Source organism: Gossypium hirsutum, chromosome A09, assembly GCF_007990345.1.
Source record: "Gossypium hirsutum isolate 1008001.06 chromosome A09, Gossypium_hirsutum_v2.1, whole genome shotgun sequence".
Classification (NCBI taxonomy): Eukaryota; Viridiplantae; Streptophyta; class Magnoliopsida; order Malvales; family Malvaceae; genus Gossypium; species Gossypium hirsutum.
In genome coordinates, this window is record NC_053432.1 from 71,617,287 (window position 1) to 71,689,375 (window position 72,089).

Sequence of the window (72,089 nt, forward strand, 5' to 3'; positions counted from 1 at the left end):
GTCCCCACATTTTATTAATATATCTCTTCTTCTTTTTTTCTTTTTTTAAAATTTTAAAATTAATTTTTTTTTTATTTTTGCTTAAGAATATATTGAACATTTTGAAACAAAAAGAGATGACAGCCAAGCACCTTACCCTGGTTAGTCACCCAATATACTCCTAATTTATTATATTTTTCTTAATAATATATCGAACCTTTTAACGCGAAGAGAGATGACAGCCAAGCATCTCACCCCGGTTACTCAGCCCAATAATTTTTAAGTATTTTAATTCTGGTTAGCGGAGTTTTACCTAACACGTCACACAACCTTTTTAAGCATTTAATTTTTTTCATAAAATCAAAAACTAATGAATTAAACACTTGGACCCAATTATAAAAGTTACAAAAACATAAAAATCTCAAAGAAAAGGGCAAGAATTGAACTCACAGATGTCAAAGTATGAAAAACCAGCAGCTTTCAGACTTCCCATGGCGTTTAAATGATGATATCTCTAGATTTTTCAAATTTGTCTTGTTTTATATGTTTAATTTGCAAAATTTCCCATTTTGCCCTTGTTTCTCCTTGTCTTTTTTGCTGATTTTCTTGCTCAACCGTCCAGCCCATACAATTTGGGTCCAATTGCCTTTTAAATCCCTCCTTTTTAATCACTTAAACTATTTAATCACAATTAAATAAATTTTGTACTATTTTCAATTTAGTCCTTTTTAATTAATTGACTAACCAAACGTTAAAATTTTCTAACGAAACTTTAATACTAACTTAGTAACACTCCATAAATATTTATAAAAATATTTATGGCTCAGTTTATGAATTTGAGGTCTCGATACCTCGTTTTCAACCCAATTTACCTGATTAATTCTTTTAAGTTCGCACTTGGCCTATAATTATTATTTGTTAAAATTTCTAAATTTAATCGTCGGATTTAGTGATCTCGAATCACTGTTTCTGACACCACTGAAAAATTTGGCTGTTACACCTTTTTTTCCACATCCATCATATTTGGATTCAACTATCTTTGCACCTCTCGCCTTGGTTTTGTGTTTTCCTTTAAGAAAATCTTATGTGTGCCTGTCGAGGGGTTAATCCCTTTTAAATTAGCAATGGTCTCATCATTCTCCAAAAATGTGTATTTGAGATGCTCGGGAAGTGATTTTAATTTTAGATCTGGTGCCTGCATAACAGAAGGTAAAAGTTTAGTATCCATAAGAGCCAACAATTTATTAATAGAAAAATTATCAAATATCATTTTAGATTTATCTTCATAAGATAACTCAAAAGTTTTTTCTGCTAATGAGTCAATTATGTGGACACGGTTTACTTTCAAGATTTTACTTGGGTGACTAATAGCATCGTAAACATTAAACTTTACGATCTCTACGTCAAACTCCATCGTGAGGGTTTGGCTATACACGTCAATCTTAGTATTTGCAATACTAAGGAAAGGTCGCCCCAACAAGATGTCTGAAGACCCAGGAGCTTTATCCTTTTCTATTTTTATCACATAAAAATCTGCAAGGAAAATAAGCTTGTTAACTTTCACTAATACGTCCTCGTGGACTCATTCGGGATGCACAACAGACCTGTCTGCCAACTGTATGATAACACCTATTTTCTTCAGATAACCTGCATTAAGTGATTCATAAATAGAAAAAATGCATGACATTTATGGAGGCCCCTAAATCACACATAGCCTTTTTTATTCTCAAATGGCGTATTTTGCATGGTATTGCGAACATGCCCCTATCTTTGCATTTCGCTGGCATCTTCCGCTGTAACACTGCAGATACATTCTCACCAATGTTTACCCTTTCATTAACTGTTAATTTTCGCTTGTTGTTGCAGAGCTCTTTAAGAAACTTGGCATATCGCGGATTTTGTTTGATGGCATCCAACAGTAGTATGTTGATTTCGACATTTCTGAATGTTTCGAGGATCTCCTTATCCTCTTTATCTTTGCGACACTAATATAACCTTCTTGAAAATGGAGGTTGAATTTTAGGCAATGGAGGTTTCCTTCGGACCTATTCATCGTTCTCGGGCTTTTCTTGGGTGGAATCTTGGCCAAGATTTTTGTCAAGAATTGGTTCTAAAACCTTTCCACTTCGCAACATCACTGCATTTGCGTGTTGTCTTGGATTAGGTTCTGTTTGTAACGGCAGCTTCCCTTGAGATTTCAATTTCTCAATTGATATGGTCAATTTTCTTATAGATGCCTTCGTTTCTTTTTGGAAATTAAGAGTTTGTTGTTGGAAATCAAGGACATTAGCTGCTAATTTATTGACCATAGTTTCTAAAGAAGTACTTGAATCTCGTGGCTATTGTGGAAACTGATTTTGGTATGGCTGATTATATCGTGGATTGGGCCCATAACTCAAGTTGGGATGGTTCTTCCATCCTGGGTAGTAAGTATTAGCGTAAGGGTCATATCGCCTCTGTGGTGGCCCAGGGAAATTTCCCACAGCATCTAAATGAGCCATAATATCATTATACAAACTGGGACATGCATCAGTTTTATGTTTAGGTGTAGCACATATTCCACATATTCGGGCTGGTTTTACTTTTTTTGCAGCAAGAGAATTCACAATATTAGTAAGTCTATCAACTTTTTCTTTTAAGGTTGAATTACTTAGCTAGTGAACCCTTCTAGGGGGTTCATTATGGGCTCGAAATTTGTTGAGTATTTGCAGCCATCGTGGATATCAAGTCCCTTACTTGTTGGAGAGTCATGTTGACCAATGTTCCTCCACTAGTGGCGTTTACCATATTCATCTCCATGGGTTTCAAGCCTTCATAAAAGTACTAGAGAATAGATTGTTCCGTTATACCATGTTCTGGGCAACTTGCACACAACTTTTTAAATCACTCCTAATAGTCGTAAAGAGACTCTGCTTCTTTTTGCCTTATTTCTACGATCTCCCTTCTCAACTCAACTGCACGCGGTGCTGGAAAAAAAACTGTTGAGAAAAAAACGAGAAAGATCAGCCCAAGTTGTAATAGATCCAAGAGGTAAATAAAATAGTCATTCCTTAGCTGAATCTGCCAGGGAAAAAGGGAAAGCACACAATTTTATTTAATCCTCAGTCACCCACTGAGTTTTCATACTAAGACAAACCATATGAAACTCTTTCAGATGTTTGTGGGGATTTTCATTTTGCAACCCATAAAAAGCTGGCAGTAGCTGGATTAAACCTTAATTTAGTTCAAAATCAGTATCTATAGTAGGATACGCGATGCATAATGGCGATTGTTCTGTCGGAGCTTCAGCCAGTTGCCGAATCATTTGAGCCATTGGTTGATGTACTAAATTCAGGTTTTCGTTAACCTTAGCGTTAAGCACTTCCTATGGTGAGTCGATGTAATGACCCAAAATTCACGGGTACCGAAAAACGAGTTATAGGGCCCCCGTCTAAGTGAACCGAGTTTGTAAATATTTATTAGGGATATTTGTGAGGCTACTTGTTTGTTTAATTAGGCTTTAATTAAGTGAATTTAGCTTAATTAAGAGAAATTAGGAAAAAGGGTTAGATTGAATGAAGTGTAAAAGTAGAATTATAGATTAATAAAAAGAAAGGGGGACCAAAATGGCAAATCTATCATTCACCATAAATGAGGTGGCAAATGTTGATAAAAATCTAAGATTTTTATTGTTTAATTATTATTAAATTATAATGTATATAATTATTTTATTATATGGTAATTTATATTAATTATAAATTAAAATTATTATATTATATGAATAAATCAAAAAATTGCCAAATAGATGGTGATGATATTATACAATTGTAAAAAATATATATGTACATTTGTAATACTTATATTTAATTAGTAAATATATATTTATTATTTATTATTACTAAGTAAAAGATATTTATTAGATAAATAATTAAATTGTGTGATTTTTGTATAATAAACAAATTGGATAGTGACAATTGTAATAATGTAAATATATACATTTGTATTATATTTATTTATTTACTTCAAAATTAAGTAAAAGATAGTTATTAATTAAATAATTATATTATGAGATTTTTGTGTATGATAAATAAATTAAGTGGTGACAAATGTAATGTAAATATGTGTTATTAAAATATATTTATTATAATTATTATTATAATTATTATCATTATCATTATTAACTAATATATATATATATATAAGATATAAAAAATGAAATAAAGAAAGAAAGCAAAAGAAAGAATAGCAGAAGCCATTCGAAAACAAGAAGAAAGAAAAGGGAAAGAAAAGAAAAAGGGGAAAACTAGGGTTTGAAGGTTTAAAGCTTTAATAGGTAAGTCAATTAAGTCATTTTTGCTTAATTTTGATGTTTTAGAAGCTTTAGAACAAGGTTTTGATGAAATTAAGTTGATACTTTAAAAGTTCATAGGTTTATAAGTATAGTTCATGTTGAACAAAAAGATGAATTAGGGATTTAATTGAGTGAATTTCAAGTTAGATTTGGTAAGGGATTGAATTGTAAAAGAAGCTATAAGTTTTGTATTTAAAGGACTAAATTGAAAGAAATTTTAAATTATAATTTTGTTATGAACATTAGACAGTTAAGTGAAATATGAAGGGAAATTGAATAGAAATGATGTATGAATTGAATTATAAAAGTAAATGAGTTAATTTGTAACACCCCTAACCCGTATCAATTGCCGAACTAGGGTTAAGAGACATTACCGGACATATCGGAACATTTCGCAATTATTTCACAATCAAAAGTCATGCATTGTCATATCATAGTCAAACTTTAACATTAAGTCCCTTTCTTCGGTCAATGAGACCATAAACATGCATTAGGAAGAAGTCGGGACTAAACCGAACACATACAAAATTTTTTGAAACTTAACAATTTTTCTAAGTTATAAAGGTCACACGCCCGTGTGAATAGGCCGTGTGCCTCACACGGCATTAGACACGCCCGTGTATTTAGGCCGTGGCGAAACAGAGCATACATACTGACTTATCCACACGACCACAAGACACGCCCGTGTGTTTAACCCATAGTTGAAACTGACTTGGCCACAAGGCCTGGCACACGCTCGTGTGTACGCGACCGTGTGGTCTACCCAGGCTCATTTCGCAATGGCCCTCGAGCAACACGGCAGAGACACACACCCGTGTTCCTGCTCGTATGGGCAAAAATAGGCCATTTACAATGCCAATATGCCCCCCATTTGGGTCTTCCCTACAATTCCAAAATCAAGCATCATATATGCAACATTTTTAGCCAAATTCAAATCCAAACATGTATCAATCAATTCATAATATCATCAACCAATTTCATGTTCATTCTCTATATCAAAACATACTAAAATCATATGTCAAACATTACCCAAATTCTTAACTATGAACATACCAAAATGACCATTTCACTTGGCCATATACACATATATATCTCTAAACATATCATATTATTTGCCTTTTTAAACCGTATTCAAATAACTAATGCATCATACATATAAACCCTGAACCATACTTCCCAAAAATAAGCTCAATACATAACCAAATATATGCCATATTAACATCATGAATAAGCCATTTTCGCATGGCTATATAAATACACAAGTCAAAATGAACCATTTCAAAACTAGCCTATACATGCCACATTACCAAAACTTAAAGCTTTTATTTACTGAAGTGATAGCCGGATAGCGTGATGACGTCTCCTCCAACTTCCAACCCGAGCAAGTCTCTGAAACTCTATAGACATAGGATAATACATTGAGTAAGCTTTGAAAGCTTAGTAAGTCATATACAACTAAATCATTTCAATGATATTTATAAACCAATATCACTAAACCGAAATTAACAAATCTCAATCACATATACCTTCTTTGGACTCGTAAATTCATGAAATCATATTAAATAGTTCACTTAACTTATTTAGTAATGAACGTATACCCATGCTTTCAAACTCGACTAACAACCATTAGTTCATTCATATAAATCAAGCTCACACATATTCAATTCATCACCGACCAAACCATGATCATTTATTACAAATCATACATAAAGTTATATCAACTTCTTTATAAACACTTTCAAACACGAACATCCATAATTTCCTTATTCACATAAACCAAATTCACATACATGATTTGTATAGCCAACTCAACCATTTTGATTTCATTATCTGTTCAAGTTTTCGAACCAAACAATCATATATCAAAACCATGTTTCATGTTTCGTAAATCTCATATCCAAAACATAAGACCATAATTTCATATAATGAGTATATATAACACATCATATTACTAACCTTTATTCAAAACCATAACTTACTTCCATTCAACATCTTTAATCTTTTAAATAGCATTAATAATGCTATCTAATCCAACTCATTTCATCTACTTCATACTTAACATCATCAACCACATGTGTTCCGTACATACCTGTACCATTACGTTCTTATCTATCACATTTGTCACTTCAATGCTTAAAACACTAATTCATTTGATCGTTCTTAAACATTCAACGAACTCGCACACTTAGTGGCAATTAATTAGCTGAAGCTATAATTGTATCGCACACTTAGTGCCATTACATTAAACCGAACTTATATTGGTATCGCACACATAGTACCCTTTTCTCAGCCAATGCTATTATAATCTCGCAAACTCAGTGCCATTTTAATAGCCGTAGCTATTTCATTTATCGCACACTCAGTGCCTCAAATTCAATTCACATTTTACATATTTCAACTTCACAATTATATTTCTTTACAACTCAATTCAGCACATATAATGCACATATATTTCAATTTAACAACATTTATTTACTTATGAACTTATCTCGTACTATCACGAATGGACCGAAACGACCATTCCGATACTTTATCTTTTCCACGATCTAAACCTGTATTTCGCTTTTCTCAATCTAGTTATAAGAAAAATCAAATAATTTAATCATTAATTCATTCAATTTAACACAATTTACACATTTTTGGCAAAATTACATTTTTACCCTATTATTTCACATATTTGCAATTTAGTCCCTATCATATAAAATCACAATTTCATGCAATTAAGGACAACCCATGCTAGCCTAATTTTACTCTATCATAAATCAGCCCATATTTTTAATTTATTCATACTTTTAACCACATAATTTCATTTCACAATTTAATACATAATTTATATTTTTACTCAAAATCACTTTATAAAATATGTAAAACTATCATTCAACTTCCATATCGTCATCAAGCATCAAAAATCATGAATATTCATCAATGGAATCTCACAAAATCTATAACAATTTCGAAAACGGAGATACGGGCTAGCTAGGTTAAGCTACAACAAACTAAAAAACGTAGAAATTATTAAAAAAGAAACAAAATTGAGCTTACATTCAATTCTCCATGGCCGAATGCTTCAAGCTATAATGGATTTATTCTTCATTACATTCGGCTAGCATGATAGAAAAGATGGACTAAATTCATTTTTATTTTGTTTTATTAACCTTTAATATCCATTTTACAAATATAACCTTGATGAACATTAATAACTACTCCATATGCCATGCCACTAACTTCCACTACCTTATAAATGGGTTAGTAACCACATAAGGACCTTAACTTCAAGGTTCTATAGCTATTTGATACTTTTAACTAATAGAGCATAAATTTTACGCTTTACGCGATTTAGTCATTTTTACCGAATTAACCATTCAAACGGTAAAATTTCTTCACGAAATTTTCACATAATTCTAATATCATGCTTTAAATATTAAAATAATAATGAAATAAATTTTTAAATGTCCTATCGTGGTCCCAAAACTACTATTCTGACTAGGGTCTAAATCTGGATGTTACATAATTAGGATTAAATTAGAATTAGGGTATAAATTGAATAGAAATTCAATCATTTATTATAAATTAGTGCTGTAATTAATAAGTGTAAATTATTATTATTATTTTTGTGGTTAGCAAAGAACCCGAGGCATCGGCACCAAAAGGAAATAAAAAGTTATCGAGGATTAATCGAACAAATCTGTGTTTGTATTACTATAATTCAAATCTATTTATTATTAATTGTTATATTTTAATTACAATGCATGGCAAGTAAAATTAGGTAAGCAATTGAAGTGATGATATTGACTTGAATGAAATTGATTCAAAAATGTTTATGGCTATTGAAATTGAATGTGAACAAATTGGAAATTAAAAGTGATTTGAATTAAGTAATTGAATTATGAATTAGGTGAATATTTGAAAGTATATTGATTGGAAACTAAAAGTGATTTGAATTGAACCAAATTGAATTGAATGAAGAAAATATGTGAGTATTTGAAATGTATATTGACTGAAAAGTAATTAGTGATTTGAATTTGATTGGAAAATGAATTAAAAATATGAATTAAATAAAAGTGAATTAATTTATGAATATGTGTGAATATGTGAATTGTGTATTGATTGAAAAGTGGTTTGAATTGAATCAAAATATGATTATATGTGATTATCTGAAATATGTACTGGTATTGAATTGTTTATTGATTAGAAAGTGGAAAAGTGAATTTGAATTGAATGAGAATTGAATTGAATGGTGAATGTGTATGTATAATTGAACTGTATATTGATTTGAATGTGAAATTGTAATTGAAAAGTGATCTTGAATTAGAAATGAAAGTGAATTGAGAATTAAAATACCCTATTAACTTGTAATGACCCAAAATTCACGGGCATCAAAAAGTACATTAACGGGCCTCCGTCTTAGTAAATCGAGTTCAAAAATAATTACTAGAAATATTTATGAATTTAGAGATGTGTTTAATTAGGTTTAAATTAAGTGAATTTAGCTTAATTTAAAGTAATTAGTAAAAAGGACTAAATTGAATAAGGAGTAAAAATCTAATTATAAATTAATAGGAAATAATAAGGACCAAATAGGCAATTAAGCCTATTTGGGAAGATGATGCGGCAAAAGAGAGTAAAAATCTAATATTTTTTTTAAAACAATGATTATATAAATATTTAATTTAGTTATAAATTTTATTAAATCAATTTAAAATTATTAGATTTTTATATGATAATAAAGTATAATTTTGACAAGTGGATGGTGAAAAAAAAAGAAATGTAATAATAATAAGCATACACTTGTAACATGATTACATGTTTTTTTATTAATTAAGTAGAAGATATTTATATATTATATATAAATAAATTATTATAATATATTATTAGTAACTAAAGCAAATAAAAGAAATAGAATAAAGAAAAGAAACAAAAGAATAGAGAAAAGAAAACAGAAAGCATTCGAAAAAAACAGGGGAAGAAAATGGGAAAATTTAGATTTTAAAGCTTCAAGATTGTTTGGTAAGCTAAATTTAGTTCTTTTCTCTTAAATTTGATGTTTTAGAAGTCTTAAAACAAGGTTTTGATGAAATTAATCTGATAGTTTGAAAGTTTATGAGCTTTTAAACAAAGTTCATGTTGAAGAAAAAGAAGAATTAGGGATTTAATTGAATAAATTTTAAGTTAGAAAAAAAATGATTAAATTGTAAAAGAAGCTATAAGTTTTGTGTTTTAGGAAATTAAATTGAAAGAAATTTTAAATTAGGGTTTTATAATGAATATTAGATTGTTGGGGTGAACATGGAAGGAAATTGAGTAGAAATGAAGTATAAATTAAGTTAAACAAATAAAAGAGTTAATTAGGATTAAATTGGAATTAGGAAAAAAATTGAATAAAAATTCAATTAATTATTAAATTAATGTTGTAATTAATAATGTAAATTGTTATTATTATTTTTTTCATAGCTAACAAGGAAAACGAGGTATCGGCATCCAAAGGAAAAGAAAAGATCGTTGAGGAGTAAACTCATATTCCGGGTTTGTATTACTATAACTCAAACTATTTACTAAATGTATACTGAATTTATAGTTATGGAATAATTAAGTTAAGGTAAGTAATATATTTGAAATTAAATATGAGTATGTGTGAAAATTAATTTATATATGAATTAAGATAATAGATGTTTGAATTGATTGTAAATTGAAAATTTGTGTGTAAATAAAATTGAAATTGGAAAAGTAAAATAATACCCTATTAACTTGTCGGACTAGATTTGATACAAATGGCATGCCATTGGATTTGTGATGTGATGAGGAGATTTGTAATTCGGCCAAGAAGATGTTTCTGTTATTATATACTTTAGTTTATCCGAAGAGGCATTTAATGCCTTACTAGTGTGTTATGGAGGATTTATAATATTCTGGGTGTGTTTGGGTTGGACATTCTGGTGTGTTTGGGTGGAATCCGCGTATCTGTCAGAGTCCGAGCCTTGTTAATAAGGTAAATAATTGAAATGAAATTTTGAAAATGAGATTAATTGTTTTGGCACTATTGAAAAGTATGAGAAAGGATGTATAAACTAAATTATGAATTGAGTTGGTATGTGAAAAATGAAATATGAATTTAAGATTTATGAAGTAATATAATTATATATAATTAGTTTAAATGATTATAAAATTTATAGTTGATGTTTGTAATTTATTAATGTTAAATAGTCTTGATTTATAGTAATACCACTGAGTATGAAATACTCAGCGTACGGTTGTTTCCATGTGCAGGTCATTAGAGTTTCGGATCAGGTCTAGCATCCAAAACAAACCCGACTCCAACAAGAAGATTTTGGTGATGTATTTCTTCCTTTGTTAAGTGGCATGTACTAGGTAGTTAAATATAAATTATGTATATACATTAAGTTAAATGATTTTGGTTGTATGTAAATGATTATAATGTTTTGGATTATGAATATGATATAAAGTTATGAAATGGTAGATTTGGTATTAAATAATTGAAATGAAATAAATATTATTAATTATACATATATACTAACATGTTATATTGTTTAAACTAAGGTATTAAATTATTATTTAATATAAGTTGGATGAAATTGAGTATACTTAATCATTGGTTGGAGTATTGATATTGGATTGTTTTGGGTTTAAAGTTTGCAGGGGTTTTATGTAAAAATAAGCAAAAATGCTGTCGAATTTTTTTAAAAAAAAATTAATTAAATTAAATTAAATTACGAAAAATTTTCGGAGAATTTGAACAAGTTTCGTTTCACTTTTAATTTACGTTTTGGCTTCGAGCGTCTATTATTAGGATTTAACTGTTATATTATACTATGAATATTATTATTTATTTGTGAATTATTTTGTAAGTTGTCTGATATGTCTGGTAATGTCTTGTAACCCTATTCTGGCAACAGTTTGGGGTTAAAGGGGGTGTTACATAACTAGTCGGGCTGAGTCAGATATAATTGGCATGCCATAGGATTTGGAAGAGTACGGGATATATCGGCTTTGCCGATCAGGCACTTTATGTGTCGTATATCAGGCACTTTATGTGTCGTATTTCAGGCACTCGTGTGTCGTATCAGGCACTTATGTGTCGTATACTGATCATGTACAATGTACCATTTTAGGCACAATGTGCCGTACTGGTGTATTTGGGTTGGAATCCGTGTGTTCATCAAAGTCCGAGTTTGTTAATAGGGTGAATAACTGAAATGAAAAAATTAAATAAATTTGATTGATCGTACTATTAAAATTTTGAGAAAGAAATTATGATTTGAATTGTGAGTGGAATTAAGATGTGAGATTTGAAGCATGAACTTAAGGTTCACGAATTTGCTAAAATATCGAATTATTGATATTGAAATCAGTTGAATAAATGAAACGAGAAAATCAAATGAATTGATCAATTGAACTATTGAAAGTATGAGAAAGGGAAATTATGAATTGAAATTGAGATATTGAAATAAGAAGTGAAAATAGAATGAATTGGAAATAATGAAATAGTGTATGAGTTAGTTGAATATAATTTTATGAATTAATTATAATTATTTTTATTGAAAAATGTTGGTTTAAATAATTATTGAAAGACTAATGTTGTAAGATTTTAGATATGGAATAGATTAAGTTATTGAATTAGGATATAGAAATGAAATATATGAAATAATGATTTAATGAAATGGATATTGATATAATAAGAAGATATATAAATTAAAATAAAGAAAAGCTATTTAAGATACATATTATTAGAATAAATTTAAAGTTTAAAATGCATGAATGATTTATTGAAGGTAAAATAGTGGTAAGATTTAATGTGTATATATATTGTTTTTACCTTAAGTATTTGAATTATAGTAATACCACTTGGTGTATACTCAGCATACGGTTTGTTTCCCTGCGTAGATTAGATATAGAAATTTTGAAGAGTTGTATTTGAGATTACGAGTCTTCATCTCATTATATCTTCAGGCAATAAGAGGGTACGTTTTAAAATTTTGAATAGAATGACATGTACTTATGAAAAATTTTGTATGTCCCAAGTAGTAGTAATGATTTAAATATAAATTATTTAAATTTATTATTTGCCTGTTTTTATGTTCAAATATAATAGTAATTAGCCAAGAATTACTTTGGCACCAAATGTAATATTCCTATATCAGGTTCCTTGAGTCGAACATGGTATCTACTTTTTCGCTTTCAAATGTTCGAGTAGGGTTTTTGTTAACCTTAGACTCAACTTCGTTGTCGACTTCGATTTCTGGCGGTGGATTACTTTGAGTTCCAACCACCGCTGACTGATTTTTCCTTAGTTTTGTTTCCTTGCGATTAGCTCTCGCAGTATTTTTAATCTCTGAATCAAATGCAAAAGTACCTGGAGTAGATTTGGTCATAAGAAACAAAAAACAAGATTAGTACGTTGTCAGTCCCCGGCAACGGCGCCAAAATTTGATACGATCGTTGAGAGCACCAAAAATATCCTATCCCTATAAAATAATGAAAAAGAATAGTCTAAGGGAAGTAGGGTCAAATCCTCAAGGACCAGATTTGCAGAAATGCTTGTTTCTCGAAATCCCGGACAGAGTCATGCCCAAGAAAACCTACGTTCCTGAAAAATAGAAAAAACAGAATTAAAAGTTTTGATCTGGAAAAAAATAAAAAAATAAAAAAAGAAATAAAAGTTGAATTGAAATTGTAAAAATTAAAATCAAAATAGTTGAGATAAATAAAGTTGAGGAAAAAGATTTCTTATGGAGAGTTTCCAACCTCCGGTTGTCTCGATCCGGCTTGGGTTCAATCCTCAGCTTTTAAGTGATCATTCTCAAGCAGAATAAGCCAATTATAGTGGAAGAGGACGCCTACGACCACCAGCTCCAAGATTTTAGACTTACGATTTGGCGGAACCTGGCTCTAGCCAACAATCACTTTTGTGGGACTATCTTTTGCTAGATCATCACTTCCCAATGGTGAATACCACGCCATTTTGTCTCTTGGGCTCGACAACCTCTGACGCAGTAAGCTAACGAACCGATTGTGCAACCTTCCCAAAACGTACAAAGCGGCCGTTCCTTCCAAAAGTTGAAAAGGTCACCTATTAAGGGACATGGACGGAAGCGTCAGCCTTGTATGCAGAGAAACGATGAATACTCTTTGAGAAGGCTAAGCGCGGATCCTAAGCCTCATGAATCCTTTTTGGGAATTTTGACAACCTTCGGCTAGATAAATTTAGTGGCTCATGCTTTTTTGGGAAAAAGAAATAAATACAATGGAAATGGAAATTTTATTAAAAAATATCAAAGGAACAAAGGCTAAGTTTTTGGGAGAGGGAGTGTTTACAGAAAATGATGATATGAAATTTGAGTCACTCCATCATCTATTTATAGTACTAGGAAACCTAGTTTTGTCCTACTTAAATTCTAAAAGATAAATATAGATAAATAAATATAATTAAAGATAAATAAAGATAAAAGCTAAAATAAAATCTAAATAATAATATCCAACAATTACCCTAATATAATTAAAAATTAAACAGAGCCTTGTGTTTATAAAATATCTCTTCTTTGCATTTTTGTCCTTATGTCTTCCATGCTTGCATTTTCGGCACTACCTTTTTTCCTATGTGGCATTTTGGCCCACTTTATCTCCAAATTCATGCTTTTCACCCTTAAATTTACTTTTGCCTTCAATTTAGTCCCTAAAAGATAAAACGGCCATAAATAGTCCAAATTAGTAGGATCATACTCAAAATAAATATAAAATTAACACATAAAAATATGTCGTTCTAGAGTATAATTAATGACTATTCTAGATAAGGGTATGTATACTTGATACACCGCAAAAGCAGAACCTTTGATAAATTCAAAGCGTTTCATGCGAAAGTGGAGAAACACTAGGTTCATCCATAAAGGCACGTCAGTTTGATCGAGGTGGTGAATATTTATTTGATGAGTTCTTAGGGTACCTTATAGAGAATGAGATTCTATCTCAGTTAATCGCTCAGGCACTCCACAATAAAATGGCGTGGAAAAGAAAAGAAATCAAATGTTGTTAAACTTGGTACACTCGATGTTACCATCTCTTTTTGAGGATACGCTATATAAATGACTTGCTATATTTTAAATAATGTGTCAACTAAGGCAGTATTAAAAACCCCACACAAATTATGGTATGGTAGGAAGTCGTATCTTAATCATTTTAGGATTTGGGGATACTTGGCCCATATATTGGATAAATATGAAAGGAAGTTGCCTCACAGATAGAATTGAGCATGTTTGTAGGATATTCAAAGGGAACAAAGGGTGGTTTGTTTTATAACCTGAAAGAGCAAACTATTATAGTATCAACTAATGCTACTTTCCTTGAAGAAAATTACATAAATAGCTTCAAACCTCGGAGTAAAGAGATACTTGAGGAGCTTTCGAAAAATATACAAAACCCTACAGAAGCAGGTTCCAGAACCAACTCCCAATAGTATACTTGCAAACGATCAACAATTAGGGAGCTTCGTTACAATGGGAGAGTGTCTCGTAGGCTTAAGTTCTTCCAATTTGGAGGAATGTTTTTAACATTGAGTCTGTCGTAGAGGAAGATGATGACCCACTCACATATGATGAAGATATGTAGAGTGCTAATTCCAAACTCTAGAAAATTGCTATGAAAGCTAAGATGGGCTCTATGTATTTCAACTTAATGTGGAAACTTGTAGACTAACCGGAAGGGATAAAACCCAAAGGGTGTAATCTACAAGAGGAAAAGAAATACAGATGGAAAAGTGGAAACTTATAAGGCCAGATTTGTAGCAAAAGGTTATACTGAGCAAAAAGGTATTGGTTATGAAAATATCTTCTCTTCGGTTGCCATGCTCAAGTCAATCCACATATTACTATCCATTACGGTAACTCTCGATTACGAGATCTGGCAGATGGATGTCAAGACTGTGTTTTTGAACAGTTATCTTGAAAAGAGCATTTACATGATGGAACCTATAGGATATATGGCTAAAGGAAATGAGCATAAAGTTTGCAAACTACTTAGGTCCATATAAGGACTTAAGCAAGCACCCCGCTCATGGAATCAAAGATTTGATCAAGCGATCAAGAATTTTGAATTTGAGCAAAATATAGATGAACCTTGTGTTTACAAACGTTTAGGGGATAAAAAGGTGGTTTTTCTCGTTCTATATGTCTATAACATTCTACTCATTGAAAATAATGTAAGAACATTGTCATTGGTTAAACTATGGTTAACCCAACAGTTTAGTGTGACCACAGTTTAGCATGAAGGACTAGGGAGGAGCTAATTTTGTTCTAGGTATTTGAATCCTAAGGGATCAAATGAACAAAGTGATAGCACTATCTCAATCTTCATACATAGACAAGATATTGGAGCATTATGCAATGACTGATTTAAAGAAGGGAAATTGACTTTCTATGTCGGGATATCATATCTCTTTAGAGGATTGTATTAAGATAGCGAAATAAAAAGAAAACATAAGAAAGGTTCCTTACGCTTCGGCAATAGAAAGTCTCATGTATTCTATACTATGCACAAACCCAAATATATGTTTTTTAGTGGGGTTGGTAAGTTGATATCAGACGAATCCATGACCAAGGCACTGACAAACAGGTAAGCATATACTCAAGTATTTAAGAGAACGAGGGATTATATGCTTGTGTATTCCGGAAGAGATCTTACTCCTATCTGATATACTGATTTCGACTTCCAAACTTGTCGGGATTAGAGGAAATTGACATTAGACTGTGCTTTTATCCTAAACAACTGGTTCATAGTGTGAATATATGTCAAGAAGGGTTACATTGCTAACTTCACTATGGAGGGCCGAATATGAGTATGAAAAAGCTATGACAGTATAACAGTGCGAATATAGCTATGCGAATATAGCTAAACCTAAAAGAAACCACATAAGCGCAAAACACATAAGGGAGACAGTAGTGTTTGATGGAATGGTGGACATGGTCAAAGATCGTATATAAGGACAAACCCTAGGGATTTTTTTTACTAGAACTCTACTAGCTAGAGAGTTTTATGGGAAACACGTAGAGGGACATAAGAATGTGAAACATGACTCATCTACTTTACTAAACATGACTCATCTACTTTACTAAGGCAAGTGAGAGATTGTTGGATCTAGGGCTTGAGTGTAGTATTTTTGTCTGAGGACACTTGTTATTTTTTTAAAACAAAATAAGACTTATAATAGGACCAAAAAAAAATATATATATATATAACATATATATTTATAAAAAAATATATAGTAATAAAAAAATAAGTTGAGTTGATTTAATAAAATTAAAGTTTTTTTTTAAATTAGATGATATGTGTCCAAATCACATAATATAATTATATTTATAGATTTTATATAAAATATAAAAATTAAAAATACATTTAAAATAATATTGATTACTTTATAAAAAATTAATTTTTTAATTATTTTTTATCTAAATTAATATCAAATTAATTTTTATACACAGGGATGGATAAATAAAGGCTACAATATAATTCAAGTCTTTCTACTCTTTTTACATTTGAAATTTAATCTTTATATTTTTATTTCAAGGAATTCAATGGTCTACTTTTAGGATTTCAAAATACAAGTTTAATCTTTAATACCAATAATTATTTTGTTATATTCAAGTTTATTAAATGTTATTTTTATTTTCGTTATATAACTATTAAATGAGCATAATTTTTTATTACAAAATATCAAATCAGTAAATTTAACAATATAATTTTATTGAAGTAAATAACTTTTGAAATTTTAAAAAATAAAAATATATTGATTAAATTATAAAAGATTTAAAGAATATAAGTAATTAAAGGCGTATTTTAACGATAAATAAAATTCAAACTTATCATTAAAGCCTGCATGGTTTCAATTATTGCAATGATCCCTAAAGCATGACATATCTGACCTTCACCTGCTCACGCACATCACTCTCTATATCTGTGTTTTCTTCCGTCCCCACCCCATGCGCGTGGGGCCACCACCTCCCTCTTATTTATCATACTTCCCCTCCTCCATTCTACCCCTAAATTGTCCTACCATTTTATGTATATTTATAATTTTGTTTAATACATTTATAAATCGTATAAATGTTAATGTATTACACATTCGTTTTGGTTCATTAAAGTGTTACACATATATTATGTATATTATTAATAAATCTTTAAGTGAATTAGTTCCACAAATTAATTGGATATTAATTTAATTAAAAAATTATATAAAAATGTCATTTACTGTTATATTATTTGAGGGTGTTTAATGTTTTTATTTTAGTAAAAATCAAGAAAAATATATCTTTTGGGATCTGAACATACACTAATTATATTAGAAAAACCTTAAATATATCACTCAATCAAAGGTTTATCTAAATGTTTTTAATATGTATAATTTACTATCTCCATCATTTGTATCAATACTATTAATAAAATTATTGGTTGAGTTGGTATTACGGGTTAATCGGGGTATCAACTCAAGCAGGAAATTATAGAAATGTTCTTTCGTAATTAAAACAAGTAACATTTTATTATTTTTATTTTTAAAAAAAATGAAGAAAAATATTAATAAGATGAATTTAAACCTGTGCCAATTAGAGTAATAAAATTTTAAATTTATCACTCAACCAAATATTTCATTGTTTGTTATATATTATTTTTAAACACATATTTATTTTAAATATTTAATTTTTTTCCATATATACATGTGATAGAATTTCTAATATCAATAAAATTGTTGGATTTACTTAAAAAAAATTCAATCATGTTTTTTATTCATTGGATACCCAATTGTGGGTCTTTTTAGGGAAAATCCAACTCCCCTTAAAAGATACAAAAGAACATTGCCCTTTGTTTATTTAATTAGTATTTATTACTTTTAAAAATTAGTTAAAACTTTATTTTATTATTAATTTTATTTTTAGCTATCCAAGTAATTTGTTTAACTAATATCTCTAGGCATGAAGTAAATATTATTTGACTATTTTATATTTAATATATTATTTTTATTAATTTATTTTTCATATTGCTTATAATACTTTGTTTTATATACACCAACTTAATCAATAGTATCCAATAAGAGCTAACTGACATTGGAATATTGAAAATTTTCAAAACAATTTAAATAAAATTAAGAATTTTTAAATATATAAAAGTTCTAATAGTTTAAATAAATTAAGAAAATATAAAAAAAGCTAACAAAAAAATTTTAGAAGATTAAAAAGTGATATTTTGTTTCTTCTTGAGAATCATATATATATTTTTTGAATTTACATAATTGTTCTTTATGTAATGCTCTTTAACTAGAAATTAAAACGTACAAGTGTGTTTATACTCATGTCTTTTTGGTTATTGCAATAGCAATTGTACAATTGAGTTAAGATTCAATCAGCACATAATTGTTAGGGGCAAATACGTAAGTTTCTTAACAGGGGCCAAAATTTAATTATAATTTTTTATAGATCAAAATACAATTCTGTTATGTATTAATTTATAATTTCTTTACTTTTGAAGGGCTTAAACAAAAAATTCATTTAAAAGGGACTAAAGTGTAATTTTACTATATATTAAATTATGATTTCTTTATTTATAAGAGAACTGAATTGAAAATTTTTTTTAGGAGGTCGAAGTGTAATTTTACTATAATATTAATTTATAATTTAACTATTTATAAAAAGATTGAATTGAAATTATTTTTGTGAGGGACAAAATACAAAATTACTATATATTAATTCATAAATTTTTTATTTATAAGAGGACTAAATTTAAAATTTCCATTTTGGGGACAAATCGTTTATGTGTCCCATCAGATTGGCCTTTTATAATTGTTATTTACTATAAAAGAATTTTAACTTTTTTTAATCATATGATTTTGAATTATAAAAATAATATCAAACATTACAAAAGTTTTTATAAAAGTAAAAAAATCCAAATTAATTTTACTATTTTTGAATTTATATTATTTTATATTACTAAATAATATAGAATTAAAGTTTTTGAGAAAATAAAAAATTAGTAACTTTATATCCCCATAATTTTTTTTTTAAATTTTAAATCATTGTAAAAGATTATAAAAAAGATTTCATATTTTTTTCTAAATTTCAAACAATTTTCATATTTTAAAAAAATAACCTTAAATTATAAAATTATCATAAAATTTAAAAATAATATATATGTTTATTTATACTATTTTATCACCTCATCGTCTACTTAAAGCCATTAATCCAAGATACCAAGCTAAATGGAAAAAGGTAATAAACTATAGGACCAATTCTATGGCAAAAGGAGGGAGGGTCTCATTGTCTGCTGGGATTGAAGATACATAATCAATAAAAGCAGTTTTCATGGTCTCATGCCAATCTAATCTGACTATGAAATGAAACTACTCATTTTGATTTCGTCTGAGTTCAAAAGAAAGGGCATTGGGGAGCCAATTGAGAAACTGGTAAAGCTGCACTGTTGTAGTTGGAGAGTCAGCGTTCGCAGGCTCATCCCCACAACTAGTCAGCCAGCCCCATTCCCAGTCCCAGGGGGGAGGGCTCACACTTCATTATAGTTACGTCATTGGAAGAATTGTTCTTTTGACTACTTGGAAACCTGCAAACTTGTGATTAAATTAAATTGGTCATCATTGTGAAAATTACAAAACCAGCAAACAGTGACAAGGCTAAATAATTGTGTTTGTTAAACCATACATTTTTAATCATTATTTGCTCTTATCATCACCACCATCATCATCACCACCATCATGACTCTACTATATTTATAAATTGTTGAAAATAAATGAAGTTAGGCAAAGGGGTTAGTAAAAACAAGTTTGGGACAGGGGGGGGGGCTAAAAGAAAAGATTTTGAGGATCTCTGCCATTGGGATGAAAAACCATTTTCTCATGTTGGGTTGATGATGATTTTCTGGCCCTTGTTTGGTGACAACACAATCATTCACTAACATTCTCTATTTTTTTTAACTATATTCATTATAATTTTTTATTAATTTGAAAAATATGAATAATATATATTTATGGGTACGTGTTATCTTTTAATTTTGTTTATAAAAACTAAAAAAATAATAAATGGATTGCGTCCTGTCGTTGAAAAACAAGGGAGAAAAAAAAACAAAGGAAGCTTGTGGTTGCCGATAAAAGAAAACAGCAGTTTAAAGCCCTCATGTTTTCTCTGTCAGTCATCAGTCATCTTCTCCCTTTTTCATTTCTTTAAAAAGTCAAATTTATTCAAATTCCATTTGTTAATATACTGTAATCAATCTAACCCCTTTTGCCTTTATTGCTTGCTTGGAAAATATCTATTTCTCATTCTCATTTGTCTCTCTCTCTCTCTCTCTCTCTCTCTCTCGTGTATGAACCAGTTTATATTTATATAGATTCACGTGTGTTTGTCATCTTGGATTTGTCGCTCAATCGTAACTGGCACAAGCCAAACAAAGAGTAAGAAAGGAGAACCATATAGCAAGGAAGGAGGTGGTGTGTGTCTACATTAAAGAAGATCGGGTAGGGTTTCTTTTCAAAACCAAAAGAACACTACGAAAAAAGAGATATTCAAAGCCGTCTTTGCTGTTGTTTTTTAGGGTTGTCTTTGCAAGAAAGAAGAGGAAAAAAAAAGGTTTTAATGGAATTGGCTTTGAGCTTGGGCGATCCTTCAAAGTCGTTTTCATTTCTTGACAAAACCCCAAAGTTATCAAGCAAGGATTTAGGGTTTTGTATGGGGCTCAGGTTACAAGAGAAGGTGGACGCTTTTGAAGGTGAAGCTGCTACCGGAGATGGAGATTACAAAAGGGTTTCTTCAGATCCACCTCATCAGCTAGATCTTCTTCCTTTCTCTCCAGTTCCTCGCGTCCAACCTTCTTCTCAGCTTCGTTTTCCTTGGCTCACTGATAACGGTCAGTATTTTTAACTTATTTTCCTCTCTTTACGTCACGTTCTTGTTTATTTTCTGGGTTCTGATAATAAAAGGAAGAAAACGTATCAAAGCTTCTTTGCGGCCAAAATAAAATTTTTAAATCTGGGTTGTGTTGGACTTTGGGGAAAATATATAAGTAGTTTTGCATTAATTGTGACATTAGTGATGGAAATGGGTTCATTGGATGGACGGGGAAGAGGTTTAGACGTGAACCGGTTGGCGGTGGTGGCGTTGGGGGAGGAAGCAGAGGAAGGGGCGGCGCTGTCATCTCCGAATAGCGCAGCGTCTTCATTCCAGGTAGATTTCGGGTTTACAAATGGGAGCAGCAGAGGGAAGAGGGAGGTGGAAATGGAAACTGAAAGGGGTAGCTCAAGAGCCAGCGACGACGATGACAATGGTTCTACTCGGAAGAAACTCAGGCTGTCTAAAGAACAATCTGCTTTTCTCGAAGAAAGTTTCAAAGAACACAACACTCTCAATCCCGTAAGCTAAAAAACCCCAAATATTTCTCTTTCATTTAGGGTTAAGCTTTTTGATTGATTTGCTTGTTTAAAAATGTTGGCTCAGAAGCAAAAACTTGCCTTGGCCAAGCAGTTGAACCTTCGACCTCGCCAAGTAGAAGTTTGGTTTCAGAACAGAAGAGCAAGGTATAAGAATGTTTTTTTTTTTTCTAATATTATGAAAACTTTTTTGGGTTCTTTTTAAATAATTTTGCTGTAATAAAATGGGAAAAAACAGGACAAAGTTGAAGCAAACGGAAGTGGATTGCGAGTATTTAAAGCGATGTTGCGAGACACTGACAGAGGAAAACAGGAGGTTACAAAAGGAACTGCAAGAATTAAGAGCTTTGAAAGCTTCCCAACCATTTTACATGCAGTTACCTGCCACCACCTTAACTATGTGTCCTTCGTGTGAGCGTGTCGCCACTACTTCCACCACCGCCGATGGCAAAAATGGACTCCTACCGCTGACTAAGACTAGTGGATAACCCCTTTTTTGTTCCCTCAAACCACGTGCCCCAGCCCCGAAGCCTACTTGTGAAACCATTGGATTTGACCGACCAGTCCAAAGATGTGACCACCCTCTTTCTTTTTTTTTTTTGTTAAATATTTTTGGCTTGGAGGGTTTTTTTTTCTTTTAATTTGTCTGTAGCAGTTTTCATATGATGGGTGGTGGGGGGAAAAACGAGATTTTGTGTTTTTGATAGATTTTGTTTTGAATTGGGGGCGAAGATGGGGAAGAAATTTTGTTAGAAAGTTGCCTGTTTGTTTGAACAGAGCCTAATGTCCTCTAATGCTTTCCTTATCCACTTATTTCTTTAAAACTAAATAAAAATTCCATTTAACACCTAAAAACAATGATTTTTCTTTTTACTCATTAATTTTATTATATTTTTTAAAATTTCAAGTTTCTTCTATTTTTATTTTTTATTTTACCATCTCAACAGCTATAGATATTGAATTTTTTGATTAATAGTGCTACAAAGTTTTCATCATCTCATTGTAATCTAAGTAATTATATAATGATCTCACTAACAGAGTTAAATGTAAACCGAGTAAATGTATATGTATTTAATGATCAACTTTGGGTTTTTAATTGTAATTAACATAGTGTGGGTTTGAGCTATGATAGTCTTTGTGTTGAAACAATCATACGTTTAGTTTAGGATGTGGGTAGCCGGGTAGTTAGGGGAGCTAGGATACCTATCGGTTTCTTTAAAATAAAAATTTTTTATTTCAAATTTTAAATTAATAAATGTAAGATTATATAGACTCTTTTAAAAAAATAAAAATTTAATTTAATCTTTTAAAATTTATAAAGACATAATCTATTAAAATAATAAAATTATATTTTTATTATTATAAAAATTACAATTTAATTTCGATCCCTTAAATTATTTTTTTGACTTTACCTATAAATGTGGATTGAATTTGATCTTATTGAGTAAGGTGTGAGTTGAAAGGAACTATCTTAAGATTTGTAAATTTGGAAAGTTGTGACCTAATGTTACAATTCTTTTAGTGACATTTTACTGTTGCTTATCAAACCACCTAAGTCAACATGGCGTCTTAGAATTACCATGGCATAGGGGATGTGGTGGCATAAGGGTGTAACAACAATAAACTCATAAATCGCACAAGTAAAAAACAATAATCTATCATCTATATATATATAAGCATGAGTTTGGAGAAATTTTTAATTTATTGAGAATGTTTTTATTTAAAAATAATTATAATTTAATAAAAAATTGTACTAATTTTAAAATAAAATTATTATTTAAATAAAATTTTAAGTATAATTAATTTAAAATTTTGATTTAAAAAAAGAAATTAAATTTATTTTATTTTTAAAAGGATTGTGCTAATTTTATTGATATAAAATAGAGTTATTAATTAATTAGAATTATAAGAATCTTAATAATTATTTAATTCATATTTAAGTTAATTATATTAATTAACTAATTTTTTGATGTTTTATCTTCAACAAAACTTGAATTTAAAAAAAATCTAAAAAATTGGGTTAACTTTATTTTAAAAAAAATTAAGTCTTAACTTGATTGACACGAATATTGGTAACAAAAGGACGTGAATTTAAGTACTGTAAAGCATATTATTCTCTTATTTATGACTCAATTAACATGGATATTGTTACTCGTGCAACAGACCACAACCACAACCACAACCACAATAAAATTATTAAAAAAATAAAACTGGGTTCAAATTTAAATGAAAATTAGAGCCACAACCACAATGTATTTAAAATCGTTGCATTTTATAATAATAATTCTATTTAAAATAGTTGATTAATAATTAATCAACTGAATTGCAATCATCCCCTTTCCCACGTAACCTCAAAATCCTTCCTCTAGAGATTGTATATATAAAACAAAAACAGGTAGCATCTAATCTGATCATCGTCGTCAACCTCAAAACCCACCCTTTCTCTTTTTTTTTTTTTTCAAAATTCAATACGATTAGGATCCCAGGAAGAATAAAGAACAACCCAGTCAATCCTATTTTCACTATCTTTGAATTATATATATATTTTAAAATCTGATTCAGTAATTGAATTAGCTGCTTTTTTGGGTCTATAAAAACAAAACGAAATTGAAGGACGGGAATGGAAAAGATTGGTGAATTATTGTAAATCAAAGAGAGTTTGAGAAATCAAAGGATGCCAGGATTAGCGCGAAGAAATGAGCGGTATAGTAATGCCTCATTTGCTTTTTGGTCTAAACATAGCGATGATGTTGGCTACATTCAACCCCAGCAGGTACTATATTTTCATTTTCTTCGATTTTTGAATTCTCTCTGGGTAACTGTTATCGAACTTTTTGGTGATATATATGTCACAGGACTGGGTCAGTGTTTTTAATTTTGATTATAGTATTTGATTGGTTGCTTAATAACATTTGTTTTTAGCTTAAGACGTTATACATTTAGTTGCCTAGTCTTTTTAGTGCCAAGGCACTGAAGTATTAGTGCTATTCCTGGTTTCGAACTGAGTAGTGTAAGTGATAGAAATTATAAGTTTGATGTTAACTTTATCACTGTTGGTTCTTAAAGAATTTTGTTACTCTTTGTGGAGCTCAATGTGGCTTTTCATTGTTGTTTATCATCTTTTATATATTTTGGCTATCCAAAGTAAGAGATTGAGGAATTGGCAATTCAAAGAGTGGTGCTTGTTTGTCATTAGCAAGTAGGGATAGTGCTGTGCCTAAGGGGGCATCCAGTTGGTTAGAATGTGAAAATTCCAAGTTTGAGATTTCGTAGTTGAATCCATTGCGGGGGGACGCAGGGTCTATGGGATAGGTGAGAGTGTCCTGTTGGCCCAAGACTTCTAGTAGGTCTGCACAATATTGCTATGCTTTCCACTCTCATGTGTACTAACAAATATGGATGGTGTTGATAATAAATTTAATAATGGATATGTTTTATAACAAACTTGTTTAATTATAATTATTTTTTTTATTAGTTACTAAGAAAGTGCAATGCTTTTTATTATAGTTCTGGAGTGAGCTGTCATTGCAAGCTAGGCAGGAGCTCCTTAGAATTGATACAAACCCTCTTTGAGCAAGCTCGTAAGAACATGTACTGCTCCAGATGTAATGGACTACTGCTTGAAGGTTTTTTGCAGATTGTCATGTATGGAAAATCATTGCAGCAGGAGAAAGTAGCTGGTAATCTTCATTCCAACAGGTCAGGAGTCTCAAAAAACCAAATTGATGGTGGATTGAGTATGACAGATGGGTCAAAAGATGAAATTCAAGATCCATCTGTCCATCCTTGGGGGGGTCTGACCACAACTCGTGATGGGTCATTGACACTTCTTGACTCCTATTTGTCCTCAGAATCGCTTGATGGGCTCCAAAATGTTTGTGCTGGTCAAATTCTATTCTCTGATTATGTTTTTGCTTCCCGTCTAGTTGTTGATGTTTACATTGAATCAGGTATTTGACAGTGCGCGTGAAAGGGAGCGGGAGTTGCTCTATCCTGATGCTTGTGGTGGGGGAGGTTGAGGTTGGATAAGCCAAGGAATTGCTAGTTATGGAAGAGGACATGGAGCAAGAGAAGCATGTGCGCTGCACACTTCCAGGCTTTCTTGTGACACCTTTATGGATTTTTGGTCAGCTCTAGGAGAGGAAACTCAGCAATCTCTCTTAAGAATGAAGAAAGAGGATTTTATTGAGAGGCTCATCTACAGGTGTGTTTATAGCTCCTTTATGGTTGAATGTGTTACCATTAGCTGTATTGTTCAGCCAGAGAATGGTGTGAAGTCTTATGTCATTGATCAAGCAGTTTGTACTGGAGCTAGAAATATAAGGCTAGTTTCATTTATCGTCCTTCGAGAGTGCTTTATATTATCTGCCCTCCTAGTTGATTAGGACATGCTGTGTAGTAAATTTAGTTATCGAGCATCTGATTTCCTAGCTATGAGTGTGCATGCCTTTTAAATGGTAAACTGTCGAAATTAAACTTGTGATGGGCCATAAAGTGAGGAAATGGAATTCCAGCAAATTTAAAAATATTTTTCCTGAGATTAGGGTTGTTTGACATTACTTAATCTACTTCAAAAATGTTAAAACACTAGGTACCGAAGGATTTTATTTTTTTTGGTCGGTTGACTTAGCCATAACATAAGTTTTATCACAGAAGTCTATGATTCTTCTTCGAATGGATTTGTTCTTTCATATGATAGTGTAATTGTAGGAATATTCTGTAAATATTTTAGGAATATTTTGTAGATATTTTCTTTATTAAAATCCCTTATTTTAAGGGATCATATCTCCTATTTAGTATCTTTCCTAACTTAGAGTTTCCTAAAGTAGTGTCATAGGTTGTATATAAAAACTCTGATTTATGTTCTATTTAGTATAAAATACTCTGATTTCTACATGGTATCAGCTTAGGTTACGATTTCTTTTTCAACCTAGACCATGTCCGAAACTCCTTCTCCTACTTCGGAGATTACTTCAAATCCAGAAAATTTTTCTGGTTCCGATGCTCCATCAGATTCGTCTGGTCTGACTATCACCTGCCATCGATTGAATGGCAACAATTTTCTTGAAGGGTCTTGTGAAGGTAATCTGGTCATAAAAGATCCAGAAGGTAACCTTTCTTCTACTGCATTTTTCTCCTCCCAGTTGACTCCTAATTGGATCCTCGATTCTGGTGCTACGGATCATATGACTGGTAACAAGGCATTGTTTCACAATTTTTTCCATACCTTTGGTAAAGCTGTCAAAACGGCTGATGGTACCTTGTGCAAAATAGAGGGACATGGCACTGTTATTCTCAATGAACAGATTGCACTTAAAAATGTTCTCTTTGTACCAAATCTGGCGTGCAATCTCATCTCTGTTAGTAAATTGTCCACAGACTTGCACTGCTCTGTAATTTTTAATGATCGTGATTGTACTTTGCAGGCACTGAACTCGAAGAAGATGATTGGTAAGGCCAGCTTGCATAATGGTCTCTACATCCTCCCTACCTCTCCTAAAATCGAGATCTCCAAGTCATTTACCGCTTTAGGAAAAGTTGATACTGTTATGTTATGGCACTTTCGTTTAGGCCATCCTAGTTTCCAATACCTTGCAAAATTGTTTCCTGCTCTATTCATTAATAAAAGGCCTAATTCTTTTTCTTGCAAAGTTTGCTCTCTTGCCAAACATACTAAATCATCTTATTTTCCTTCTACATACAAGCCTTCTTACCCTTTTGCTTTGATCCATAGTGATATTTGGGGCCCTTCTCGGGTGAAGAATGCTGATAATTGTAAGTGGTTTATCACTTTTATTAATGATCACAGTAGGATAACTTGGACTTATTTGCTGAAAGATAAATCTGAAACTGCTAGTGTTTTTGTGCAATTTTATAACATGGTTCTCACTCAATTTGGGTCTAAAATCCAGCTCTTTAAATCTGATAATGGCAGTGAATTTTTTGCTAGGTCTTTAGGTGATTTTTTTAAGAAAAAGGGCATAGTTTAGATTAGTTCTTGTGTTGGAACCCCACAGCAAAATGGCGTTGCCGAAAGAAAAAATAGGCACCTTCCTGAAGTTACTCGTTCTCTTCTATTTACCACTAATGTTCCTAAATATTTGTGGGGGAAGCCTTATTAACTGCCACATATTTAATCAACCGGATGCCTAGTAAGGTTTTAAAATTTCAAACGCCTCAATCTATATTTTTGCAGCACTTTCCTCATTTTAAGCCTTCTCCTCCATTCTGCCACTTAAAATTTTTGGCTGCACTGTTTTTATCCAAAATATTGCTCCTAATAAGTCCAAGTTAGATCCTAAGTCTTTAAAATGTGTATTGGTTGGGTATTCTTCACTTAAGAAGGGTTATAAATGCTATCATCCTCCTTCTAAACGATTTTTCACCACTATGGATATAACATTTTATGAGCAGGATTCCTATTTCACTCAGGCTGAAATTCAGGGGGAAACATGGAGTGATTTTCAGCCACAACAGGTATCTCCTTCTAATCTTCATTCTCAACCTTCAGAATTGCCATCTTGTTCGCCATTACCTGCAGATCTGTCACCTGTGAATGCTCCCATTGATTCTCCTGTAGTACCTATGACTAATTCACCTACACCCACTTTAAACACTCTTCCTGAAAATACACCTACTCCAATTGACAGTCTTCAAAAAACACCATCACCCAAACAGCTTCGTGTCTACACAAGAAAAAGAAGACATATCCCTGAGACTGCTTTGCAATCTGATTCTTGCCGAGAATTGGATTTGGGTCCAGCTGCCGAAATGGAAGAAGAAATCAGTAAGTCCACTACTCTAGATGACTTTCCTATTGCTATTAGAAAAGGGGTTAGACAGTGCACCAAGCATCCTATTGAAAAATTTACTGGTTATAATTCATTGATGCCGTCTTTTCAAGCATTTACAGCAACTTTGGATAAAGAACAGGTTCCCACAAGCATAGCTGAAGCTCTAAAGGATCCAAAATGGAGAAGGGCTGTTGAAGAGGAAATTTGTGCACTAGAGAAAAATGCTACTTGGACCATTACAGACCTTCCTCAAGGAAAAAAGGCTGTCGGCTGTAAATGGATCTTTGCTGTAAAGTATAACTCCAATGGCAGTATCCAACGATACAAAGCTAGACTAGTGGCCAGAGGTTTCACGCAAACATATGGGATAGACTTCACAGAAACTTTTGCACCTGTGGCAAAGCTTAACACTATTCGAGTACTCCTAAGTTTGGCTGTAAATTGCGATTGGAAATTACACCAACTTGATGTAAAAAACGCATTTCTTAATGGCAAGCTTGAGGAAGAAGTCTATATGCAATTGCCACCTGGCTCAAAGTCTATTGAAGGTAGCAACAAGGTTTGCAAGCTCAACAAGTCTCTATACGGGTTAAAACAATCACCCAGAGCTTGGTTCGAGAGGTTCACTAAAGTCATTCTTCAAAATGGCTACAAGCAGTCCCTTGCCGATCATACGCTTTTCATCAAGGTAACTTCTACAAATAAGAAAGCTATCCTAATTGTGTATGTGGATGACATCATTCTTACTGGAGATGATGAGGAAGAGATTAGCAATTTGAAGAAGTTGTTAAACAGGGAATTCGAAACCAAGGACTTGGGAAAGCTAAGGTATTTCCTAGGAATGGAGGTGGCAAGATCAAAAGAAGGACTTGTGATCAACCAGAGAAAGTATGTACTTGATTTACTCAAAGAAACTGGTTTTCTTGGCTGTAAGCCGGCTGATACACCAATGGAGGCAAACTTGAGATTCAATAAAGAAGATGAGTCCTTAGTAGACAGAGAGAAATTTCAAAGGTTAGTTGGGAAACTAATCTACTTATCCTTGACAAGGCCAGATATAGTTTTTCCCGTAAATGTGATAAGTCAACACATGACTAATCCTACTGAAGAGCATATGGCAGCAGCAAATAGAATTCTCAAGTACTTGAAGAAAACTCCAGGACACGGCTTAATGTTTAAGAAGACACAAGACAGAACTGTTAAGATTTTTACAGACTCTAGTTGAGCTGGAGATCTCACTGAAAGAAGATCCACTAGTGGGTACTGCACTTTTGTTTGGGGTAACCTTACAACTTGGAGAAGTAAGAAACAATCTGTTGTTTCAAGAAGTAGTGCTGAAGCTGAATTTAGAGCACTAGCTTTGGGGATATGCGAAGGAATTTGGCTACTTAAATTACTAAAAGAACTTGGCACAAATCAGGAGGATCACTTTGAAGTTTTGTGTGATAATCAATCTGTCATTCAGATTGCCAAGAACCCAGTTCAACATGACCGAACAAAGCATGTTGAAATTGATAGGCATTTTATTGCTGATCAAGTCAACAAAAAGACAGCCACTCTTTCTTACATTCCTTCAGAAGGACAAATTGCAGACATTCTTACCAAGGCTTTGCCAAAACCTGTGTTCAATAAATTCCTATTCAAGCTGGGATTATACAATGTATATTCTCCAGCTTGAGGGGGAGTGTAGGAATATTCTGTAAATATTTTAGGAATATTTTGTAGATATTTTCTTTATTAAAATCCCTTATTTTAAGGGATCATATCTCCTATTTAGTATCTTTCCTAACTTAGAGTTTCCTAAAGTAGTGTCATAGGTTGTATATAAAAACTCTGATTTATGTTCTATTTAGTATAAAATACTCTGATTTCTACAGTAATTCTAAGGAATCTCCAAGAAGCATGTATTGACCTGTAGCAATTGGGGTTTATGCTTTTCCTTTTTCCCTGGTTCTCAAGCATTATATGAAACCATTAATGGCCAGAAGTCTCTGTTTTTGCTCTTACGAAAGTTTCCTACAGAATTATTAGGCATGGAGTGAACTATATTCATTACAAGCTAATTATGATTAGCTGTTTTTAAATTTTGCCTGTATAGATCTTGTGCCTCACATTCCCATCTTTATTGCAGGTTTTAACGGCAAGAGATTTTGCAGAGATTGCAGAAGAAATGTTATCCATGAGTTCAAGGAACTGAAGGAACTAAAACGCATGCGAAGAGAACCTCAATGTATTAGTTGGTTTTGTGCTGCAGATACAGCTTTTCTATATGAGGTGCTTCATCCATATCTTAAACCTATTAGTGCACTAACTATTGTTACAATAATAGCTTTTGTCTTCTTTCCATCTACTTATAAATAACAATTGTCCAAAATAAAAAATTTGACTAATTTTATAATAATCTATTGAGGTTACTGTCAGAACTTTCAAAGTATATGCGACTTACACAACATTTTTCCTTACTCCTACCCAGGTATCTGATGACAGAGTCCAGGCTGATTGGCACCAAACTTTTGCTGACACTTATGGAACCTACCACCATTTTGAATGGGCAGTTGAAACTGGGGTGGGAAAGTCAGATATTATGGAATTTGAAAATGTTGGCATGAAAGGAAGTGTTGAAGTCAATGGCTTGGATCTTGATTGCTTGAATTCCTGTTATATCACCCTGAGGGCCTGGAAATTGGATGGCCGCTGCTCTGAGCTTTCTGTAAAAGCCCATGCTTTAAAGGGCCAACAATGTGTTCATTGCAGGCTTGTAGTTGGAAATGGTTATGTTAGAATCACAACAGGTGGAAGTATTAGAAGGTTTTTTAAGCATGCGGAAGAGGCTGAGGAAGAAGAGGTAGTTGAAACTTTGTGAGGCTTATAGAAAAGGTTGAGTGTTTGGATGGTAGTGGTGTTGAACTTTTAACTCATCTTTCAGGATGATGGTTCCATTGACAAGGATGGAAATGAACTCGATGGAGAGTGTTCGCTTCCCCAAAAGCATGCAAAGAGTCCTGAACTTGCTCGACAGTTTCTCCTTGATGCAGCGACTGTTATATTTAAAGAACAGGCATGTTCAAATTGTTACTAATTTTTTGTGCTTCAAAGTCTTGCAATATGGCTGCATTCTTTTCAATTGTTTACATAAAAAAAAGAATAAATTAAAACCTTTATGTGTGTACAAGAATGTGATTGGTAAGAAGTTATCAAAATTACAGTGCATATATTGACTTCATGTATTAATTAGCAGCAAGCAAGTTATTCACCAGAACTCAGTCCATTGGTTTTGACAGATTCTCTATTTAAGTTTGCCTTTTTGGTTGAAATTTGTGCCTTAGGAAAGCAGCACTAATGATAAATGAATATTTTTCTTTGGCTAAACTTCGAGGATAGGGTGTTATGTTTTTAACTTAATGACCTGGAAGCACTTATTTGCGTGTTACATAAAGTTGGGGTACTGTAGTTACTTCAAGAAGATTACTATAGGATGTTCATAATACTATAGCTACTTAGCTGGCAGGAGGAAATGCAATTAATTTGTTGTGTAAGCAATGATATCTTGAGGGTTGAGACATGAAGCCAATCTTGCTAATCTGTTCTGTTCTTATAAGTTTGTTTGAAGAGAAATGCTAATCTGCCATCTAGTTGGTTGTTTTTAAATTATGAACAAATCCCATGCAGGTACTAAACCTCATTCTCCTTTTGCTCAAATTCGTGTTCATAGAGTGGCACATTTTGTACTGGCTAAAATGAAGATGTTTTGGGAGTAGTCTATAAAGATTCTTTTTTCTAAGAAATAATAGGCTATTACTCAATCTAAAGGAGTGAAAGCATACTTGAGTTTTAATGATAGGGAAGAACACCAGAGGTTCTTGGTGGGGAAGAGTGAGTTGATCCAAGTTTCACAGTTAGATGCTGCGAGAAAGGATATAGAACCTGTAAATTTAAGTGATACAATCTGCACAAGTTCAATGAGTTCAAATTTAAGGCTATGTTTAAAAAGATCTTATAAGATTTGAAGTAACTGAATCACGAGAGCTATGATGAGTTTGATTTGAATACTGTCTTTTATACAATGTTTAAACTATCCAAATCTCTCCCCAATCCCTAAAGTGGAGTTTGATTTGAATACTGTCTTTTATACAATGTTTAAACTATCCAAATCTCTCCCCACTCCCTAAAGTGGAGGATATTACGCGTTTAAGCACGTTTGAACCAATGTCCTCCAAATTGTTGCAATAGCAACGATGCCAACCGACCTAAGGCTCAACCTTGTTTTGAACACATTTAAAGACTGATAAGAATTAACTTGGGACTTTGGTTATGTGGTTCTTATGGATAGTGTATGTAGAGTTGTGGCACAGCAAAATTACTAGTTCAGTTGTTTGTGTTTTTATTATTGCTATAATTCTTCTTACAAACTTCATTTCAATTTATCCATTTTGATATTCAGGTTAAAAAGGCTTTCAGGGAAGGCACAGCACGCCAGAATGCACAGAGTATCTTTATTTGTCTTGCACTGAAGCTGCTGGAAGGACGTGTTCATGTTGCATGCAAGGAAATTATTACCTTAGAAAAGCAGGTCTGAATAATTTTTGGTACTTCAGGATAGGTTTTCCTTCGTGCTTATCAGGAAATGTAAGTCTGTTCTCTATTTTCTGATAAAATAGTACTGATACCATGTGATTTCTACAGATGAAGCTTCTTGAAGAAGAAGAGAAGGAAAAGCGTGAAGAAGAAGAACGCAAGGAGAGGAAAAGAACAAAAGAACAAAAAAAAAAGCACAGGAGAAAGGAGAGACTAAATGGAAAAGCAAGAGAGAAAGAAAAATATTGTTCCGTGTCAAGTATTACTTCTGTTGCTCTTGATGTCTCAAATGAAGAATCTTCACGTAGTGTAGAGGTTGAAGAAAATGTTGCTATTAATTGCAAAGATTCTGTTGGTGACACAGGTGATATTGTGTCTAGACCTGATTTTACAAATGTTGAAGAACAGTTTGTAAATGGGCATTCCCCTTTGAGTTTGCAAAATCAAATCTTTGATAGTCCTGATGGAGACGGTATGGAAGTGAAAGATGGGAATGGCCCTTTTACAGAGCGATCAAAATTTTCTTGGCAGAGATTGAAGTTTCGAAAGGATGGTCAATTTGATTCATCCCTGAAACGGTGTGCTCGGCGTCAGGTTGCTGTTGTTTCAGAAAGTGCTCCTGTTCATAGATCTCAGCCAAGATATCAAGGGCAAAACTTTGAAGCCCCTTCCAGGAGCATCAATGGATTAAATAGGCAATTAAAGATAAGCAGTGCAAGGTCCAGTGGTCAGCTTTGTGGTGTTAAGTGTACTGAGAAGTTTCAGTGTTCCAACAGTCAGAGTGACAGATACAATTGCTACTCTTGCAGTTGCTATCAACACAATGAGTATAGAGCCAAGATGATGCCACATGTTTCTGCAACTAGAGTAGGTAGAGAACCCAAATCTGTGAGCAAATCAGAATCTGCACTGGATATGTCTAAGCAAGTCCCCCAAGGTAACAAGTATAATATGCAAGATTATATACGTGAAGATTGTGGAAAGCTAAAAAATAAAATTATGGTTGGAGCACATCATTCTGCTCGAGATTCACTTCACTGCAAGAAAGTTTGGGGGGCCATAGGAGCTGGACCTGATGATAATTTTATTAAGTCATCTGGTGCGACATGGTCAAGTGAAGGTAGTGTAAATTTGGGTGAAACTGATCATGAGCACAGCAAGGTTATCAAATCAAGAAACTCCAGCCTCGCAACAAATGAGGACTTTCATGTGGAAAAACAGGATGAATGCTTGTCACTGAATGCTGCATATGACGAAATTGGAATTTATCCTAATAGAAATCCTACCTTGAATGGGAGTTCTCTTTCTATGATTAGTTGGAAGTCTAGTTCTGATAATTTCTCTTGCTATGATCTCAGCAATACCTCCTCTTCAAATCATGGAAATTTGGGATCGTCATCGACTTCAGATTCTGAAGATGCCAGTCAACAGTCAGCAGGGAGAGATACTTCACTTTACACAAAAAATGGCTTCAGTGAGTGTCAGTTGAAAGGAAAGGATAAAAAGCAGGATGTTAGTGGAGGGGTTGCTCCAGAAAGCCAGGCATTGTTTGGACATTCACCTGATGGTCGAGGGAACAAGGTATCAGGAAATCTGCTGATAAAAACTGCTGAAAATTTTGAAGATGGAAAAGCAACTGCTCTTACGAGTTCTCAGCATCAAAGCATGTCTACATCAATGCAAAACCAACATTTACAATTTCTATTTCAAGCTCCTTCGGCCATGGGTTACTACCATCAGAATCCTGTTTCTTGGCCAGCAACTCCAGCTAATTGATTAATGCCTTTCCCTCCAAACCCTTATCTATATACTGCCGCTCTTGGCTATGGTTCTAACGGCAACTCACCTTTATGCATGCCGTATAGCACGCTACTGCATTTACGGACACCCCTGTTTAATCCTGGTTCTGTTCCCATTTATCGTCCAATCTCAAATGTCAATGGCTTGTACGCTGAGCAAATTCAGTTTCCCGAGCCTGGTACAGAAAAAGAAGCTTTGCCTGAAGTTAATTCAAAGGGGGTTCCTGGCAGGCTGCAAGTAACAGAACAAGCGAGAAAGGAGAAGGTAGGCAGAATGTTGTTTATGCCAAATTGCACACGGATGACACTAGCTTTTCCTTGTTCCAGTTTGGTGGGCCTGTGGCTCTTTCAACAGGATGCAAATCTAATCTTGTTCCTTTGAAGGATGAGATTGTTGTGGTAGAACATTCATCTCAATTTTCTGCGGATCATGTTGAAAACAATCATGCTTGCAATAAAAAAGAGTCTACAATTGAAGAATACAATTTGTTTGCAGCGAGCAATGGCTTAAGATTTTCGTTATTCAAAACATAAATAGTTAGGTATAGGTGAAGGTTTTGGAATTCGTCCCCATCTTCTTGCCCAAAATATACTAAGTTTGAGATATTTTGTAATTTGGTATACAATAATCTTACTGTATAAGAAAATCCAGTTTTGGCTCTTACTAAGATACCCATTTTCTTATTATTTTATCTAATATAAACACATAATTTTGAACTAATATACACATTTTTTTCATTTTCTCTCTTCTTACCATTCTAATTTAAAACGATTGATTTTTATGTGTTATAATATAACCTATTTTCTTTCATCTTAACCACACCTTTAGCTTGTTTCTTGAAATTTATTTGTAATAGACAAGCTAAGAGTTTCATCAAAGCTGATTTATTGGGATTATAGGAGGTGTGTTTTTCTGGGAACATATCTTTGGAGTTGAATGCTAACAAGAAGAGATTGAAGTTAATCTATTTAAGTGAATGCTTTAAGTTGAACTCTGCAAATTGTGAAAGAAAGAGGTTTCTTGAGTTCATCCTTTTCATTTGTAGGTTGTATCGTTTAATAATAGAGATAAGAGATGGGTTGAGATGAGTAAGCCCATAGTGGTGAGAAATAAAAGGCGAAGCCCACTCTTGGGATGTCGTGTACTTGGGATTCGGATCAATTTGACTAGGAACGGATCACAGAGACTGAGAGTGAAGACACCCACCCAATCAACCTTGTGAAAATGGCGACACCCCAATTCCTATCATCCTTCCGGTACTCCGACAGTCTAACAGTCGTAGCTATCTCCTTTTGCACTGCCATTGTCTGCGAAGCCATCTCATGGCTCTTAATCTACCGCACCAACTCTTACAAATCCCTCAAATCCTCTATCGACAAAGCCGCCAAGAAACTCGAAATCATGAAAACCGACCAAAACCCTAGCAAGTTATCCACCAAAAAATCCAAAACCAAGAAGATCGACCGTGTCGAAACCAGCCTCAAAGAATCCAGCCGTGACCTTTCCTTATTCAAGTTCAAATCTGGGGCTGTCGTCGCCCTCGTTTTGATCGTCGTTTTTGGCTTCTTGAATTCTCTTTTCGAAGGCAAAGTTGTCGCCAAATTGCCCTTTAAGCCCATCGGGATCGTGATGAAGATGAGTCATAGAGGATTAAAAGGGGACGATTCTACCGATTGCTCCATGGTCTTTCTCTACTTCTTGTGTTCCATCAGTATAAGGACTAATTTGCAGAAGTTTTTGGGGTTTTCGCCGCCGCGAGGTGCTGCTGGCGCTGGGTTGTTCCCAATGCCTGATCCCAAGACTAATTGAGTCTTCTTTTCAGGGATTAAGGATCTGGGTATGTGTTTTTCCTTTTTTATAATTTAGCTACTGTTTGAGAATCAAGAATTTAGGTAATGGATATTTGGAGTTTTGGGCTTTTATGTGATAGTTGGTGACGACAACTGGTTTTATATTTTAAATCATTGTTTTCTAATTTTGATTATTGTTAACTTTTATAAGTTCCGGTGTTTGAATTCTAGTTTGGAATAATCATTGCTTGATTGTCATCTTTCTCTAATCTATCGAGTAATTATGTTCTAGTGAAAGTTTGCAGTGGATGTTCATCCAATTCCTTATTGGAACTCCCATGAATTGAATGTCTGGCACGCATCATACAATTCATACAATCTATGTAATGGTAATCTGACCTCTTAACTCAATCATTTCATAATCTTGACTATTTTCTGGAAACAGATAAACTCACTCTTTCATGTTACTACTAAACAAGACATGATATGCTTACTGAACTTTGAAAAATAAGGTTTAGAGTTTGCATGATCTTTGAAATAAGGTGTTCAGTTTTATAAAGTGGTTGGTTGAGTCTACAGTCTCGTGTTGCATAATGTATATATCGTGGCCAGTTTCTTCTGCTCTAAGTTCAGTTCGATGCTGGAATTGTGTGTGAATGAATTGAAACCGGGATTCATTCATGAAACCAATCAAGTCGATGAGCGAGTGGCTTCTGTCTTTGTCTTTCTTAGTACTCCGGGATTTTTAACAGTGTATTGCAATTCACTCTTGTAGCCACTTAAGAGTGCTTTGGAATTATATTTGTGTGTACGGGTGGGTAACCTTTTAAGGTTTAGTACTTTTACAAACTTCAGTTTGGTGTATGAGAAGTTTGAAAGCTGTAGGCTAATCCAAATTTTCCTAGTTATGAATTCTTCAGCCTTTCATTGCCCCTAATGTTTATCCCGGATTCTACCACTTTAGCCTATTTGGATCGTTTAAGTTGAGAAAGAGTGAAATCACATGTTTACTAAAAACCTATCTTGCTTCGAATATGATTGTCAGGTGCTTGTGTTTTTAGACGTTTGACATGTCAATTGCAATCCAATTTTTTTTTTCTTTTTTATAAACAATTGCATTGAGCTTTAAGACAAGGATTGTGGAAGAGAGAAGGCTACGGGTCTGATAACTCTCTTTTAAAATATATATATATCATATACAGAGACATGATATACAGTAGGAATGATAAACAAGATATTACAAAATGATATTATTCAAAAGAGGAGACAAACGAGCTGACAATAATCACAATATTGGAAGAAATAATAAAGATGTATCATCTTAAACAAATCGTTAAAAATTGCATAAATTGCATCCTAGTTCCACCATCATTATATTAACCTAATCTAATGATGAGCTTTGGATAATCAAGAAATCATTCTCAAAAGTATTCGGCTTTAGTTTGAAATTATTCGCAGCAATGGTGGGTCTCAAAATACTCGATTCAGCCCTAGTTAGAGTGAGCTTGGCATAATCGTACACAGTACGAGGAACATGATTTGGATTTGTAGCAATTGCGGGAAGTAGTTGATTATTCTAATTATCACCTATTTCCTCAGTAATAATAACACCTTTTTCGTCAACTATTTTTTGTCAACTTTGCCTTATTCTTTACAATTTCTACGAGCTGTACTCTCAATTTCACTGTCAAATAATAATGGTCTTGACGGTTTTTTTTAGTCATAAATTAAAGGAGCTTGACAAAAGTAAATAAAAGAAAAATTAGAAAATAAAAATTAAACTAAAAATAAAATAAAAATTATAATAGAAATAAAAATGGCTAAATTAATAAAATTCGAGTGTTCTTAATATTTTAGTCCTCGACAACAGTACCAAAAACTTGATGGTTACTAAACTAACTATAAATATGACTAAGTCAATTGCACCTATCGAACAATAGTATAATTATGATGAGTAAGGAATACCGTATCCACGAAAACTAAAAGTACTAGTAAATACCCTTTTTTTATTATTTAGCTGACAAATTGTAGTGATTGTTTTTAATCTAAATTTACTAATCTAATTTATCGCAGCAGAGAATGAAATAAGAAAATAATCAAAGATAACCAATAAGATAAACAACACCTAGGAAAGAATCCATCTAAACTTTACCTATTATTATGAATCTGAATTAAACGATTTATTCACTTGTATCTTGATCCGTAAAAATCTCTAAATTATGTTAATATCTCTTTCGAGAGTAAGAACAACTGACTCTAGGTTGATTAATTGAAATTTCTTTCTAATTAAAATCTCTATTATCGCATTAACTCGATCTATGGATTCTTCTATTAGATTTGACTCTAATCCGGTAAATTTATTTCGTCTTATTTCTAGGATTGCATGTAACTTCACTAAATTATGCTAGACCTACTCTTAAATAGGAACTTTTGCTCCACTGAAATAAGCACATTAAACACGAATTAATATCCCAATAATATTAAAAGCGAAATAAGCATACATAATTGAGAACAAGAATCAAGTATTTATCGCGTAAAAATAGAAATTAAATAATAAGATACAAAAATTAAATAATAAGATTCATCATAGGTTTCATCCTCATTAGGTATTTAGAGAATTCAGTTCATAGTACTGAATAAAAACATCTCAAAGTTAGGATAACCACAAAATATAAAGAAACTCAATAAAACTTCGAAAAAATTAAATGGAGATCTTTGATCTTGAGGGAGATCCGTTTCCGAATTAATTTCGATGGTGTTCTTCAAGTGTTTTTTCGATCTTCTCTGATTGTCCCCTTATGTCTTCTTCGAATTGGTATTTATAGACTTTAGAATGCTCAGAAAGTCTAAAAATTTGATTTTTTTGCGTATTTGGGAAGCAGGTGCGGTATTGACACGGGCTGGCTCATGGGCCTGTGGCTAGCCCGTGTGGAAATATCCAGGCTGTGTGGATCCTGAAAATAGCTCTTTTTATCCGATTTTAGCTCGTCAATGCGTAAAAAAAAAAAATTCAAAAGCATATAATAGAACATCTATACGTTGATAAACTGGTTATAACCAAAATTAAAAATCGTTGCAACGTAAATAGAAAAAAAAATCAGTTCAAGAATATAAAATAGACAACGCATAAGTTGATAAACTCGTTGCAAATTATACCATAGGTAATATACACAATAAACAAAAAATATATATATGTATATATATAATAGAACGCGATGGGTAATTTGCAAGTTCATTTTCTAGATAAGCTTCTCTTTGCTTTGATTGTTCAACCTTTCTTTGTACCTCAGCTTCACATTGATCCTTCCCTAGAAAAGCAGCTTCATACGAAAGCTCTCTCTCTTTACTCATCGCCAGTTCTCTCTTTAAATAAGAGGATGATCCAACTTGGTCATGTCGTTTGGTCAGACTCTCTTCGACCGTTCCGTAGTGTACTTGTTCGACGTTGTGTGGGAGGATTATTTGCTGCAGCGAGTTCTGCCATTAGTCTCTCGTTATGATTCATTAGTTTAGCAACTTCTTTTAACAATTTCTTAAGCCCCACAGCAGCAACTGAGGCTAGTCCCTTGGCATATGAACTCTCTTCTGCCAGTTTATGGTTCCGCAACTCTAGCTGGTATTTTGACTCAGTTAGTACCAGAACTTTGTGCTTCAGTTCCTCAATCTCGGTCACCTGATTGAGCAAAATAAGGAAATTAGCTATACCATTTACTGAAATGAAAGTGAAATCAGTAAAAAGTAAACCCATAACAAAACTGATGCTAGGCTAATCATAAGTGCTAATGTCGCTGTGATGTATAATCTGGGAATAAAAACATAAAGACTGCATACAGTTGCTTGTATGTTTGTCGAGACACATAGAAACAAGATGTAGACAAATTTTAAGTCATCAAAATGGAGCAGAGCATGGGGACAAGTGCAAATGACTGAATTGTGTGCGTTTGCATGCTTGGCCTTAAAAAGATAGCAACGCTCGAGTAAGGTACCATATGAGCACCATATCTGAGTATTTAAATTAAAGCACCTGTGTTTTTATAAGCAAATCGCTACTAATCTCTTTTGGTGCTGCAACTTCTTTTTCCACCTACAGGCCATTCATTTCAGCGAATTGTTGGGAATATGAAGCTTTAGAACGGACATTTTGTGATTCTAGTGCATCAGAGAGCTGCTGCTTTAAGGATGCAACTATTTCTTGCAATCCTTCACATTAAAAAATCTGGTAAAAGTGTGAAGTTAGAACGGAACCCAAAAAGAGATGCTACTTGCAAGGCATGAGTGTGGGAAAATTATTATTTAAAACCATAGGTTGAGTAGGTATATCTGCCTTCCGGTTAAGCTTGTTCTTGAATTATTCGATTGTCTGCAGCTTTAATCTGGAAACAGAATTAATAATAGACTCATAAGAGAAAACCAGACGAAGCAAAGGGACAAATGGAAAAAGGTTTGAGGAATGTTATAAACAATTCTTTCTTCCTTCGACTCCTGTATTTCAACTTGGCAATGAAGCAAGTTCTATAGATTCCTATACTATAAAATGTAGGAACTTGTGAGCTGAGTCCACAGTTAGGTTACTAGAACATTGTATAACCAAATTTAATGTGATTGAGGCTTTGTTTAACAATGTTTTTTAAAAGTGTTTTTTTTCTCTAGAAGTATTTTTTTGGGGAGAAGTTAAAATTTTCAGCTTCTCCAAAAAGTGTTTTTGGGCCAATTTTTGGTTTGAGAGAAACACTTTTTTTTTCTAAAAAAGCAGCCTGTTTAGGAATGATTTTCTCTCAAAAGTGTTTTTCTATCGCAAAAGTACTTTTTAGAAGCAATACTAAAGATACCCTCACTCAAATTCACTTATTATACAATGTAGAGACTTGTGAATCACTTGAAACATATATGGAAGCATACATTACCTCAAGTTTAAAGGATTTCTCATTTAATTGCGCCACCAAATCAGCAATAGTAGACTGTGGCATACATATATGGAAAGATCTTAAATTTTTGGAAGAAAAAGGCAAAAAATGATTAAGGGCCATAAATGAGAATCTGCTGAATATCTCCAAACTTTTAATTCTTACTTTGTCAGCAAAGTTCTTAATTTATTGTTATGTAGCTAGAAATTACAGATTCGTGCTATAGTTTTTTTTTCCTTATGTGTGCGTGCTCTCTTTTACAAACAAAGATAAATTCAAAAAACATGTAATTCTCAGTTACCATTAGCAAAAAAAAAAAAAAAAAATTCGTTTCTACTTAAAATTTTCTCCTCTTTTTGGTGCTTTCAAATTTGTTATGAATAATTCAATATATTACAAATTTGACAAATGCATCAAGAGTTTACAAAAAAATTTAAATATTCATTAATCAAATTACTAATGATAACAAAGTTCAGCATAGAAATGTCTAAGTAAATTTTAGTTTCAACTTAAAATTTCTCACAAACAACACATGATTGAGAAAAAATTAAAATAAAAAACAACCAGCATTAACATTAATCTTTTAAAATATTGAAAAGTTATAATTACTTAAATTTTGGTTTTATTGAACTTCCATTCTATGGGCTGATGAAGGTGATAAACCATAATATATATTTTTATCCCATGCTTGGTATATTTTTGGATGATTTATCATAAAATTTAGTGAATTTGATGCTCCTAAACCTTTAAATTCATGTTTTATGCTTAGGTGAGCATAGGAAGGTGAAAAGAGTAAGAAACGGGCCAAAAACAGACAAAATGAGCTTATCTCAGTATTTCACACGGCCTAGGCACTTCCACATGGGTAAACCACACGCCCGTATGAGGCACACGGGCAAACCACACGTCCGTGTAAGGCACACAGGCAGACCACACGTTCGTGTGTCATGACCGTGCCCCTGTCGAACCCAAGTTTAATTCTACTCGAAAAAGGCTAATTTGGAGGGTTTTGAAGAATTCCAAAGTCTACATAAACACCCTAGAAGAGGATTAAAAAGGACACGCAGAGTAGAAAGAAAAAAATACTCGAAGAACAGCAATCGAAATCAGCTAGGAAGTAGGATCTCCTTCAAGACTAAAGATCTCCATTCAAATTCCTTAGAAGTTCTTTGGGTTTCTTTATGTTTTGTTGTTGTCCCAATTTTGAGATGTTTTCCTCTATTGTTATGAACTAATTTCCCTAAATACCTAGGGAAGTTGAAACTTAAGGCGGATCTTATTACTATTTGAATTATATGATAAATAATTGTTCTTATTCTTAATTGTGAGATTTAATCCTTGTTTTAATATTTCTAGATATTAATTCAAGTTTTGATGTGCTTATTCAGTGAAGCAAAAATCCCTGTTTAAGAGTAGGTCCTCCATAATTAAGCGGAGTTGCATGCAATCCTAGAGATAGGACGACATAAATCTGTCGGATTAGAGTCAAATCTAATAAGGGAGTCCATAAAATGAGTTAATGCGACAATAGGGGTTTTAATGAGAAAGAGATTTCAGTTAATCAATCTAGAGTCAGTTGTTTTTAGTCTCGAGAGAGATAATAACATAAATCAAGGATTTCTACGGATTAAGTCAAGTGAAAAAATCGTCTAATTCAGAAGTAATAAGTAAAGTCTAGCTGGATTTTTCCTTGGGTATTGTCTTATCCATCGATTTTCCAAAAGTATTTTCCAACTTTAATCTCTGTCGTGTTCTTATTAAATTAGATAATTAGTCTTAGTTTAAAAACATACTTTTAATTTTTAAGCTAGATAATAAAAAGATAGTAATTACTAGTACTTTTAGTTCTTGTGGATACGATATTTCCGATATCACCATAACTATACTACTGTTCGATAGGCGCGCTTGCCTTAGTCGAATTTTTAGTTAGTTTAGCGACCATCAAGTTTTTGGCGCCGTTGCCGGGGACTAAGATATTAGGAACACTTAATTTTTATTACTTTAGCCATTTTTATTTTTATTGCAATTCAATTTTGTTTTATTTTTACTAATTTTTATTTTATTTGTTTATGACAGATTTTTATAGTTTATGACTAGGAAAAATCTGTCAGGACCCCTACTTTTTGATAGTGAAATTGAAAGCACAGCTCGTAGAAATCGTAGAGAAATAAAGCGAAGTTTACAGTATATAGAGGAAGAGCACGAGGACGACACCATTAATACCGAGGAGATGGCTAAAAATCAAAATAATCTGCTGCCTCTTGTTGTTGCCGCAAATCCAGTAAATTAGAATCCTGCTCCTCGTACTATGTATGATTATGCTAAGCCTACTTTAATAGGAACTGAATCAAGTATTGTTCGACCTGCTGTTGCTGCAAATAATTTTGAACTAAAACCTAACACTATTCAAATGATACAACAGTTTGTTCAGTTTGATGGTTTGCAGGACGAGGATCCAAACATTAATTTAGCAAATTTTCTGGAATTCTGCAACACCTTTAAGATTAATGACATTTCTAATGATGTCATTCGCCTTCGATTGTTTCCTTTTTCATTAAAGAATAAGGCTAAATAGTGGTTGAATTCGTTACCACGAGGGTCAATCACTACTTGGGAACAAATGACCGAAAAATTCTTACGTAAATATTTCTTGCTAGCTAAAACGGCTAAATTGAGGAATGATATCTCTTCTTTTGTACAGATGGATTTAGAAACTCTTTATGATGCATGGGAGAGATACAAGGACTTATTGAGAAGGTGCCCTCACTATGGGTTACCTATATGGCTACAGGTTTAGACATTTTACAATAGTGTGAACCCCTCAACAAGGAAACTGATTGATGCAGCCGCCGGTGGAACTTTAAACAACAAAACACTAGACGAGGTTTATGAATTTATTGAAGAGATGTCACCGAATAACTATCAGTGGCAAGTCATGCGAACAAAACCAACGAAATCAACCGGTGTTTTTAACCTAGATGAGGTCACCATGTTATCAAATCAGGTAGAACTCTTAAATAAAAAGATTGATGGTTTGTATGGTTCTACTCAGGTACATCCAGTGATGTAGTGCAATACAAATGGAGGAGGGATAAATAATCCAGAATGCCTAGCCTACGACCATAGTGCTATTAACGAACAAGTCAACTATATGGGTAATAATCCTCGACCTCAAAATAATCCTTATAGTAACACTTACAATGCAGGTTGGAGGGACCATCCCAACTTTTCTTGGGGTGGTCAAGGCAATCAAAGACCACAAAACTCTTCAGGCTTCCAACGGCCTTACCAGCAGGAAAAGAAGCCGAATCTTGGGGAGATGCCGAAGAAATTCATCTCGGTGTCAGAAACACGTTTCTAAAACACCAAAACAATGCTTAAAAATTAGCAAGCATCGATTCAAGGTCTTGAGACTCAAATAGGTCAGCTTGCTAAGCTGATCTCAGAAAGACCACAAGGTAGCTTGCCCAGCAACACTGAGGCTAACCCAAAAGAGTAGCTTCATGCGATTACCGTTCAATATGAAGAAGGGTTAGTTGAGTCCACACCAGAACCAAGGCAAGAAACTATGGTAAGCCAAAATAAGGTGGATGAAAGCTAGCATAAACAAAAATCGGTAAGCAGAGAATACACACCTTGCGTGCCCTACCTAAAGCGACAAAAAAAGACCGCATAGACGAACAATTCGGTAAATTTCTTAACATCTTAAAAAAGTTATATATTAACTTACCATTTATTGAAGCTCTTTTGCAGATGCCCAATTCAGTGAAATTATTAAAGGAGCTCCTCGCAAACAAATGAAAGTTAGATGATTTGTCGCATATGGAATTAAATGCAGTTTGCTCAGCAATTCTACAAAATAAACTCCGCAATAAGTTAAAGGATCCAGGGAGTTTTACTATTCCTTTTTTAATCTGTAGTTTAAATGTTGATAATGCTTTAGCCGATTTAGGGGCAAGTATAAATGTCATGCCCTATAAAATGTTTAGACAACTAGGTATTGAGAAACCTAAACAAACTAGGATGAGCATACAACTGGCAGATAAAACTATTAGATTACCTCGAGGTATTGTTAAGGATGTACTTGTTAAGATTGATAAATTCATATTCCCAGTAGACTTTGTTGTTTTAGACATGGAAGAGGACAGTGACGTTCCTTTAATTTTAGGACGACCTTTTTTAGCGACTGTTAAGACTATTATTAATGTTGGTACAGGTGAACTGACACTTCGTGCAGGTGATGAAATGGTTATTCTTCAGGCTCGGGATTCAATTGAGATACCAAGTAATGAAGACAACCTTATAAATCTGGTTAATGAGACTAATCATGTGATTTAACCTTTCTTGCAGGAAAAATTTTTGAGTAACATAAATGAGCCATGTTTTAGTTCATTCACTAATAATGGAACCATCCATGAACGACGAATGCTACAGATAGATGAACTAGACGAATGACAGACTCATGGCAAGGAGGAGCAAAAACAACACCATGACGAATTCAATGAGAGGACCAATCAATTTAAGGTTGGGGACCAAGTCTGGCTAGATAAAAAAGACCCTCGAATTACCACTAGGGGTTAATCGTAGAGGTAGGCTTTTCATGGCATGAGTGGGTTAATCCTAAGTGCCTTAATCATTTTGACATATCAAATCAAATGGTGTAGTCTTGACATGCATAATCAAGCAAGTTTTAGAATAACAGTTCAATACTGACGCACTCAAATCAATAATAAAAGTGAGCATGAAAGAATTAATAGATGCTCAAAAATCTCACAAGAATTATGGCTTTTTGATGTTTAAAACTTGTGAATTCCAACTCAAAGTAATACCTAAACTTTGGGGAAACAACCTAATCTTTTAAATTCTTAAAAATCAACTTATCATGCTTGATTCTCTAATGTCTTAAAGTTTAAACAATCAATGCATAAATGCCTATGTTTTAATTCAAGATATATCAATCAAAATCATAAATCAATCAAAATTATCCTAAATATGATATGAGAGCTTTTCAAGAGAACAAGGCAGTCATTCAGGGATTTTTCTAATAATGAAATGAATACCTCCCCCTACACTTAAGATGTACATTGCCCTCAATGTACAAAGATAGATATATAGAAAAGAATGTCAAAATAAGATAGGGAGAGAAGTGAAACTTCCTGAGTGATGAATGAATTTCCTTGAACTAGAGTTTCAGAGAATAATCGGCATGAGGTTGGAGGAGGATACTCCGGCAGTGGTAAAGGTTCATCAGTCCATAAGTCCTGCGCCAAAAGAATATTATATCTGAAATTGGTTACGGTCGTGGTCGAGCAGGACATAACAGTCGTGGAGAACCTTTCCCAGTGGAGTGACGAGTCCTTGAGTAGTAGTGTGCTTTGGAGCTTTTTATAACTGAGATAGCATCAGGAATTCTTTTAGAAAGTATATAAGGAAGAATGATTACTCGGTAGGAAATAGCTGAAATTCAAAATTGTTAATTAAAAATTATAAATCCTAATAAAAATAAGATGAAAGAATAATAAAAATTAGTTTTAAAATAAAATAAAAGTAAAAACATAAAATAATAAATAAAAGTTTTTAAACATCTTTATCGCTAGATGGTTCGCGAGGTAGGGGTGGCGATGAGATGTGGAAGTGCTGACAGATCTGCTGTAAAGTAGCATCAATGTTGTCAAATTGTTGAAAACACTGCTGCTCGAATCAAGTGAGACGCTCAGAAATGTCAGCATATGAAGCCGCCGCATGAACTGGACGACAGAGTGGTGGTGGCTGAGACGGTGGGTCCTCGTGTTGTGGGGGACATCATCAGTAATGTTCTCGGGGGCCTCCTCTTCTGTAGATTGGGCGAGACAATATTGAAGAGGGTAGGTTCCTCGGCACATTTCGATCATCTTCATGCTAAGTATGCTCGAGATGCCTTGTGGAGACATCTGGACAATGAGGGTCAAGGATGATTCTTGGGCCGCAATGCAGAGGAGCCCGAAGTGTCGAGCCAATCGAATAACATAGGGGCCAATAGAGATGACCCCCTTCTTATGCCGCTCCGTCTGGTGTTGAATGGCAAGGGCATTGAAATAGGCAAGGTCGATGACGTGCCCGTACGACATACACCATAGAAAGTAGGCGTCGTGAGTGTTGATGACTCCAGTGCTCTCTCACCTTCCTGTAATCGTGTGAGCCAAAATGGTGTGTAGGTACCTCAAAAATGGAGGGAGAACCGATACCTTGGAGCGCCTAGGATTGTAGGTGGCTGAACCTAGTACTAGTGCATCCCAGCACCGTGAAGGAGAATGATGGATATGGCAGTTGAGAGCATGTAAGTCATTCTCCTCCTTGAATTCCTTCATATATAAGCCCAGTGCAGTACCGAATTTTGGGACGCTTAGCTGGCGGACTGATCCGCTTAGGCAAAATTAGACCGTGCTGGGATTATCGTAGTTCGTCATTACAGTCTAAAAATGAAATGTTGAACATAGTTCCATCGTGAGTTCGAGATATGTTGGCTCGATGATCCCAAAGAAAAGCTCCCAAGGGTCAGTGGTTAGGAGGGCCCGAATCACATCATCCAACTAAACTTGTCTTACTGTAGCCCAGTCGATGTAGCGGCCGCAATTAAAGGTCGGGCCCGGAGTATTTGGAAAAGTTCTTCTTAGGGCCCGATGGGGAACCTCAGGAATAGGTGACGAATTTTCGCATAGGACCCGAGGAAGATGACGCTCCCTTCCCTTTCTTTGAAGTAGGGATAATGACATTTTTACCACGTGAAGATGACATGGTACCTGTAATTGGAATCATCAATTCTCTTGATAAGTAGACAGGGTAAAATATGACTAAATTCGAGGAAGAAAATCCATAAATATGTTCAACCACAACTACTAAGTTTAACTAAAACAATAATTTCAATGGCATACTTTTGTGGCATTAGCATGGTATATAAGTAAAAATGGCAAAGAATGGAATGCAACATACTATATGAATGAACAAAAATGTCAACACAAGAGGCATGAATATTTCAACTATCCTAACCATGAATATTCACTTCTAACTAATCAAATGGAGTAGAGAAATCATGTAATGAGTAAGAATTTGAACATGAAAAAGATGATAACTTGTTCTGTAAATAAAATTTGAGTGATAGAAAGATGAACATGCTCGTGTTCCCAAATTTCATCCCGTGTGTTTCCCGAATTTTGAATTTGGGCACATCTGACAATTGATCCACTCCCGTATTCCTTGGGCGTGTAGGTGCACATGGCAGTGTCGCACGACCGTGCCTGACTTCGTTCACTTTTCCCACACCCGTGTATGTAGGCCCACGCCCGTGGTAATTTAACAGGTTCGACCACAGGTGCTAGACACGGGGGTGTCGCACGCCCGTGTTAATTTGACAGTTTCAGCCACAGTTTCAAGGCACGGGCGTGTCGCACTCTCGTGTTGTTTTGGCAGTTTCGCTCACGACCATGTCGCACGACTGTGGCGATTTATCATAGCCCGTTTTAGGGAAATCTTTTCCCTATTTTCATACGGCCCTAAGCACGCCCGTGTTCTTGGCCGTGTCTATGTGGAAAACCTGTATTCAAGAGCTCTGTTAGTAAGTTAGGTGTTAAACACTAAAATTAAAAGAAGTTAATACAGTTAGTGCTCGGGTTGCCTCCCGAGAAGCGCTCATTTATAGTCTAAGCTCGACTTACCTCTCCATTGAATGGTCATGGTGGTTCGAGGAGTTTATACTCCTCATTCTTGCTATTATTCTCATCAAAATAAGGTTTTAGATGGGTGTTGTTTACCTTAAAAGTGCCGAACTTGGGATGACTTACCTCGACTGTACCGAATGGGAAAATGCTAAGTATCGTAAGAGGGATTTCTTCATTTGGTTTGGTAGTGACAATGTGGGGATCTGCGACATCTAATAATACTTTATCTCCAACCTTAAGTTGATTTGGGAAGATATTGAGCCCGTTCTGGCGTAGTTTTGGTTTATCGTGTGTTCTCGGTTTATGCATCCGCCATTCATCTAGATCCTTGATTTGTAGCCTTCGATCTTCATGAATAGGTCCTCTGCTACTGCTTGAGAATGGCTCTTGTACTTCCTTCAGACCCATTTCCTGCAAAGTAGGTTGCACCATATTGTCAGTTTTAGTAGAATGGTTTAGACGATCACCTTCAATTTCCGATGTGTTGCCAGAATTGCGAGCTTGAAAGATGATTGTTTTGTCTCCCACACAGAGTGTGAGCTCACCTGTGCCAATATCAATAATCATTTTAGCAGTTGCTAAAAAGGGCCGTCCTAAAATCAAATGAGTATTGCTATCCTCCTCTATGTCTAGAACAATGAAGTCAACGGGAAATATAAATTTATCGATTTTAATTAGCACATTTTCAATAATAGCCCTAGGAAATCTTATAGTTTTATCTGCTAATTGAATGCTCATCCTAGTCTGTTTGGGTTTCCCAAGACCTAATTGTTTGAACATTTTGTAGGGTATAACGTTAATACTAGCCCTTAAATCAGCTAATGCATTATTAACATCTAAACTACCAATTAAGCAAGGAATCGTAAAACTCCCTGGATCTTTTAGTTTGTTGGGTAGTTTATTCTGTACAATAGCTGAGCAAACTCGTTTAGCTTAACATGCTATGCCTCATCCAACTTCCGCTTATTTGTTAAAAGCTCCTTTAAAAATTTCATTGCGTTTGGCATCTGCGATAGAGCTTTAATAAACGTTAAGTTAATATGTAATTTTTTTAAAAGTTTAAGGAATTTACCAAATTGTTCATCTGAGCGGTTTTTCCTTGTCGTGTTGAGGTATGGCACACGAGGTTTATATTCGACATTTACTGATTTGTTTTTATTATAACCTACCTCACCTTGACCTCTGCTCACCACAGTTTCTTGTCTCGATTCTAGCTCAGGCTCAACGAATCCTTCTTCATCTTGAACATTAATTGCGTTGAGTTGTTCCTTTGGGTTGGGTTCAGTATTACTTGGCAAGCTACCTTGTGGTCGTTCGGAGATTAGTTTGGAAAGCTGGCCTATCTGAGTTTTGAGCCCTTAGATTGACGCTTGTTGATTTTTAATTGCTGTCTCGGTGTTCTGGAAACGGGTTTCTGACACTGAGATAGATTTAAACAACATCTCTTCAAGGTTCGGTTTCTTTTCCTATTGATAGGGTGGTTGTTGAAAACCCGGAAGATGTTGTGGTCTTTGATTTCCTTGACCGTCCCACGAGAAATTGGGATGGTTTCTCCAACCTGCATTATAAGTGTTACTATATGGGTTATTTTGGGATCTAAAGTTATTGTTACCCATATATTGAACTTGTTCCTCCTCGATGCTAGGGTTGAAGGGCTGATACTCTGTGCATGCTCCTCCTCTATTCGTCTCGCACCTTATTACTGGATGTACCTGAGTAGAACCAAGTAAACCATCAATCTTTTTATTTAGAAGTTCTACCTGGTTTGACAGCATCCGAATCGACGTTATAAACGCCTGCTATTTTAGTTGGCTTATTCCTCATGACTTGCCACTGAAATTTATTCAGTGACATTTCTTCAATAAATTCGTAAGCCTCTTCAGGTGTTTTGTTGTTGATGGTTCCCCTGGCTGCTGCATCAATTATTTGCCTTGTCGAGGGGTTCACACCATTATAGAATGTTTGAACTTGCAACCATAGAGGTAATCCATGGTGAGGACACCTTCGCAATAGGTCCTTGTATCTCTCCCATGCATCGTAAAGAGTTTCTAAGTCCATCTGCACAAACGAAGAGATATCATTACGTAATTTGGCTGTTTTAGCCGGTGGAAAATATTTTAATAAAAATTTTTCTGTCATTTGTTCCCAAGTAGTAATTGACCCTCGTGGTAACGAGTTCAACCACTGTTTAGCTTTGTTCCTCAATGAAAAAGGGAATAACTGAAGACAAATGGCATCGTCAGAAACGCCAGTAATTTTAAATGTATCTCAGAATTCTAAGAAATTTGCCAAGTGAGTGTTTGGATCCTCATCCTACAAACCATCAAACTAAACAAATTGCTGTATTATTTGAATAGTGTTAGGTTTTAGTTCAAAATTATTTGCAGCAATAGCAGGCCTAACTATACTTGACTCAGTTCCTGTTAAAGTAGGTTTAGCATAATCATACATAATACGAGGAGCATGATTTTGATTTGCTAGTTCAATGGGTATCGCAGGAGGTAGCTGATTGTCTTGGTTTTCAGCCATCTCCTCGGTTGAGGTTTGAGTATCGTCCTCTTGCCCGTTCTCTGTGTATCTTAAGCTTCACCTTATTTCTCTTTGGTTTTTGCGAATTGTGCGATCGATTTTCTAGTCAAAAAGTAGTGGTCCTGACAGGTTTCTTCTAGTCATTAACTATAAAAACCTGCCAAGATAAAGAAAAAGTAAATTAATAAATAATAAAAATAAAATAGAATTAACTTGCAAGAAAAATAAATGGCTAAAGTAATAAAAATTGAGTGTTCCTAATATCTTAGTTCCCCGGCAACAGCTCCAAAAACTTGATCGTGATTTTCGTGACAGGTTTTAAATATTTATAATGAATCATTCTTGAAACTAACTATTATCACGATGTAGGCAGGTGTTCCTATCGAACAGTAGTATAGTTTTAGCAAGACCGGATTGTCGAACCCAAAGGATCTAAAAGTACTAGTAATGACTGTCTTTTTATTATGTAGCCTAAGAATAAGGGGGTTTTGTTTTAACTAACTAGTTATCTAAACTAAGAATTCACAGAAAATAGAATTGGGGAATTACTTTTGGAAAATGATTGAATTAAGACAATACCTAAAGAAAAATCTACCTAGACTTCACTTGTTATTCTGACTCCGAATCGGATGATTTATTCATTTAACTTGTTTTGTAGAGATCCCTAAGTTATGTTATTATCCCTATTCAAGACTAATAACATCTAATCCCTAGATTGAATAATTGAGACGTTTCTCTAATTAACACCCTAGGGTTGCATTAACTCGATCTATAGATCCCCTTATTAGGTTTCACCCTAATCCGGTAAAATCTTGTTACCCTATCTCTAGGCGCGTAATCAACTCTCCTTAATTATGACAAATGTACTCTTAGACAGGGTCTATTCCTCCTCTGAATAAGAGCTTATCTTGAATCAGTATCCTGGGATATCAAAACAAGAATTAAGAACACATAATTAAGAACAAGTTAAATATTTATCATACAATTCAGAAAATAATAACAAGATTTGTCTTAGGTTTCATTCCCCTTAGGTATTTAGGGGATTTAGTTCATAACTAAAAAGGAAAACATCTCAGAAGAATAATGAATACAAAACATAAAGAAAACCCAAAACTCCTGGAGGGAAATTGAGGGGAGATCTTCAGTCTTGATGGTGAATCTAGCTTCTGAGATGGATCAATCAGCTTCCCTTGAGCAGTTCCCTGCCTCCTTCTTTCTGTGTGTCCTCTCCTCTTCCTTTAGGGTGTATTTATAGGCTTTAGAACGCCTAGAAGCCCTCAAAATTGACCTTTTCCGAATTGGACTCAACTTGGGCTCGGCAGGGACATGCCCGTGTGACACGCCCGTGTGCGATTACTTCAGGCTGTGTTCGAGCCTATTAAATAGGAATGACCATGTGGTCTGCCTGTGTGAGGAAGTCCAGGTCGTGTTGATTTCGTACTTTGGCCCATTTTCTCTGTTTTTGGCTTGTTTCTCGTTCCTTTCTCTCTCCTATGCTCTCCTAAGTATAAAACATGAAATTAAGGCATTAGGAGCATCGAATTCACCAATTCTAAGGGAAAATCATCCATAAAATGTGTTAAGCATGGCGATAAAATATGTATAAATTACGATTTATCAAGCCCACCTATTTAGAGCTTACCTTGGAGTTTTGCACTACTTTCTATCTACAACATGTGATGAATACCCATGACGAGGCTGGTACTATCACTTTCCGACTTGGTGGCTTAGTGTGACATATGAGCGTCCCTGAGTTTGGCGCAGCTTTGGGCATCTACACCGATGATTTTATAAGTGCCGATAACTTTTTTCACCTCCACCGTCATATCCATTACTCACCTCCATGCTGTTGGACCGATCTCACAGCTAGTCAGATCTGTTATGACATGAGTCGCTCGAAGGCGACATCTCTTTCTCCGCCTCTATGATACATCCACGCCTTATTAGCTTATACGTTGACGGGCAGGAGAGAGAGCACATGAGTTGTAAGCACTACTAACGCATACTATCTTTGGAGCTTGGCGATTGGTCACGTCTTTGATTTGACATACTTCATAGTGCTGGCTTTTCGCCATCAGACAGACCGCCACAGGAGGGGTGCCATCTGTCTTGGTCCCTACGTGACTCGTCTCGCTTGACACTTCGGCCTCTTCGACACTTCAGAGATGTCATCGATATTCACACTAGTAGGCCAGATGGCTCCTCAGAGAATTTCTAGTATGATCCACATGAGGATAATAGACCGACGCCGTGGATTCGACCCCTCTCAGTACAGACTCGTTCACTCTAATGACCAAGATGAGCCAGGGGACATTACAGATGATGTCCCTCTCCCTCACGAGGACCCACACCCACACCCACCTCCACTACCGAGTAACCGACCTCCTGCTGCCACCGTGATCGATATATCCGAGTGACTCACTCGCTTCGAGCAATAGTGTTTTGCGAGGTTCGACAGCATTGAGGCAACTCTGTAGCAGATCTGCTAGCACTTCCACATTTCACCTCCACTACCACCACCTCGTGACGCTGACGCTTCTGATGATGAGGACCTCTGAGTCCATTTCTTTTACTTTTTTTTATTTTTGTTTTATTTATTTTTTGAAGCTTTCTGTTTTATATTTTGAACTATGCTTATCTTTATGGTTTTTATCAAGTAATCCCTTAATTCTCTTCCACAGTGGTGTTTATTTTCTTATTAGTAACTCAGAATCATGCCTTTCATTAGCCTTATCTACAACTCTAGCTGTCACTATTCCAAGGATTTCATAAAAAGAAAAATTTAGGGCAGTTTCACTTCTCTCCCTCTCTTTTGATTTTATGCTTATATTGTTATTATCTATCTTCGTACATTAAGGACAATGTACATCTTAAGTATGGAGAGGTTATTTATATGTTTATTAGAAAATCCCTGAATTTTTATCTCATTCTCAAATAATTTTCTCATATTATTATTAGAGTGAATTCTAATTGATTTATAATTTTTGTTGATATGTTTTGAATTAAATCATAGGTAATTGTACATTGATTGTTTAACCTTAAAACATTTGAGAATCAAGCATGATAAGTTGACTTTTGAGAATTAAAATTGCTAGGTTGTTTCCCTGAATTAAGGTATTATCTTGAAGTTCTGAATTCACAGGATTGACATCAAAAGCCATAATTTTTGTGAGATCATGAGCCTTTAGAGCATATATCCTTTCTTGCTCACTTTTATTGTTGCTTATGAATGTGTCAATACTGATTTGTTATTCTAGAACTTGCTTTGATTATACATGTTGAGACCACACCATTGATTTAATATACCGAGATGATAAAGGCCCTTAGGTTTTAACCCACTTACCCCATAAAAACCTACTCACATAATTGACCCTTAGTGAACCTCTTTGAGCCTTAACCATTGTTTCTTGATTTTCTCCTTAATGTTAACCCATAACTTAACCCTTTTTGATTCGTTAAGAATTTTTCACTTTTCATTGACTCCTTTTTATTGAGATTTGATTTGATTAGTTACCTAACTAATGTTCGTTCATTCTAGTTGCTGAATTATTTCTTTATTATGTACTTTCCATTATTGTACTTATTCTTATTCTTAAAAAAATGTATATTTATATTCATATAATTACATATTGTTATAAAGAGCTTGGATAAGTTAAAGTTATTATTTCGAGAAAAGAAAGCTCATTTCATTAGTTTTGGATAGTCTTAATTCTGGAAATTGTTTGTAATTCAGTAATTAGCTTTATTATTCTAAGTTTGGCAACTTATTAAATTAATCTCGGTTCTAATCCTCTTTTTAGCCTTTATAGTGGTGGAGATTTGATTTTCATGCAAGCCTATGGTAATAAGTTTTCATGTTTGACTATTGAGTGCTTAATTATTGAACCTTAAACACTTTGAGTGATTTGAGTGAATCTTTAGAGAGGATGCCATCTCTTGTCAATTTGGAATTAAAGGTAATTATTTAGATAAGGGGAGATACCTATGATTTTTATGATTAAAACGCTCAACTTAGATTGTTTGAAACTTTGATGTTTTTTTAGTTGAATTCTCAATGTATGATTATTTGCGGATCATTTCGAATCATTATTGATGAGAATTATAAGTTGAGAAGAATTTATTTTTTAATTATGAGTTGAGGATTTTGCTTGAGGACAAGCAAAAGCTTAAGTGTGAGGATATTTGATAAACCATAATATATACATATTTTTATCCCATGCTTGACATATTTTTGGATGATTTATCATAAGATTTATCATAAGATTTGATAAACTTTGATGCTCCTAAACCTTTAAATTCATGTTTTATACTTAGGTGAGCATAGGAAGGTGAAAAGAGCAAGAAATGGGCCAAAAACAGACAAAATGGGCTTATTTCAGCATTTCACACGGCCTAGGCACTTCTACACGGGGCAGACCATACGCCCGTGTGTTGGACAAAACACACATTACCAAACTTTAGTTGGACAAACTTTTGTTGGACAAAACACACATTAGCGAAACAAAATAGATAAATATAAATAAATATTTATATAAATGAAATATATGTAACACCATAATCCCGAATACGGAGTACTCAAATACTAAGGCACTACATCAGGTCAACAGAGCGACCCAACAAAATTTTCAAGTAATTTAAAACATTTAAATACATTTTATATAAGAGAAAATACCATACATAGTAATATTGAAAATAGTAATAAAAGTAGTTATACAAAATATGTGGAGCTCCAATATCATCGTATATCAAAACAGTCAAAATAACAAAAATGATAAATGAGTTACAGACCTACAAAAAAATACAAGCAAGGCCTTAGAAATACAATGCCCATTATCAAATGAAATGAGTTAAAGAATTGTTGTCCATCTTCAATATATTCTTGAAGATCTATCTCCTATTTTCTTTAAAATCAAATTATGAGTTCTCTTTGTAAAAAAATAAGGGTGTGCAATTTTTCCTTTTTTCAATGGAATTTTCAAACAACTTATTGATATATACCTCATTATCTTGCAAAACTCAGTCACTGGAGTTCGATTTTGGGTTGAGGATGAATGTGCTTATTTGAGTGATGTATTGGCAAACTTTTGTTGGACAAAACACACATTAGCGAAACAAAATAGATAAATATAAATAAATATTTATATAAATGAAATATATGTAACACCATAATCCCGAATACGGAGTACTCAAATACTAAGGCACTACATCAGGTCAACAGAGCGACCCAACAAAATTTTAAGTAATTTAAAACATTTAAATACATTTTATATAAGAGAAAATACCATACATAGTAATATTGAAAATAGTAATAAAAGTAGTTATACAAAATATGTGGAGCTCCAATATCATCGTATATCAAAACAGTCAAAATAACAAAAATGATAAATGAGTTACAGACCTACAAAAAAATACAAGTAAGGCCTTAGAAATACAATGCCCACTAATAGATAAGGTACTGTACTCTGAATATGTGATGCTATAAGTCTCTCGTCGATGATGTTCCTCGGACACAAACAAAAGTCTACAAATCTGAACATGAAGACAATTCGAAGGCTGAGCTTTACAGGCTCAGTGGTACACAACAAATCTACCATACTTCAAGCAATTCATAAATATAAGCATGCAAATCAAATGTATACATAGAAATATGACATGAGTATCGAATAATTAAATCATGAGTCACTTAATCTACATAACCAAATCACTTGCATATCAAACTTGTCAAACTTGTTAGATTGCACATACTGCTCAAATAATCGGGTATCCGGATAGTCTCGCGCCGTTCATGGCCGTTGGTCAAATATTCTCAGGTGTCTGTAAGGTTATCTCGAGCACCATTCATGGTTGATAGTTAGGTTAGAGCCTGAAGGCTGAGCACAAACAAAGCATCAAACATATAATCACAAAAAGGGAAAGCGTATGACCAGCTCCATCCAAGAGAAGAAGAAGAAGAAGAAGAAGAAGAAGTAGAAGTGAATAGCTACGATATCATACGTGATAAGGGTATAGGACCGAGGCAGATTGGAGAAAAGGGAGCCTCAAAATCGTCATCATTATAATTACAAAGATTAGAAGTCTCTCCTTCAAGCTCTGGTCATGGATCTTCTTGGTGAACACAAGACCAAAAGTGGTTTTCTTAGGCTTGGAACATCTTCTAGGAGAACCCCACCTAGTTCTGCTCCAAATCCGAATTTAAGGATTATTATGAATAATTCAAATTATCATGAATTTGAAAAATTCAAAAAAAATTCATTAACCAAATTACTAATAGTGACAATGTTCAGCATAGAAATGCTGAAATAAATTTTAATTTCAAATTCAAGTTTCTCATAAACAACACATGATTGAGAAAAAAAGAACAAGTTGTATAAACATTAATCTTTTAAAATACTAAATAGTTATAATTACCAAAATTTTGGTTTTATTGGATTACCGCTCTATTGACTGATGAAGGAAATAAATGAGATACTCAAAAGATATATGGAGTTAAAAAAACCAAAATTTTCAAACAAGTATTTGACAAGATGTTTAACCATTGCTCTGTTTAAGTCAAGACATAAGCTAAATTTCTTTTCAAAGTGCTCAAATTATATTTATATATAAGTGATGAAATTATACTTATATATATTTTCTATTTGTTTTACTATTTCTATTTAAAATTTGTGATTGTATTTTCTAATACTGTCTTACATTCCCAGCTTAAACTCTCCATTATATATTGTTTTTCTAGCCTTCCTCTAATCTCTCACTCTCTTGGTCTCCACATATTTTAATCATCATAGTCTTCATATAATCTCTCTCTCTCCCTTTCTCTCTCTATATATTAGAACTTTAATTTTTTATCAGAAAAAATCCAGCTACAACAATGGTGCAAGGAGAAATAAACAAGAAGGGCAAAGGGAAAGCCATTGTGACTCTCTCTCTCTCTCTCTCTCTCTCTCTCTCCCTCTCCATATATATTAACACTTTCCCTTTGCTTTTTTATTAGAAAAAACCCAGCTGCCACAATGGTGTAAGGAGAAGTAGACCAGAAGGGCAAAGGGAAAGCCATTGTGCCATGAAAATAACGTCAACTTTTGCACCCGCTCTCAATTAACCACTTCGTAGTGACGATAGGCTTTTCCTCATGCCTCTGTCATTGACTCCTCAAAAGCTGAAGGTAAAAGTTGGCAAGAACCCTTATGCTAATAGTGTAACACCCCTAACTCGTGTCCGTCGCCAGAATAGGGTTACGGAGCATTATTAGAGTTTTTAGAACATTTACTAATAATTCATGTCAATTACTATTCATTTTCTAAGATTATTAATAACATCCCTTAAATGGACCCTCGAGGCCCGATATGAGTATTAGAATCGAGTCGGGACTAAATCGGGAACTTAGAGAATTTTTCGCAAAATTTTTAAATTTTTTTCTAGATGCAGGGCACACACGCCCATGTGGTCCAGGGACACACCTATGTGACCCTAAGACACGCCCGTGCTGCAGGCCATGTTCGACCCCATGTAACTCTCTGACTTGTGCCACACGGCTAGCGACACGCCTGTGTGAATAGGCTATGTAGCACACACGGCTGAGACACACGCTCGTGTCTTTGCCTGTGTGCTCAATTCTGAGCATTCTATTTCTAAGTTTTAAGATGCAGGGGAAACACGGCCAAACCACACGCCTATGTGTCAGGCCGTGTGTCACACACGGTCAAGACACACGCCCGTGTGTCTACCCATGTAAACAAAATAAAGCTATTTACTAGCTTTATTTTTCACCCAAATTTGCCAATAACCTACACCAACACTTACAAGTATATACCAGCCAATCCAAACATTAAATCCAAGCCAATTCTAACATCTAATATGATATTTTATCATATGCAATTGATGACGTCACGAACTAACTAAAATACGACAAAGGCAAGCGCACCTATTGAATGGTAGTATAGCTACGGTAAGTCGGGAATATTGTATCCACGAGGACTAAAAGTACTAGTAATTACTATCTTTTTATTATCTAGCCTACAAATTGAAGGGTTGCTTTTAATCAAAAATTAAACTAAACTAATTACTAAGCAACAAAGAGCGAATTGGGAAAATAATTAAAGAAAACTTATGAGAGAGACAATACCCAGGAAAGAATCCACCTAGACTTCACTTATTATTCTAAATCTAAATTAAACGATTTATTCATTTGACTTGATCTGTAGAAACCTCTAAATTATATCAATATCTCTTTCGAGAGTAAAAATAACTGAATCTAGGTTGATTAATTAAAAATCTCTTTCTAATTAAAACCCTTATCGTCGCATTAACTTGATCTATGGATTCCCCTATTAGATTTGACTCTAATCCGGTAGATTTATGTCGTCCTATTTCTAGGATTGCATGCAACTCCACTCAATTATGCCAGATCTACTCTTAAACAAGGACTTTTGCTCCATTGAATAAGCACATCAATCATGAATTAATATCTTGAAAACATGAAGGTAAGTAAACATAATTGAGATCAAGAACAAATATTTATCATGTAATTTGGAAAAATCAAATAATAAGATCTGTCATAGGTTTCATCTTCCCTAGGTATTTAGGGAATTTAGTTCATAATTGGAAAGGAAAACATCTCAAAAATAGGAAAACAACAAAACATAAAGAAACCCAAAACCTTCTAAAGAAATTGAATGGAGATCTTCGGTCTTAAAGGAGATCCTGCTTCTGAGTTGAGTCCATAGGCGTTCTTTGACTAATTTCTGCGTTCCACTCTACATCCTCCCTTTAGGTCCTCTTCTAGTGTGTATTTATAGAGTTTAGAATGCTCAGAAACCCTAAAAATTAGGTTTTTCCACTTAACAGGGAAGAAAGGTGCAAAATTGACACAAACTGGCACATGAGCGTGTGGCCAGCCCATGTGGAAATGCCCAGGCCGTGTGGATCCTAGAAATAGCTCTTTTTGCTCGATTTTGGCTTGTTTTTCACTCCTTTCGCTCCCTTATGCTTACCTAAGTATAGAAACATGAATTTAAAAGATTAGGAGCATCAAATTCACTAATTCATATAATAAATCATCCAAAAATGCATCAAGAGTGGGATTAAAAACATGTTACTTTAAAGGCTTATTAGCAATCGTGATAATAATCTTACCTTTGTTTAACTTATAGATTAAGCATAATTTGATCAATCATATTTAGTAAACTTAACACATAGGTATTTGATTTAATATAACCTTATAATTATACCAAAACAAACCATTACTAGCCATTCCAATAGCTAGTTTACAAACTACATTCATATGCCATCATAGGACAAGTTACCTATACATGCCATTATACCCAATACGTTTACTATATATGTATATACCAAAACAAGTTAGTCGATAGTGTGATGATGCTCCAACCAATCTCCAACCTTCACGAGCTTCCGAGCACTATAAAACAGAGAAAATAAAACCTAGAAAGCATTATATGCTTAGTAAGTTCGTATAAGGAATTGAAACTTACCAATCATATTTAACAACATTAAGTATACAATTAACATGCTTTCATAATTTTCACAAGTTTACCTAAACACATATACTCAATCAAGCAAGTTAGTCATATAATATATTTAAATATTAAATAAACATAGATGAGCTCATCATTTATTCTTCCATCAAATAATTCAGAAATGTTCAGGGTATATTTCTATTTATTTCATCATTTTCTCATGACAAGAGTTTTATCCGTTGAATTATTGAAATATCGATGAATACTTAAATAGTACACTCAAGGTGTACATATCTACAAACCGTCAATTCTTATTTAGGAAGCATACTCTCGAGCCACATGTCAGGATGCTCAAACGAGCCATGTAATCATGTAACATGACACTTATCTGAGCTAATTAGGAAACTTATAAGAGTTTACTTAGGAAGCTCATAGAGCCTTTCAGTTATCTCTGAAGAGATAATATCAGGGAGCTTCGGATAAGGTAACAGAGAGTTCAAGTGAGCTTAACAGGACGCTCATGAAGAGTTGCGTTTGTGTTCGTATTATATGCCAGATCACAACCGATAGAAACATGTATCAAGACGCTCACAAAGAGTTGTGGTAGTGTGCAACACATGCTAAATCACTACCGATCAGGATGCTCGCAGGAACTATATAACAGGATGCTCGAGAGGCTATATCAAGATTACTCGTCCTAGCTAAATCCCTTTTGCAAGATATACAGAATCACATTCATGTACAGGAAATCACATGTATTCATCGATTTCACTATTCAAACGAAACTTAACATTTTAATGATATTTTCTATCATGTGATCATTCATATTTTTATAACATTCATATAGTCACATAAACATTTACTTCATTCAAATTAAATATAATATTCAATTCAAACATGTTAATATACATAAATAAGTTACACGAACTTACCTCGATAATAGTTTGTATAAGAAAATCTACTAATGTGAAACTTTCTCTTTTCCTCGATCTAACTTTGAATTTGTGTTATCTGGATCTATATAAATGAATTTAAACATCAATTTCTCACATTTCATATTCTATTGAACTCAATTAAATATAACATTTAAGCTCTGGTCACAAATTTTCTTGGTGAACAGAAGACCAAAAGTGGTTTTCTTCAGCTAGGAACATCTTCTTAGAGAACCCCTACCTAATTCTACTCCAAATCCTACTTTAAGGAATCATCAGATGGAACAAGTAGAACTTGCTGCTGCTCCCAGACAAGTTTCCAATTTAAGCAATTGCGACAATTTGGATATAAAGTTAAGACTAGGGTTTGAGTGAAAGGAAGATTAGAATACATAAACCTGTTTTTTTTTGTCCGTTTCATTGGATCTATTTTGGGTTTGCTTACCTTTTTTTTTTTAGTAGGTCAGGTCAATGGTGTCTTCCTAGCTTCACAATTAAAACCATTTTGTTTTTTAGCTACAAAATCAGCAAATCAATATATATATACAAGGTCAATTTATAATGCTGAAGTTATATAATTTTATAAAAGTCTAGGGTTTAAGTCTTGTTGTGCTAATGTTTTCTGTTGTTTAGTCTATCATTATCAAATGAAATGAGTTAAAGAATTTCTGTCTATCTTCAATATATTCTGAAGATTTATCTCTTTTTTTCTTTAAAATCAAATTATGAGTTCTCTTTGTCAAAAAATAAGGGTGTTCAACTTTTCCTTTTTTTAATGGAATTTTCAAATAAGTTATGGATATATACCTCATTGTCTTGCAAAACTCAATCACTGGAGTTCAGTATTGGATTGAGGATGAATGTGCTTATTTGAGTGATGTATTGGCAAACTTTTAGTCATTTTTTATTAAAAAATTAATACAAGTTTTGTTTTATATCAAAAAAGAAAAAAGATAGCAAACTGTCTTCATCTAATCATACAAAATTATACATTAATCATAGTCTTCATCTAATCTCACTCTCTCTCACTCTCTCATATATATTAATCATTTGGAATTGGTTTTTGATTAGAGAAAAGCCATCTGCAGTAATGGTGCAACAAGAAGCAGATCGGAAGGGAAAAGGGAAAGTTATTGCAATTTCATCCGGTGAAACAATTTCGGAGTTGATATTCCCTAAAGAGGTTTCCACCCTAGACCTACTCACCAAAATGCCTATCACATGGTGAAAGAACCCATGAAAATTCCACCGGCTTTTGCACGTGTTCTCAATCAGCCACTTCCTTATGACGATAAGATTTTCTTCATGCCTCCGTCGCCGATACCTCAAAAGTTGAAGGTAAAAGTTGTTAATAACCCTTATGCTGGCGGTACCAATCCTCGATTTCATCTAATCAAAGGCAAAGGGAAGACGTCTATCTAGCTCAGTCCTGGAGAAGAAGAATAAGTGAACAACTACGATATCAGACGTGATAAGGTTCATGACCAAGGTAGATTAGAGCAAGGTAGCCTTAAGATCATCATCCTTATAATTACAAAGATCAGAAGCCTCTCTTTCGAGTTCTGGCCATGAATTTTCTTGGTGAACGGAATATTATAAATGGTTTTCTTGGGCTCGGAACATACTTTAGGAGAACCCCACCTAATTATACTCCTAATCCTAATATAATGAATCATTTGAAGGAACAAGAAGAACATGTTGCTGCTCTCAATCAAGCTTCCAGTTTAAGAAGTTGTGGCAATTTGGACTTAGATTTAAGACTAGGTTTGAGTGGAAGGAAGACTAGAATACATAAACCTACCATTTTTTTTTTATTAATTTCGAAGGATGTATTCTGGGTTTGCTTGCCTTTTTTCTTTTTGTTTACTTCAAGTCAAAACTCAAACCCTTTCTTTTTTTAGCTACAAAATCAGAAAATCAATATTTATAACAGGTCAAGTTCTAGTGCTGAAGTCATATAAATTTATAAAAGTCCACGGTTTTAAGTCTTGTTGTGTTATTGTTTATTGATGTTTCGTCTATCATTATCAAATGAAATGAGTAAAAGAATCGTTGCCCATCTTCAATAAATTCTTGATGATATATTTCCTCTTTTCTTTAAAATCAGATTATATGAGTTCTCTTTATCAAAAAATGAGGGTGTTCAAGTTTTCCTTCTTTTTAATGGAATTTTAAAACAATTTATTGATATACAGCTCATTGCCTTGCATAGGGATTTTATTTTATTCAATGTTAATATATTTATATTTCTTTAATATTAATATAAATACTAATAAAAAATTTTAAAATTTTTATTATACTTTTGAAGATATTTATCTATTTTATTTTATTTTTTAGAATTAGGATCAAATTAAGAATATATATAAATTGAGGGTTAATTTTTCTAAACTTAAGACTAAATTTGTATAATGTGTAAAAATTGAGGGCTAAATTTGCTATATTACTGATTTTTTTAACTACCACGTCAACTTGCCATTTTTTATTTTAACGCGAGTGGTCAAAATGACCGCACTATCTAACGTGGGTGCTTAAATTGTAAACTTTTTTATTTTGAGTGTGTAAAATGATTTTTTTTATAATTATTACCTTTTTCTTAAAAGAATTTGAAGAAGAAGAAGAATAAGAAGAAGAAGAAGAAGAAGAAGAAGAAGAAGAAGAAGAAGGGTGTGGAAAAATAAAATAAAATAAAATAAAGAACACACGAAGATTTTTACGTGGAAACCCTTTCGGGAAAAAACCACAGGCAGAGGAGAAGAAAATTCACTATGTCAAATTCGAATTTTTTACAAGAGGAATAGACTATGTCTATTTATAGGCTTGTAACATATTCTAGTAAGACTGAAACACCTTATTCTAATCAATACAAAATAGATGGAGTTTAATAAGGTTTAAAAAACCTTATTCTAAAATAAAATAAAAGAAGTGTAATTCTATATAGATTCTTCTTTTATTTTATTTTACCACTGTATTTTATTTAAATAAGGATTCGGGTCACTTAATTCTAACAAAGAGTATTAACCAAAAGCCTAGCAACCATCAGAGAATGACAAAACTACAGATAAAATAAAGAGATGTTTTATAATGTTTATTAATGAAGCTAAATTGTCGTAAGGCATTCTATTTCTGTTTTGTTTTTACATATCACATTAACATATTTCTCCCTCCAACTTAACAAAAAAAATTTTAACTCTTTATTTTATTTTCCACCTTTTTTAGTACTTAAATTTGTATCTTTTGTCAAATCATCTTAAAATGAATGGAAAAATTAAAGATTTTTAACTTCGCTGATGTGGCATATATTTAAATTGCCATGTGGATGACTTATCAATATTTAGTTAATTTTTAAAAAATTTAAAAATTCAAAAAAAATTAATAAATTTTTAAAAAATAATAAAATGTTAACACGTGTCATCCACGTGGAAATCCCCATGCCAGCAAAGTTAACAAATGATAACTTTTTCATCTATTTTTGAGTGATTTGACAAAAAAAATTAAGTTTAATGGTTAAAAGACACAAAAAAAATTTAAATAGACAGATAAAATGACTTTTTTTTTAAGTTGGAAGGTCATAAAATCCATAATGCCTTTAGATATATAAGCCACAATTTCTTCTTTTTTTCTATAAAATATTAGAGTTAGGGGAAAGGGGTAACACAATTTGAACCTGTGCCAAATGAGTGTTTGACAATTATGTTTAACCATTGGTCCATTCAAGTCAAGACATAAGCCACAATTTCTTTTAAAAGTGCTTTTCCTCGTTATCATCCTTTCAAGGGAAAAGAGAAGGTGTATTCTAGCTCAATCTTAGAGAAGAAGAAGAAGAAGAAGAAAAAATGAACAACTACGATATCAGACATGATAAGATCTAGGACCAAGGACAATTGGAGCAAGGGAGCCTCAAAATCATCATCCTTGTAATTACAAAGATCAGTAGTCTCTCATTCAGGCTCCGGCCACATATCTTCTTGGTGAACATAAGACCATAAGTGTTCTTCTTGGGTTGGAAACATCCTATGGGAGAACCCCAGCTAATTCTGCTCTTAATCTTAATTTAAGAAATCATCTACTTCCAATTCAAGCAGTTGCGACAATCTGGACATAGAGTTGAAATTAAGGTTTGAGTGAAGGGAAGATTAGACTAGAGTGGCCTGGCCCATGCACAGATCTATTGCTGATATGGCATATTTTTTTTACTTTTAACCAAATTTAATGATCTCTCTATAATTAATCTAAAACACCTTTTTGGATTTATTTGAAACATAAAGAACCATCATTCATCATCGTTGCCTAACACCGACCATAAGTATCACCAATCCTCATTGTCGTTCTATTCACTGGTGAAGGTAATTACCTAAATTTTGGTTTTATTGAATTGCCGCTCTATTGGCTGATGAAGGTAATTAATGACATACTCAAAAGATATATGAATTTTAAAAAACCAAATTTATCAAACGAGCAAGAACGGTGCAAGAAGAAGCAAACTAGAAGGGCAAAGGGAAAGCCATTTTGACTTTCCCTCTCTCTGTCTCTCTCCGCGTATATATTAACACTTTGTCTTTTTTTTTATCATAAAAAACCCAACTGCAACAATGGTGCAAGGAGAAGTAGACCAGAAGGTTAAAGGGAAAGCCATTGTGCCATGAAAATAGCATCGACTTTTGCACCCGCTCTCGATCAACCTCTTACCCGTGACAACAGGCTTTTCGTCATGCCTTTGTCGTCGAATCCTCAAAAGCTGAAGGTCAAAGTTGGCAAGAACTCTTAAGCTGATAGTGTCAATCCTCGTTTTCATCCTTTTAGAGGAAAAGGGAAGGCGCTTGTCCATCTCAATCCCAGAGAAGAAGAAGTGAACAGTTACGATATCATACGTGATAAGCGTCTAGGACCGAGGCAGATTGGAGCAAGGGAGCCTCAAAATCATCATCCTTATAATTACAAAGATCAGAAGTCTTTCCTTCAAGCTCTGGTCATGGATCTTTTTGGTGAACACAAGAACAAAAGTAGTTTTCTTATACTTGGAACATCCTCTCGGAGAAACCCGCCTAATTCTGCTCCAAATCCAAATTTAAGGATTATTATGAATAATTCAATTTATTATGAATTTGGAAAATTCAAAAAAAAATCCATTAATGAAATTACTAATAGTGACAAACTTGAGCATAGAAATGCCTAAATAAATTTTAATTTCAACTTAAAATTCCTCACAAACAACACATGATTGAGAAAAAAAGTCGCATGAACATTAGTCATTTGAAATACTGAATAATTATAATTAGCTAAATATTGGTTTTATTGGATTGTCGCTCTATTGACTGATGAAGGAAATAAATGAGATGCTCGAAAGATATATGGAGTTAAAAAAATGAAATTTGTCAAACAAGTGCTTGGCAAGAGGTTTAACCACCGCTCCGTTTAAGTCTAGACATAAGCCAAATTTCTTTTAAAAGTGCTGAAATTATATTTATATATATTCTATTTATTTTACTATTTATATTTAAAATTTGTGGTTGTATTTTTTAATAATGTCTTCACTCTCAGCTCAATGTTTCCATTATATATTGTGTTTCTTGTCTTCATCTAATCTCTCACTCTCTTAGTCTCCATATATATTAACACTTTTCCTTTGCTTTTTTTATCAGAAAAAACCCAGCTACAATAACAGTGCAATGAGAAGTTGTAACAGCCTGTTTTTAGTCAAATCGAAACAGTGATTTCAGAACCATAAATATGAAGTCAAAATAATTATTTTATTATTATTTTAAAGTTTACAGCATGATAATATGTTTGTGTGAAAATTTCGTTAAGAAATTTTATCATTTAAGTGCTTAATTTGATAAAAAGGACTAAATTGCGTAAAGTGCAAAATTTAAGTTCTATGAAAATAAAGTATCAAATTGAGATGGATTTCTTATATTTATGGCATTAAATGATAATTAAACCATTAATAGTGATAATGGACATTTATGGACATCATTAGTATGATTTACTTAAGGTTATATTAGTAAATTATTAAATAAAACTAAAATAAGTAAAACCAAAATCCAATTTTTTTGTCCATCTTTTTCCTAGTGCCAAAATTTGAAGAGAAAAGAAACCATTTTTAGGGTTTGAAGCATTCGGTCACTTGCTAGCTTAATTGTAAGTTTGTTTTTGTCCCGTTTTTAATGATTTCTATGTTTTTGAGATCGTTGCAACTTAATCTAGCTACCCAGGGACTAATTTGTAAAATTTTTAAAGGTTTAGGGTTTTTCCATTGATGAATGTTGATGTATTTTCATGTTTAATGGTATAAAATACATAGTTGTTGTTAGATAAACAACATTTGTTAAATGATTTTGAGTGAAATGTTAATTACGGGTTAAATTGTGAAATATGTAAATTTTGGGGGTAAATTATGAAATAAATGAAAAATATGGGCTGCTAGGGACCTAACTGAAATTCGACTAGCATGGTTTTTGGTTAAATTGCATGAATTTGTGATTTGTTGAAATAAGGACTAAATTGTAAAAATGTTAAAATGTTAGGGGAAAAAATGTAAATTTACCTTAATGTGTGTTTTGGACTAAATTGAATAGAGTGATCATTAAATAAGTTGATTTTGATTACATTTAGATCAAGAAAGGCGAAACACAGATTTAGATCGGGGAAAGAACAAACTTTTGGATTAATCGACTTAATTTGTCGTTTTTGTATCCAAGGTAGGTTCGTATGTAATAAGTATTGTTATATTTGTGTTTTAAATGCTTTAATATTGATAAATTGTGAATACAAAATTACAGATCTATTCGACGAAAATTCGGCATTGGAAATCGCGGTTGAACCTTAGGAATAGATTAGGATACGAATGACATGTCATTAGGGGTTATTATTGTTTTGGGTGTTGGTCCGTACGTCCAACCGGTGGCTGAGTTATCCAGCATGTGTTGCGGATTCTCGTTAGCTTGTGTGAGCAGCACCGTGTAGTTACGTCATTACTGTTAGCTTCTGTGAACAGACCCGTTGATAGCTCGAGAGTGAGCATTATTGAGATATGATATTAAGATAGCTAAGGCTATATATATTGGCACTTAGGGTGCGAGATTCCCGAGTATCCTGTATTATTCCAAATGGTTCAACGAGTATATCGAAGATATGAAATGGTGAGAAATAGATACGTACCAATATAGGTATATATGGAAACTGTATATGCATCGAACATATGGAAGAAATGAGTTCATGGTTAAATAAGTGATTTGAATACATGTTAATATTGCGATTAAATATTTTATAGTATGTGATATGCATATTTTGAATGATAATTAAATAGTGAGTTTTGTTTATTATATTCATACGGACTTACTAAGCTTTATAGCTTACTTTGTTTAATTTTTATGTATTTTATAGTGAAATCAAAGCTAGCTCGAATTTGAGAATCGTCAGAGACTTTATCACACTATCCTACTATCTCTTGGGTATTTTTAAACTTAAATATATAGGAGCTTGGTCATTTTGGTATATGAGTTGGTAATGATTCTAGTAATTTGAGATGGCTTTTAAATGTTAAATGTTTTTGGTTTTGTAAATAGCCATGAAAGTTGGCTTAATTTAGTTATTTTGGTTGTGTATATATTTGTGCATATGGCTTGTGTTGAGAGTTTGATGATGGCTATGTGATGCTTGTTGATAATAGGTATTATGGATGTCAAATGGTTGATGATTTTAGAATTAGTGTGCTTGTGAGTTTAAGCAAATTGATGCATGTTGGAAAATGTCCATTTGGTAGAATTTTGAATGTGAATTTGGTATGAAATGGAAAAGCATATTGTAGCACATGTGTGCCTTGTTGTTGTTGGTATTGAATTAGTATGATTTATGCTTGGTTGAGATTATATGAATGCATACATATGCTATGTTTTGGTGCCAATTGGGTTGGTTTAGTTGTGAGCAAGTTTGGGTGGCAAAATGGCTTAGTAAAAAGCCTATTTTTGTCCACACAGGCAGAGACAAGGGCGTGTGTCTCAATCGTGTGTGACACACGGTCATGTTACACGATCGTGTGTCCCCTGGTGTTGAATTGAAAATTAAGTCAATATGCTCCACACAGCCTAGCACAACGGGCGTGTGACCTGGCCGTATGGCATAAGTCAATATACCCTACAGGTTTAGCACGACCTAGCACACGGCCTAGCACACGGTCATGTGTGGCCATTTTTAGGGCACACAGGCGTGTGTGTTGGCCGTGTGACCTAAGTCAGAGAGTTACACGAGGTCGGACACGGGCTGGGACACAGCCATGTGATCCCATTTCGCATGTCCACACTGCCTGTGACACGGACGTGTCTTTGGTCGTGTGAGACACACAGGCGGGCCACATAGGCGTATGTCCCCTATTTTTTTTAAAAAATTTCTAAGTTTCCCTAAAATTTCATGAGTTATCGATTTAGTCCTGAACCACCCTGAATACTTGTTTTGGGCCTCATAGGCTCGTAATAGGGACAATATGGTTGAATTTGACTGATGTTTATTTTAATTTGAGAAATGTATGTGAAATGTATGATTATTTGTGCTATAAGTTCGGTAATGCTCTGTAACCCTATTACGACGTTGAATATGGGTGAGAGGTGTTAGAGAAGTAGACAAGAAGGGAAAAAGGAAAGCCATTGTGACCCCCTCTCCCTCTCCCTCCCTCCCCTCCCTGTAACAGCCCGGTTTTAGCTAAATCAGAACAGTGGTTTTGGAACCACAAATCTAATGTTGTAAAATTATTTTAATCTTATTTTTTATGTTTATAGCATGTGATTATATATTTTTGAAAATTTCATGTGATAATTTTATCGTTTAAGTGGTTAATTTGACTAAAGGACTAAATCGCGTAAAATGAAAAAGTGGCATTCTATATGTTAAAGTGCTCAATTACTATGTTTTATTAAGTGTGAAGTCCTTATGTTGCAATTATACCATGATTAGTGGATTTTGACATAAATGGGCATATATTATGATGATTTTAAATGGTTTAGTAAAGGTTAAAAGGGTAATTTGTAAATTAATTAGTAAATAAACAAAATAAAGCCAACTATCATCTTTTTCTCTTCATTTCTCAACCGAATACTCAAAGGAAGAAATCATTTTATGCATTTAGGGTTCGGCACTTGCGAGGCTTGATTGGTAAGTTTTTTGAGCTCGATTTTGATGATTTCTATGTTTTTGTGATCGTTGCTTTTAGTACTAGCTAGCCCACGCCTCAATTTTTGAAAGTGTTGATGATTTTGAAAGTTTTCATTGATGAATTCATGTGTTTTATGATGTTTGATGATGAATTATGAAAGCTTGGTGCTTAATATACATGCTTTGTAAAGTGATTTTGAGTAAAAATGCATATTAGGGATTAAATTGAGAAAAGTATAAACTGAGGGGTTAAAATAAATGAAATTTTTGGGCTGCTAGGAGTCTCTAAGAAATTCGGCTAAGGATGGATCTTCTTGAATTTTGAGTAAATTGTGTTTTTTATGAAATAGGGACTAAATTGTATAAAATGTAAAACTTTAGGGGCTAAAATGAAAAAATGTCCAAATGCATATTTTTGGATGAAATTGAATGAATAGGTGATTAAATGATTTAATTTTGAATACATATAGATCAAGAAAAGAGGAACTCGGACTTAGATAGGGGCAAGAATAAAGCACTATTAATTAGCTAGTTTCGTTGTTTATACGACCGAGGTAAGTTCGTAGGTGTTAATTTCATTATAAATGAATGTTATATGCTGTGAAATTTCAAAAAAATGTGTTTATGAGATTGTGGATAATTTTTGAATTGTGAATACGACTTTACGGAAGTGTTCAACGATGAAATAGACAAGCAAAACTTCTCGGTTAAACCTTAAGTACA

General features: G+C 33.5%; 2 protein-coding genes, 1 long non-coding RNA gene, 2 other non-coding genes and 1 pseudogene across 6 annotated transcripts; 4 read left to right on the forward strand and 2 right to left on the reverse strand.

Annotated features, from left to right (window-relative positions):
- Window positions 1-20,424: 20,424 nt before the first annotated feature.
- Window positions 20,425-22,589, forward strand: LOC107889494 (homeobox-leucine zipper protein HAT14). Its single transcript, XM_016813939.2, has 5 exons — window positions 20,425-20,825; window positions 20,903-21,214; window positions 21,398-21,717; window positions 21,802-21,881; window positions 21,973-22,589. Exons 2-5 carry the CDS (start codon window positions 20,944-20,946, stop codon window positions 22,220-22,222), a joined length of 921 nt encoding a protein of 306 aa, XP_016669428.1. The 5' UTR covers window positions 20,425-20,825; window positions 20,903-20,943; the 3' UTR covers window positions 22,223-22,589.
- Window positions 22,590-24,096: 1,507 nt separating this feature from the next.
- On the forward strand, window positions 24,097-35,566 carry LOC107889493 (uncharacterized; annotated as a pseudogene).
- Window positions 35,567-35,728: 162 nt separating this feature from the next.
- Window positions 35,729-36,962, forward strand: LOC107889492 (calcium load-activated calcium channel). The gene has a single exon (XM_041076618.1). The coding sequence runs from the start codon at window positions 36,128-36,130 to the stop codon at window positions 36,710-36,712; it is 585 nt and encodes a 194-aa protein (XP_040932552.1). The 5' UTR covers window positions 35,729-36,127; the 3' UTR covers window positions 36,713-36,962.
- Window positions 36,963-39,714: 2,752 nt separating this feature from the next.
- On the reverse strand, window positions 39,715-46,304 carry LOC121206173 (uncharacterized). Of its 2 annotated transcripts, XR_005901177.1 has the most exons (3): window positions 45,328-46,304; window positions 40,718-41,651; window positions 39,715-40,366 (listed from the first exon to the last, which is right to left on the reverse strand). It is a non-coding gene; the product is annotated as an uncharacterized lncRNA (long non-coding RNA). The 2 variants fall into 2 exon arrangements; XR_005901176.1 differs by lacking the exon at window positions 45,328-46,304 and having other exon boundaries at window positions 40,718-42,371.
- LOC121207265 (small nucleolar RNA R71) lies at window positions 44,266-44,372 on the reverse strand. Its single transcript, XR_005902356.1, has one exon. It is a non-coding gene; the product is annotated as a small nucleolar RNA R71 (small nucleolar RNA).
- A 4,971-nt stretch (window positions 46,305-51,275) lies between the features above and the next one.
- LOC121206822 (small nucleolar RNA R71) lies at window positions 51,276-51,381 on the forward strand. Its single transcript, XR_005901995.1, has one exon. It is a non-coding gene; the product is annotated as a small nucleolar RNA R71 (small nucleolar RNA).
- Window positions 51,382-72,089: the final 20,708 nt, after the last annotated feature.

Bases quoted from the DNA above. Each gene is read 5' to 3' on its own strand.
- LOC107889494 (XM_016813939.2), top strand. From the start codon at position 20,944: ATGGAATTGGCTTTGAGCTTGGGCGATCCTTCAAAGTCGTTTTCATTT. The intron at 21,718-21,801 runs GTAAGCTAAAAA...ATGTTGGCTCAG, and splicing joins AACACAACACTCTCAATCCC to AAGCAAAAACTTGCCTTGGC. The intron at 21,882-21,972 runs GTATAAGAATGT...GGGAAAAAACAG, and splicing joins TTTCAGAACAGAAGAGCAAG to GACAAAGTTGAAGCAAACGG.
- LOC107889492 (XM_041076618.1), top strand. From the start codon at position 36,128: ATGGCGACACCCCAATTCCTATCATCCTTCCGGTACTCCGACAGTCTA.